This window comes from Macaca mulatta, chromosome 4, assembly GCF_049350105.2.
Source record: "Macaca mulatta isolate MMU2019108-1 chromosome 4, T2T-MMU8v2.0, whole genome shotgun sequence".
NCBI classification, from domain to species: domain Eukaryota; kingdom Metazoa; phylum Chordata; class Mammalia; order Primates; family Cercopithecidae; genus Macaca; species Macaca mulatta.
In genome coordinates this window covers 87,681,411-87,753,499 of record NC_133409.1, presented here as the reverse complement: position 1 = coordinate 87,753,499, position 72,089 = coordinate 87,681,411, and positions in this window count along the sequence as shown.

Here is a 72,089-nt window from a genome sequence, read left to right as displayed (position 1 = left end):
GGAGATAGAGACACAAAAAAGTCTCCAAAAAATCAATGAATCCAGGAGCTGGATTTTTGAAAAGATCAACAAAATTGATAGACCACTAGCAAGACTAATAAAGAAGAAAAGAGAGAAGAATCAAATAGACGCAATAAAAAATGATAAAGGGGATATCACCACCGACCCCACAGAAATACAAACTACCATGAGAGAATACTATAAACACCTCTACGCAAATAAACTAGAAAACCTAGAAGAAATGGATAATTTCCTGGACACTTACATTCTCCCAAGACTAAACCAGGAAGAAGTTGAATCCCTGAATAGACCAATAGCAGGCTCTGAAATTGAGGCAATAATTAATAGCCTACCAACCAAAAAAAGTACAGGACCAGATGGATTCACAGCTGAATTCTACCAGAGGTACAAGGAGGAGCTGGTACCATTCCTTCTGAAACTATTCCAATCGATAGAAAAAGAGGGAATCCTCCCTAACTCATTTTATGAGGCCAACATCATCCTGATACCAAAGCCTGGCAGAGGCACAACAAAAAAAGTGAATTTTAGACCAATGTCCTTGATGAACATCGACGCAAAAATCCTCAATAAAATACTGGCAAACCGAATCCAGCAGCACATCAGAAAGCTTATCCACCATGATCAAGTGGGCTTCATCCCTGGGATGCAAGGCTGGTTCAACATATGCAAATCAATAAACATAATCCAGCATATAAACAGAACCAAAGACAAAAACCACATGATTATCGCAATAGATGCAGAAAAGGCCTTTGACAAAATTCAACAGCCCTTCATGCTAAAAACGCTCAATAAATTAGGTATTGATAGAACGTATCTCAAAATAATAAGAGCTATTTGTGACAAACCCACAGCCAATATCATACTGAATGGGCAAAAACTGGAAGCATTCCCTTTGAAAACTGGCACAAGACAGGGATGCCTTCTCTCACCACTCCTATTCAACATAGTGTTGGAAGTTCTGGCTAGGGCAATCAGGCAAGAGAAAGAAATAAAGGATATTCAGTTAGGAAAAGAAGGCAAATTGTCCCTGTTTGCAGATGACATGTCTGTATATTTAGAAAACCCCATTGTCTCAGCCCAAAATCTCCTTAAACTGATAAGCAACTTCATCAAAGTCTCGGGATACGAAATTAACGTGCAAAAATCACAAGCATTCTTATACACCAGTTAACAGACAAACAGAGAGCCAAATCATGAATGAACTTCCATTCACAATTGCTTCAAAGAGAATAAAATACCTAGGAATCTAACTTACAAAGGATGTAAAGGACCTCTTCAAGGAGAACTACAAACCACTGCTCATTGAAATAAAAGAGGACACAAACAAATGGAAGAACATACCATGCTTATGGATAGGAAGAATCAATATCTTGAAAATGGCCATACTGCCCAAGGTAATTTATGGATTCAATGCCATCCCCATCAAGCTACCAATGAGTTTCTTCACAGAATTGGAAAAAACTGCTTTAAAGTTCATATGGAACCAAAAAAGAGCCCGCGTTGCCAAGACAATCCTAAGTCAAAAGAACAAAGCTGGAGGCATCATGCTACCTTACTTCAAACTGTACTACAAGGCTACAGTAACCAAAACAGCATGGTACTGGCACCAAAACAGAGATATAGACCAATGGAACAGAACAGAGTCCCCAGAAATAATACCACACATCTACAGCCATCTGATCTTTGGCAAACCTGACAAAAACAAGAAATGGGGCTCGTATTCCCTATTTAATAAATGATGCTGGGAAAATTGGCTAGCCATAAGTAGAAAGCTGAAACTGGATCCTTTCCTTACTCCTTATATGAAAATTAATTCAAGATGGATTAGAGACTTAAATGTTAGACCTAAAACCATAAAAACCCTAGAAGAAAACCTAGGCAATAGCATTCAGGACGTAGGCATGGGCAAGGACTTCATGTCTAAAACACCAAAAGCAATGGCAACAAAAGCCAAAATTGACAAATGGGATCTAATTAAACTAAAGAGCTTCTGCACAGCAAAAGAAACTACCATCAGAGTGAACAGGCAACCTACAGAATGGGAGAAAATTTTTGCAATCTACTCATCTGACAAAGGGCTAATATCCAGAACCTATGAAGAACTGAAACAAATTTACAAGAAAAAACAAACAATCCCATCAAAAAGTGGGCAAGGGATATGAACAGACATTTCTCAAAAGAAGACATGCATACAGTCAACAGACACATGAAAAAATGCTCGTCATCACTGGCCATCAGAGAAATGCAAATCAAAACCACAATGAGATACCATCTCACACCAGTTAGAATGGCAATCATTAAAAAGTCAGGAAACAACAGGTGCTGAAGAGGATGTGGAGAAATAAGAACACTTTTACACTATTGGTGGGATTGTAAATTAGTTCAACCATTATGGAAAACAGTATGGCGATTCCTCAAGGATCTAGAACTAGAAGTACCATATGACCCAGCCATCCCATTACTGGGGATATACCCAAGGAATTATAAATCATGCTGCTATAAAGACACATGCACACGTATGTTCATTGCGGCACTATTCACAATAGCAAAGACTTGGAATCAACCCAAATGTCCATCAGTGACAGATCAGATTAAGAAAATGTGGCACAGATACACCATAGAATACTCTGCAGCCATCAAAAAGGATGAGTTTGTGTCCTTTGTAGGGACATGGATGCAGCTGGAAACCATCATTCTCAGCAAACTGTTGCAAGAACAGAAAACCAAACACCACATATTCTCACTCATAGGTGGGAACTGAACAATGAGATCACTTGGACACAGGAAGGGGAACATCACACACCGGGGCCTATTATGGGGAGGGGGGAGGGAGGAAGGATTGCAGTGGGAGTTATACCTGATATAAAGGACGAGTTGATGGGTGGTGATGAGTTGATGGGTGCAGCACAGCAACATGGCACAAGTATACATATGTAACAAACCTGCACGTTATGCACATGTACCCTAGAACCTAAAGTATAATAATAATTAAAAAAAAGAAAAAAAAGTGTGTAAATATTGCAGGTTTTATTCCTGACCACTGGAATGAAGTAAATATTGCAAGAAAGAGACTTACACAATTGTTTTTGGTTTCCCAATGCATATAAAAGTTATGTTTACATTATACTATTGTCTTTTAAGTGAGTAATAATAGCATTATGACTAAAAAAAGTACACACCCTCATTAAAAAAAAACTTTATGGCTAAAAAATGCTAGCGATTATCTGAGCCTTCAGCAAGTTGTAGTCTCATTGCTGGTAGATGGTCTTGCCTTGATAATGATGGCTTCTGACTGATCAGGGTTGCTGAAAGTTGGGTGGAGTATGGCAATTTCTTAAAATAAAGCAAAATTTGCCGTATAAATTGACTCTTCCTTTCACAAAAGATTTCTCTGTAACATGCAATGCTACTTGAGAGCATTTTACCCAAAGCAGAACTTTTAAAACTGGAACTCAAACTCTGCCACTCCTTTATCAAATAAATAGGAGTAATATTCTAGATCCTTTGTTGTCTTGTTAACACTGCTCACAGCATCTTCACCAGGAGCAGATTCCATCTTCAGAAACCATTTTGTTTGCTCATCCATAAGAAGTAGTTTCTCATGAGTTTTATCATGAGATTATAGCAATTCAGCCTTATCTTTGGTCCCACTTCCAATTCTGATTCTCTTGCTCTATCTACCAAATTGACAATTACTTCCTCCACTGAAATCCTGAACCCCTCAAAGTCATTTATGAAGGTTGGAATCAATTTCTTATAAACTCCTGTTAATGTTGATATTTTGACATCCTCCCATAAATCACAAATGTTCTTAATGGTGTCCAGAATGGTCTATTATTTTCAGAAGGTGTCAATTTACTTTTCCCAGGTCTATCAAAAGAACTACTTTCTATGGCAGCTGTAGCCTTACAAAATGTATTTCTTAAATAATAAGTCTTGGAAGTAAAAATTAGTCCTTGATTCATGGACTGCAGAATGGTTGTTATGTTAGCAGCCATGAAAACCAAGTTAATCTCCTTGTACATCTTCATCTGGGCTCTTGGGTGATTAGGTGCATTGTCAATGAACAGTATAGCTTGAATGAAATCTTTGTTTTTTGAGCAGTAGGTCTCAACATTAGTGAGCTTAAAATATTCTGTAAACCTTGCTTTCAACAGATGTACTGTCATCCAGGCTTTGTGGTTTCCATATATAAGGCACAGGCAGAAATTTAGCCTAATTCCTAAGGGCCCTGGGATTTTTGGAATGGTAAATGAGCATTCGCTTCAACTTAAGGTCACCAGCTGCATTAGCCCCTAACAAGAGAGTCAGCCTGCTCTTTGAAGCTTTGAAGGCAGATACTGACTTCTTTCTAGCTATGAAAGAACCAAATGGCATCCTCTTCCAACATGTAAGGCAGTTTCATCTACATTGAAAATCTGCTGTTCAGTGTAGCCACCTTTGTCAATGATTTTAGATACTTCTTCTGGATAACTTGCTGCAGCTTCTATATCAGCACTTGATGCTTCACCTTGCACTTTTAGGTTATGGAGATGCCTTCTTTCCTTAAATCTCATGAACAATCCTCTACTAGGTTCACACTTTTCTTCTGCAGATTCCTCATGTCGATCTGCCTTCACAGAATTGAAAAGAGTTGGGCGCTTGCTCTGGATTAGGCTTTGTCTTAAAGGAATACTGTGGCTGGTTTGGTTTTCTATCAAGACAACCACTCAAACCTTCTCCCTATCAGCAATAAGTCTGTGTTGCTTTCTTCTCATTCTTGTGTTCACTGGAGTAGCACATTTAATTTCTTTCAATAACTTTTACTCTGCATTCACAAGTTGGCTAACTGTTTGATGAAAGCAGCCTAGCTTTGACCCTGCTTCAACTTTTGACATGCCTTCCTCACTACGCTTACGCATTTCTAGCTTTTGATTTAGAGTGACTCTAACTTTCACTTGAACACTTACAGGCCATAAGTGTTGGCCTCATTTCAATATTGTTGCATCTCAGGGAATAAGAAGGCCCCAGATTGGGCTCATTTCGATATTGTTGTGTCTCAGGGAATAGAGAAGCTCGAGAAGTTGGAAAAAGGCATTGAATGGCTGGTCAATGGACCACTCAGAACACACACAGCATTTATGGATTAAGTTTGGCGACGTAAATGGGTGCAGTTTGTGGTGCTCCAAACAATGACAATATTAACATCAGAGATTACCGATCATAGGTTACCATAACAGAAATAAAAATGTTTTAAACATTGCAGGAATTGCCAAAATGTGATACAGAGATGCGAAGTGAGCACATGCTCTTGGAAAAAATGTTACCAATAGACTTGCTCAATGCAGGGTTACCGCAAATCTTCAATTTGTAAAAAATGCAGTATCTACAAAATGCATTAAAGTGAAGTGCAATAAAAGGAGATATGCTTGTGTGTATATATATGTGTATATATGTGTGTATATATATGTGTATATATGTATATATGTGTATATGTGTATATATGTATATATATGTATATATGTGTATATATGTATATATATGTGTGTATATATGTATATATATGTATATATATAAAATCATGCATCACATAGTGACATTTTAGTCAATGATGGACTACATATACGATGGTGGTCCTATGATATTATACTGAAGCTGAAAAAATTATATAGCCTAGTGGTATATCAATGATACTGACCCTATGTAAGTCTGGGCTAATATATATATTTCTATCTATAGGTGAAAGTCTAAATAAATAGCATTACAAATAGGAGTAATTAATCAATAAGTTGAACTGCTATAATACAACATGTACAAAAATGTCAGATGTTTTTGAAAGGATCTGTACAAATACTTTGGAGATTATATTTGCAACCTGGGATCTGTGAGGTGCCTTCTTAACCAACAATAGGAATCCAGTTGCCAGAAAAGAATTGATAGGATTGTTTGATAATATAAAAATGAAAACTTTGTATAGCTAAAGATTAAGTTGACCAAAAACTTCAGGTGTAATATAAGGCAGAAAGGGAGAAATAAGGATCCCTCACATTGTTTCTAATCATTCTCACTAGAATATTATGTGTTACCTTTGGACAAATTATTTAATTATTATAATTAGATAAATGGAGAAATACTTTCAACTGAAATGAAGTCAAAATTCACTTATTTAATTTATTCAACAAATACATTTCGGGCACCTGTTTGTTAGAGACTTGTTTTAGGTCCTGGGGATACAGCTGTAAACAGATCTGAAGAAGAAAAACTTGCCCTCAGGAGCTCACATTCTAAATGAGAAAAATTAATAGGTAGTAAGTAAAATATATCATGGAAAATGTAAATTATACATTAAAGAAAACAATACAATTTGCAATGTGTCAGGGAGTGATAAGTGCAGTGGATAATAACTAGGGTAGTGTTATAGGAAGTGTGTGTGTGTGTGTGTGTGTGTGTGTGTGTGTGTACACAATTTTAGACAGTATACCTGGGAAGAATGCTCTGGGAAAGGAGTGGGTTAGTTAAGACCTGAAGGTAAAGGGAAACAAATCCTATGATTATTAAAGTTGAGGTTATAAGAGGCAGAGGAAAGAACATCAAAAGATGTGAACTGGGAGCATGCCTAGTTTGTTTAAAGGACAACAGAGAGGCCAATATGATTTTAGCGGAATGACCCGGCTTGTGGGAAAGAGAGGAATAGGTGATAAACTCAGAGGTTACAGGTGACCAGATTAGATATAACTTCTTACATTAGGAAGTCTTTGTCATTTACCCTGAGTAGGATGGAGAACTATGAGCATAAAAGTGCATTGATGCACTTTACATTTTTACAGAATTCATCTGACTTTAGCTAGGTATAGGTTGGAGGGGGGCAATGTGAGAGCTGGAGCAGTTGAGAGGCTTTAGTAATAATCTAGGAGGGAGATAATGATAGTTTGATTTAAAGTGGTAGTGGATGTGAAAAGTGTAAAATATTACTTATAGCAGAAATATAATAGATAACAAGACTTGACCATTGGGCTTGGCAAAATAGAGTTCACTGATAACTTAGTTTAGGTGTAGTGGAGAGTGGCAAAACGCCTCTTTGGAGTGGAGTCAAATTAAAATGGCAGGAGAAAGTGAGATTAGGTGTCTTTAAGCGAGTTTTGATATAAAAGGAAGGAGAGAAATTAGGCAGAAATGGGAAGGGAAAATGTAGAGAGAAGAAAATTATGGTGTGCGAGAAAGATTGGCTTGAGTGGTGTACTTGATTAGGCTATACGCGATGTAATCTAGCAGGTGAATGGAGGATTTGGCCTATGTAGGAGGAAGAACAATTCCTCCACAGTAATAGAAAGAAAAAAAAAAAAAAAAAAAGGAAAAATGTAAGGTTACAAAGGCAGGTTTCTAGAAGTGTGAAAAAAAATGGAAAAAACTTGTGGAAATTCTGTTCAATTGATTTCTGTTTTCTCAGTGAAAAATAGAGCAAGGACATGGCTGAGAGTAAACATGAAGGAGAAGATACTAGAGAATTGGAGAGGAGGAAATATGAATCATATGTTATTCTAGATAATTGAGTGAATGGAAGTACAGAACAATCGAGCACTAAAAAAAAAATTGAAGTTTGTGCTCATAAATGTAAAGTGAGTTCAGAACTGTATTTAATCAAGTTTATTGTTTTGTCATCTGGTAGGATGAATTAAAATAGGTACAAGGCTTCTTGGTGTTAACACAGTTAAGTTGAAAACTTTTGTCCACAGAAAAACCTGCAGCTTTATTCATAATTGCCAAAACTTGGAAGCAGCCAAGATACCATTCAGTAGATGAATGGAAAATGAACATCCACACAGAGTGATATGGTTCATTGCTAAAGAGAAATTATCTATCAAGTCATGAAGAGACATGGAGTAAACTTAAATGCATATCACTAAGTGAAAGAAGCCAATCTGAAACAGCTGTATACTGTATGATTCCAACTATGTAACATTCTAGAAAATGAAAAACTATGGAGATAATAAAAGATCACTGATTTCCAGAGGTTGAGAATGGGATTAATAGCCAGAACACAGACGATTTTGTTTTGGGCAGTGAAACTACTCTCTGTATGTTACCATAATGGTGGCTACGTGTCATTAGGCATTTGGTGAAACCCATCAACTATACAACACCAAGAGTGAAACCTAATGTAAATTATGGACTTTTGGTGACAATGCAGAAACGTAGGTTCAGTTGTAATAAATATTCCACTCTGATAGGAGATGTTGATAATTGGGCAGGCCATGCAAGTGTGAGGGTAGTAGATATATGGACCTTTCCCTTAATTTTGCTGTGATAGTAGTAGGTATAGATTGAGATTTACAAAATTGACATAAGGTTATAGAGGAAAACATTTGAAATTTTCAAAGTTTAAAGAGAAGATTAAAAAGTAATTATTTTTGTTGAGATTCATGAAAATTCCAACTCAGTTGTTTGTTTTGAACACAGGTTCCATGACACATTTTGCAAAATATTTAGTTATACTATTAGATATTGAGCTCTTCCAAAAAAAAAAAAAAAATGCTACATGTATTATTAAACTACCATACATTTGTTTTTCATCATTTTTTTTCTAAAGCATTTTGGAACTCATGATGTAATTTCTTCAGAAGGATACATTTCATTGTCTCTGAGTATGGAATCATTTGATATGCCTTGACAGTATCCCTTTCAATATTTAATACCCAATTGTTCTCTCTCTCTCTCTCTCTCTGTCTCTCTCTCTCTCTCCCCCCCATCCCACACACACCCACACACATGCACACACACATGAAAAAAATACACATATAAAACTATGACTGTGTGTATACATGTTAGTGTTTTATGATTGATACACTTTTGTAATATTATTTCAAAACTTCATATTCATATACTGAAACATTTAAAAAATATATGTTCCCATAAAATTACCCTTCTCACCCACTGTCAGCTAACTATGGTGACTCAGTTTCTATTCCATTCACTTTCCACCCTTTACATGTCTTCTGTAAGGTTTCAGTATGAGAACTTCAGCCTAATCTTACGTTTGTTTCTGGCTGTTGAAGCCAACATGAAGGTTCTCTGTTTTTCAGTAATATGGGTATGAGATAACTTTGCTGTTCTATAAATGATCGATTAAAATATATATTTCTGTAAGCATACTTCTATTTATTTTTTATGAAGTATTAACTTGTACCAAACTGCTGTTTACTCTGTGCATGTTACCTTTAAAAAGTCTCTTTAGAATTTTAAAGTTTTAAAGGGAGGAGGAAACTCGAGATCATTTTGTTCAGCATTTTTCATACTGTGCATAAGATGTTAATAAGTGCTCTAGTTGTTTAAATACTCTGTTTCCTTATAAGACAATTATAAAATACACTAACATGTTAAAAGTATATGAGAAGTTCTAAAGAAACCTGATCAAATTCAACAGAGCTTTTCCCAAGTGTTTTTGATATCAAGATTACTATCCATTTTTATTTTTTCTTGAACATCTATAAAAACTTCCATTTGATTGAATGCTTCTCAGAATAGCTAGAGAATTATTTTTCTCTCTATAAATGAGTAAACACAGACATGGTATATTTATAAGGCTTTCTAAAGTTATATGGCTGTTTATTATCAGGAAGAATCAGAGCTAATTTGGATACCCAATTAAGTGCTCCTTTCTTCTTGCAGTTTGTCTCCTGGTACTTTCTTATCCCAGTGCTGTGCTGAGCCATATTGGAGCCTGAGGCAAAAGGGAACATCAGTAACACTAATCCTGTCTTTATTTAAAATTTTGATATTTTGTTCATCATGGATTTATTTGCATAAATTTTAATATCAAAATCTATTGATTAAAATATTATGTATCTTAATTACTGAGTTTTTTGTTACCTCTTCTGTTCTTGAGACAATTACTCATTTATCTGACCCTACTGTCTGCTCTGATTACCCCTTCAAAACTATGTGTATCTCCAGTCTTAGAATATCCAAGCAACTTTATATTCCAAGTTATTTAAAAGCATGATGAATTTAGAAAATATCCACATCACAACTTTGGTGACGTCCATTCCTCACATTTGTAGGTAGAAACATATCTACTATCCTTTGCCTTTGTAATACGGGGAAAAATAAATAATGCCGCTCCAATTTTTGGCATATTAATTTATAAATACCGTCTACTTTATTGCACACCTTCTGAAAGTCTGATCTCAACTTAATTATAATTAACAACCCAAAACTTCTATTAATCAGTTCCTAGGTGTAGGGGAATAAACTTGGGGCAGAGATTGCATCTATTCTAGTTCTGCTTGATAAAAATACGTTTTCACTAACTTATTGAACTCTAATGTGGAATTTCCCAAAGTGTATTTCAACAAGGAGAATGTTCACAGGGTCAGGAAGGAAAATAGTAATAAAATTAGTTGGATAGTAAAGATCTGAAGGAAATTTAAGAGATTCTTTATTTCAGAACTTAGTGCCTCTAATATGCTAATGTTCTTTAGTAATACAGAAAATAACCTTATAAAATGCAGTGTTTTTTAAACAGATCTAACTACAGAAACTTTACATATATATATACATATTTGCATGTATGTGAGATTTTGCAATGAACATCTGTCGTGGCACTACAGTTTCACAGATCATCTTTGGAAAGCATATCTGTAATAAACTAGTCAAGCTTGGATTTTGTTTTGCAGAAAGTGTTTTTTCAGATGATATATAACTCAGCTTTCAATTATAGCAATTTTTTTTCTCCAGTAATGGCTCACTAATCACAAAGCCCAGCTAGGACTTTTCTTTTGCATGGAAGAAGTATTGAAAATGAATCAATTGTTTTACCAAGTGCAATTTATAGGAATAGATTTTATTTTTCTGGTCAACACATTTGCCTTTTCACAGTTGAAATTTTTTTATAACTCTGTTAATCACTTAAAGCTAGAGGTCTCCCTAATCAGTCATATTTGGCACAGCTTATATGCTTATTCCTATTGGCTCTGGTACCTCTGTCCTGTTTACTTCAAAAGAAGTTTTGAAAATAGAAACTTCATTCCTTGTCATACCTCTGTTGTTTTCCACATACAATGCACCCTTCTCATCCGACCATCCCTGAAGCTTGAAAGAACTTGATTTTCCTTCTTTTCTGTACCTTCAGAGATACTGACAAAAATGATTTCTTGCCCCCCATTCCCAATTACTAATTTGGAAAAAAATATTAATCTACTAAAAATTTAACATGGAGTCTAAAACTGATATCCCTGAAAATAAATGTAAAAACGTAGATACATTTTGGTAGAGATATGATAATAGTGCTTTCAACTGCAGATGAAGATTGAATATTGACTAAAATTTAAAAGCATTGCCTTGAACTCCCTCTCCATCTCTTTTGTTTTAGGTGTGGACACTTTGATAACATGTCAAGGTGTGTTATGCTTTACCATCTTTCAATAGTATCACAACAGACACCCACAACACACCTGCACTTGTTTTCATAAGTTAGTTTTCAGATATAAACATCTCAGATATTGTTCATTCTTTGTCCACACAACTTGGTCCGAATTTCGATTAGAAAGGAATTTGTTCATCCTTCATGGCATCTTGAGCAGCATTACTTTAGGAGTCTGAGTTTTGCAAAATGAAACAGGTAATTGTTGTTTATAAAATATTATGATGGCAGAGAGTCTGTGGCAACTAAAAACATTCCGTGTTTGCTGCAAGGCATGAGGAGACAGTGACACAGCTCATTTCCTCAGCTGAGCTCTCTTTGCTGCCTTGTACAACACTTATTTCAAAGCACGCCACAGCTTAGAACTGTCGTGATCCCCATTAATATAAAATCATTGACCCCTGCTCCCGCTGGTGCGACTAAATTACATTCTGCTGCTCAGCGGCAGCCGCACATGGGGCCAGCGCTTTTAGTCATTGCCAGGTGCCTTGATGCCAGCACAGCCCCTCCTACGCCCAGGGTTTGCCTTTAATGAGGATTAGGCACCTTCAAAGATCTAGGAGGACCTACTCCCAGGATGGAAGCCTTTCTAATGGTATCTGGGCTTATCATAGGCAGTAATTTAGTATTTCAGCTGAGACTGGAGATTCATTTCTCCTCTCTAAGAAATTTCAAGAATGTGTAGCTTTAGGATTGTTTTTTTTTTTTTTCCTCCCATTCCACCAGCACAAATTCAAGAGCATTATGCCTAACAATATCATGTTTTTTATGAGATCTAGAAGCTGCATGTGGTAAAGCAATATCACAAATTTTGGTATGGTCCAGGTAGGGAAATTCCTTTTTTGGACTATTTTTATGTTATGTGCTATTAATAGAACTAAATGTACTCACAGTGTCCCACATTTAATTCACCTTTATAGTTAGGGTGATGGAATCTCTTTACAAAAGAATTGATAACTGGGCTGAGAATGTGGTCTATTTTCACATTGTGTGGTCTCTCTTAACATCAGCTCCTGACCCTCTGGGCCTGCCTTTCCATGCAATACCCATGCTCTCTGAGAGTGAGGAGGTCTGTGTTTTGAGCCTCCCTATAGTGAGTATGGAATCTGCAGGAATGTTCTCTGTATGCTATAGCAATCATTCTTGCCTTACTTGTTAAATGATAAAGCTGGAGGGTTAGATAGTAAAACATAGAAAATAGTGAACGTACAAAACATAGGAACTTTAGGTAGGAAAACAGGAAAAATGCCTTCTTTACATAAACTGCATAAACATGAGAAAAAGCAATAAAAGATCATGCATACATATGGTATAAACCAAGTGTGATTATGTGTATGGATATACATATATTCACACAATTATTTGCAGTATGTTTGGATAAGTTCTGTATATAGCAAACTGTTAATAAAAAGCTCAGAAATAATTTATCATCAGGATAAAATATGATGTTTGAAGCATTTTTGTGTAAAAAATCAGATGTTTTTGTCTAATGAGGGGAAGACTTTATGTATCAAAGTAAAACCCATGGTTTTAATCCAGGAAATATGTACTCTTATGAGTCAATTGGTTTCATTTTTTAACAGTTTTCAGTAGTGAACCCGAATCATGATATATTCTCAATATAGTAAATCTCAACACTTTATTTTTAGTTTTAAAATATATTTCAATAAGAAACTGTGCCTTAACTCAGTCCACATGCACGCTGAAACCAGTCAGCAGCATAAAATGGGACAGACTTTAATCAATACTATGCCGGTCACACTGACTGTGTATAGAGACTTTGTCTGAATTTTCTACTCTCTGATTCCTATCAGAAGAAACAAATTAAGTTTTATGGCCGTAGGGAGTATCTACAGAGAGTTCTTACTAAATGGAGAGAGGTTAAATGGTCTACACACTTTAATTACAAACTTTATAAATGCGATTTGTTGATAAAAATCAGTTTTCAATAAGAATTTACAAAAGCCAACAATAATATAGAGAGAATATGAAATTTCTTAGGGCTATATTTTTCTCTGGATGTATAAGTAAATACAGATAGTATAAATAATAATAATATTTTCACTATATTTTTTTAAAAAACATGTTCTTGGTTTCTGGAATTATTTCATCCCTGAGGTTTAATTGTGTTTTATGAAATTCAGTCTTTGGATTATCGACTTGCTTCTGAAAGCTGATACCCAAACAGAGGGCTTTCTTTCCAGAAGGGTGTCCTAACCCCAGTCACACGTCTGCTAATTTGGCCTTTCTCTTAATCTCTGAAGAACTTGCTGAACAGAAGTGAAACTATGCACATGCTAATGGCTTGCGCTCTGCGAACTCCCCTCTCTCCCTGAGAGTGTCTGGTGTGCAAAGCTGAGCTGGAACAAAGATACACTAATTATTCCCCATTAATTTGTCTGCTTGAATGGTCCTAAATACCAGAGTGATTAATTAGCGCAAGGCAGCCGGGGCAGGATGTCACACCCTTCTCTGAGTTTAAGTGTCGGCAAGGTTGTGCTCAAGTGTTGACAACAGCATATCTTTAATTTTCTCCAAGAAGAAAAGTTTAGTCAGTACAATTAATTTGAGCTTGGCTGGCTTGCAGGAATAAATGAAACGTGTGGAATGATATTACTGCTGTATAGGCATTTTTTTTTTCCTCCTTAGGGTACAGTAAAACTTTTTTGGCAACTGAGTTATTGAATAGTGTATTTCTATAATTGTTCCAATTTGCCTTAATTACTTTTGTGCATTTTACAGCAAAAACATGGATCATAAAATAGTTAGAAATTATTATTCATAATAGGCTGGGATGGATGTGGATGAATGCATAGATAAGAATTAAAGGCAGATGAAGAATGACATTACAATTTGACATCCTTTTAAAGAAATGCAACTTGCTCTCACAAATTGAAATGTGTATCAATGTTACAAAAATAATTTGAGACCACTTAACCCCTAAGAGATGTGAATCAACTTACTTAAAAATGTATAACTGAAAAAGTTGCTTATGTGGCTTGATCTTTTTTTTTTTTCTTTTTGAGGTAGGTTTTGATGAGATTTTAAGCCTAATGAATAATATTTGCCTAGATTAATCTTCCAACTAGTAACACATATAAATCAGTGGTAAATACTAAAAATAATGTAATAGGTGATGTTGAACACTTTCATTATATCTTTTTTTGTAATTGTCAAAATACTTTTCTTAAAAAATAATACCAGTTTTAAAGCAATTATAAACTGTTTAGAGAAAGGAATCAAATAAAGTTGCTGCTACTCATACTATTTTCCTCTCGTTTTTAAGATTAGGCTATAAACATGACTCAAGCAGAAACATAATACTATATAATTAGGCAATAGTGTATTTTGTTTGTTACATTATATTCCTTTGCTATTATTGAAAATTTAAATTAATTCATTTTGCTATCGGCATGCAGTTTTGTTTTGTTTTTAAACAGTGCAATGAGAAAAAAAAATTAGAGAGTGCCTTGCAGCCAGCCTATGGATGTTCTCATCATTTCTTTCACAGTCTTCCTCCAGCTCTATACAAACCCAAAAGGCTATTCAGCAGCGGGGGTGTGAGCACTGAGGGAGGGAAGGGGTCTCCTTTCCCATTCCTCCGTGTATCTCATTGTTCATCACTTGTCAATATATTTCCCACACACCATCTCCAGCCACGCTGTGCCTCATCCTGGCCGCCGGTTCCATGACCTCTATGACATTACTCACTCTTTCTCACTCCCCACATCTAGAGTTTTGTTTCGTTTTGTTTTTTAATTTTTCCCAGACAGTGGTTGCCATAAGGCTCGCCATTCTAGTAGTATAGGATTGTAGAAAATGTTTGTTGAAATAACTAGCAGTAAAATGAAAGTTTATCAGCACAATGTTCCCTGTCTCCTACTGTGTCTTCGCCCTACTTTCATGCTCTCACCTCCAAATTCTCCACAAGTTTTCACAGTATTTATTAACTTTTTAAAATAGCATATATAGCAAAAACAGCAAAATCCCTGGACTGACATCTCAGTTGTACTGTTTATTAAGTGTGCAGTTTTAGTGGGGAGGGGGAAAAAACACTTAACCTCTTGAGGCTCATCTGCAAAATAAGAGTACAAGTATTTGCTTCATTGTGATATACATGAAATTAAAAACATGATCTTTCATCGACTTTAACAGCCTGTCACTCTAGGTAAAACAAGGGTTATTATATTTTCTTGATATTTCACAGTTTCTACAATATTTGCCATTTATACAGCAAGGCATACAACTATTGGCAATGTTCAATATTCAGTTTAAATGAGATCATTCCCATTTAAGGGTTTTGCTACTTTTCCTCTGCCTCAAGAAGTAATAAGTAAGGAGTTAAAATGGTATTAGGCCTCTTTACACCACGGAGAGAAGTGCTTTGACTAAAATATTTCACTTTAATTTTGAGACATGCTTATGTCTTTGAAGAAAGAAGAACCACTAAAAAGCTGTGACAGTCAAAGCTAAAAACCATTAATTCCTTCCCTCCATGTATGTCTACACTTCCCACATTAAAAGATGGAGTCTAGTTCCCTTCTTCTTGAATCAGGCCTGGATTTGGTGGCTTACGTTTTCCTATAAAATACAGCAAAGTAATGTTCTGGGATTTCCAAGTCTAGGTCATACTAAGTCTTTCACGTTATCCGGATCTCTTGGTATACTTGTATTTATGATGCTTCCTCGAAGAACTTGTAAGAAGCCTGAGGCCGGGCGCGGTGGCTCAAGCCTGTAATCCCAGCACTTTGGGAGGCCGAGACGGGCGGATCACGAGGTCAGGAGATCGAGACCATCCTGGCTAACACGGTGAAACCCCGTCTCTACTAAAAAGTACAAAAAACTAGCCGGGCGAGGTGGCAGGCGCCTGTAGTCCCAGCTACTCGGGAGGCTGAGCCAGGAGAATGGCGTAAACCCGGGAGGCGGAGCTTGCAGTGAGCACAGATCCGGCCACCGCACTCCAGCCTGGGTGACAGAGCGAGACTCCGTCTCAAAAAAAAAAAAAAAAAAAAAAAAAAAAAAAAAGAAGCCTGAGCCACACAGAGATGTCCCATGTAGGTCTATACCGATAGCTCAACTCTCATGTGACATCCAGAATTAACTGCCTACCATCTTGGATGTCCAGGGCAGTCAAGCCTTTGGATGACATTTGTTTGCAATACTGCAAGAAGCCTTAAGTGAAAACTGTCCAGCTGAGTCCTGTCAATTGACAGAAATGTAAGAGACAATAATAAAGAGTTGTTTGCCACTATGACTAGGGATGATTTGTTGTATACATAGACTAGTGAAACAGCAACAAATAATGTATTAGCATAATGTAAACTTTTTGCATCACAGTGGCAAGACAATATTCACTGTCAAAGTCAGCGAGAACTTGGATAATTGAGGGAGGAATTACATTTGTGTGTATGAGATGTCTTCATTCATTCATCTGTCAGTCACTTGACTACCATGAGCTGGAAGTTTCATTTGTTACAGACACTGAAGACATTTTATAAACAAGAGGCTTTAATTCCTCAATGTATATTGATTTACAAGTGTGCATTACTACCGACTGGGCATGGTGGCTCATGCCTCTAATCCCGGCACTTTAGGAGGCCGAGGCGGGCAAATAACTTGAGGTCAGGAGTTCGAGACCAGCCTGGCTAACATGGTGAAACCCCGTCTCTACTAAAAGTACAAAAATCAGCCGGGCATGGTGGCACATGCTTGTAATCCCAGCTACTTGGGAGGCTGAGGCAGGAGAATTGCTTGTACCTGGGAGGTGGAGGTTGTAGTGAGCAGAGATCATCCCACTGCACTCCATACTGGGAGACAGAGGGAGACCCTGGGGAAAAAAAAAAAAAAAAGGAAGTGTGCATTACCAACATTACCAATATCACTTTAACAAACAAATAAAAGAAGAAAAAAAAACCTTGAGGTTAAGTCTTGATTTTAAATGAATGCTTTATAACTCACTTTAACAACTCAGGTGAGGTGTCAGGTTTCAATCTATGTTGATTTATGCTTGACTCAAAATTACACTGATTCCTAAGCACAGGAATTCTCTAAAGAGAACTTGTAGTTTTGTCAGTGTTGTACATATAGAATGGGAGAATTACAAAGAAAACTCTGACTGCCTGTTAGTACCAATGGCAACAATTCTTTTGTTAAATTATCCTAATAGTTGTGGCATTACTCTTGATTTGTTTTAGAAAGATCAGTGTCAATACCATCTTATGTGCTGCTGTGTGACAACATTGGTCACACAAACCACACCTTTCATGAGAGAGGTGAATGAAAATTATTTATGAACTTTACTTTTTCAGAAAATATACACTTTTCCTTTTGCTTCTTGCATTTGGTCTTCTTTGACAGTTCTGTCTGCTTTTATTTAAAATCACCTTTGTGAGCTTATTTCTTGCTGAAACTTAAGTTGCACAATCCAAAGAGTGAAAAGTTTATCAAAACAGTCTGTGTATCATATAAATGAAAGTAGCATAGGGCAGAATGTAGTATTTGGACACCCAGCAGCTTATAATATTTAAAGCAATGGCATGCCTCTGCTCGATTCTCTTTCCTAAGCACTTGGCTACTTAGGAAAATAAAGAGAGGTACAGGTGTTTTTTGCTTTGTTAAAAAAAAGAAAGAAAGAAAGAAAGAAAAGAAAACTGAGGCGGAGGGGGGGGGAACTCATCCCATGCTGAAAGAAACAATAAACAATATAGCTAATAATTATGCCAAGTATAATTAGCCAGAACTGTTGAGCACTGACATTCAGAAATTCCTTCCTCTTTCTCTTCAAAATGTTCACATCGTTATGATGTAAAGTAGACCATAGCTTGAGAAATGAAAGATTTGCCTTTTTCCAGCAAAGAGTGTTTATGAAAAGCATTTACTTTCATCTCTCTATTGAAAGGCTTTCTGAAATAATGTTTTAATGCTTACCATTATATTGAAACTAATTGTAATCCTAGCACTTTGGGAGGCCAAGGTGGGTGGATCACAAAGTCAAGAGGTTGAGACTATTCTGGACAACATGGTGAAACCTCGTCTCTACTAAAAATACAAAAATTAGCTGGGCGTGGTGTTGCGTGCCTGTAGTCCCAGCTACTCGGGAGGCTGAGGCAGGAGAATCGCTTGAACCTGGGAGGCAGAGGTTGCAGTGAGCCGACATGGTGCCATTGCACTCCAGCCTGGCGACAGAGTCTCACTCAGTCTCAAAAAAAAAAAAAAAAAAAAACCCAGAAAGAAAGAAACTAATGTTCATAAATCTTGAATCACCTATAGTATCTAAATGTAAAGTCTTACCTTTAGTAGCAGTGACTCTCAAATATCAGTTCAAGGTTCAATACCAGATTATTACATTGTAATTACCTGAAGACCCTTAAAAGTAAAGACTTCTAGGCTCCCCCTTTTAAGGATGGGAGTTGAGAGTCTGCTCTTGTTCCCATCTACCGTCAGATGTTGCTATGTCCAAGCTTTGGTCCATGGAACTACAGTCCTTTGAGTTGCTCTGTGAGAGTAGTGTTTTCTCCTAGAGATACACAATGCACGTGACCATATTAAAGCTCTAAAGATGTTTAACTTGGCTTATCTAGTATTTCCAGACTTACTGGACCTTTAAAACATTTTTTTAAATGTAGAGTGGAGCTCACTTCGAAAGACAGGGGTTTAGAGGAATTCTGAGATGTCCCTTCTGTAAAACTTAAGCAAAACAAAATTTTCTTTGCTTTTGGAAAAATGTATATTTTCATATATATTCTTGTAATATCAACAGCAAGCTTGACTTTTCATTTCATTTTACAATTGCTTACTATCTGCTGTTAACTACTGTATGTTTTCTGATAATGTTTGACACTTAGATATTTCCTTAAAATTATGCCTGAAAATGTTCAGCTTTTTCCAAGAAACATTTGTATCATTGATTACTTCAAAGACTTAATTTTAAGAATTTACAAAAGCACAACCAAAATATTCTGCTATAGAGTAAATAGTCACTAGAACAACTGGCCGTATTCTGATTTATATTATAATTAGTGATAGTAATGAATTTTCCTTCCCTGAACACCAAACCACTTCAGGGAAAAGACAATATCTTATTCATCTCGCCACCTCCAAATTCCTTTGTTGAATCACGTTGATTCCTGAAACCATGTTTCTTATGAATCATGCTATCAGTATATAGATGCTGTTTAATGTTCTGAGTCACATGCTTCAGTAGTTTGCTGACTTTCACAGGTGTATTTTTTTATTTTTTATTTTTTTGTAAAGACAACTGACATTTTATCCTCAGTTTGTATATTGGAAATGTTATTAACCAACATTAGCTCATCATCCACTTCAGTGCAGAAACCCAATGTGTCGTGTCCTTGATAAGCTCCTTGAGAACAGGAATTATGTTTTTTAACTTCCTTCTGTCCCTCATAGACCTCTACTGTTGTTTTGCACAAATGCATTCAAAAGGTAATTGTGGTGTGAGTATAAATAACCAGATGGAAAATATGTTGAACAACCTCTGATCATTAAGACTTTCTCAATACTGTTTTCCTAAAAGTCAAAATCCAAGACTTGACATTTATGGCTACATATATGCCAACCTTGGGCTGCTTTATGCACACACCGGATTCTCTCTGTTGGCTTTTTCTGTCTCTTTCTCTTATCCCTGCTTATATCCGAAGCTCTGAATATTCAGTTTCTTCAGTTAAAAGTTAAATTTCAAAGATAATACATTTCAAAGTTGGTGTTTTATTAACTGCAGCAATAAACAAGTGAGAGTTGCATTACACTGTGACAAAAGTTCTTCAGCTTCTATGGGCCCTTGTGTTCCCAGATGAAGAGCCAAGTGGAAATGTTCAATAAAACATGTGTGAGACTGCACAATAGAACAGTCCTTACATTTTACATCAAGCTGCATCAGGGTCACGGGAGGTGTTTTATTAGCACAGTCAACAATAATATCGTGATTTTTATTAGGAGGAAAAGATAGTGAGAGACTACTAATTATTTTTCAGCCTGAGGGGCATTTTTTCTTGAAATGACTGTTAATTTGATCATTGTCGTGCAGTTCACAGATTTACATGAACTTATTTCACTCTGACACATGGTTAAGAACCAGACTAAGATTGTTGCTTTATTAATGGTTTTCAGTAAATGTATTCAAAAGTGCTAACTGTGTGGGTGTATGGATGATATTGATAGCACTAGGAAGGTTGAATCCTTTTGGAAGTAGCTAGCCTGAAGCCCTTTTCACATGATATTTTCTTTGTTCATGCAGTGAGATGTTAAGCCTACAAGAATGAAATGAAATCCCAGTGAAATAAGAATGGTGGTGTCTCAAATATTACCAAAGTGGCTTTTTTAGAAATGTTTCCTTTCTTGTTTTTCCCTTTCCACAGATAGGGCAAGCATCAGGAGCATGAGAAAGCCAGTGATTTTTTAAAACACTTGCTTTGGCATAATTAAGAAAATACTGCACAGTGTCTTCATTGTTAAATGGCATAAAGTAAGCATAGTCTACTAACCCACTTACAATTCTTGCTGGTTATAAAGCTAATTTATTATGATTTTTCTTTTTATCTGCATACATTATGCTTAACTGAAAATGAGAATCTGAAACTCCTAGTGACTAGGCTCATTTTTATTTTATCTATCATTTTGCAAATGACATTAATCTGGTAAAAAGTCTTATACAATCTTCTCTTGCTTTGATATTGCAAGATAATCCACATAAAACATATTCTTAATGGTGGAAGAAATCTTCAAAAAAGGTAAAAGTTTAAAATGTGGAAGGACGGAACTGGTGATTCATCCTGCAGAGTTCTCTATTTAATTTAAAATTATCTTTTTCAAAATAATTTAATACATTTGGAAAAAAATCCAGTATTGGACTTGGAGAAAATTGGCAGTTTTCTTAACATTAGAATCTTATTAAAAATCTGTTTTTAAGATAAAATTTTAAGATGAGGTTACCAATGTAAAATTGATTTGTAAATTATAAAGTGTATCATGATTCTAAGTTATCATTATTAAATGAAATGTTAATCTATATGTTGGGCATAAAGATCATTCAGTATCTTTATACTTTAACATAATCAAACTACAGAAAATGCGGCATGTATCATCCACATAACAGAGTGCACTTAATAATGACTTTAGTGAGTAGATGCCAATAAAGTCTGAATTCCTGTCACATTTATCTCATGGCAAATGTACATAATTCATATTTTTAAGGACATCCTCATTGTTAAAGCTGCTTAATACAGCTGCTTTTTACTCTTACTAGTGGGAGTTGGACTTGACAAGAAATGGATTGAAACTTGAATTTAATCTTACTACACATGAGGGAGAGAATACACCACAGCATCCAAATGTTATTATTGGTCAAAAATAATTAAAATGTGTTATGAGGAAATATTCCTAATTATACTTTACCTTTGCTTAGGGGGGTAAATGATGTTTTTTTCTCAAATGGCAGTTTATATGCTTGGAATGATGTATAAACTTTCTTTTGAATTACTTCAGTTTGTAGAAGTACCTATATGAAAAAGAAAAACTTTTCCTGTGCATATTACCTATAATTAAACCGTCTTCTCTTAAAAGCATGTTAACAATGCCATTTTGCAACATAGAAAATTTCTCATTCTAGGATTTCAAAAACACACATACAATGTGAAATTTTTGTCCTGCAGAGACCTTGAAAATCACTGAATTGATTTGTTGCATTCTCAGGAGGACTTAGGAAATTTTGCTTATGTTTTCACTGTGCTTTTTCACAACTGACTTTCAAAAATGTCATAGGTCTGCATTGTGGCAATAGTCAATGGTCAAGACATCAATGACCTGTTTATCCTTGTAAGCAGTATCAGCTTCCATGAAAGGCAGACTCCCAGTATTCGGAATCTCCCAGAGCTCCTGAACCTGGCACTAGGCCACATCTGGCCAGCAGGGACAGTTCCTGATGTAGTTCACACTGTTATCCTAAAGCAATTTTGATTGGGAACATCTTGAAGTCACTTCAGTTATTTCTCAGAAATCTCAAATTAAATCAAATATAGATGATTAAACTTAAGGGTCATCTGAAGATCTTACTGGAGATATTTTGATAGAAAAAAGTCTGTATTGTGCACACTGATTTGGTGAACAAGTAGCCATAATTGAATAATGCCTCTTGGGTTATATTAGTGAAAAAGAGAACTTATCCCATTGCTGGTGCTAGCACATGCTTTGTTATTCAAGGCCATTTGTCATCATGAGGCATGACTCTTGAAAAAAAGAAATTCTTAGCCAACTCTCTAAATGACACTGTAAATTAAGGCAAAATAAAAACCAGAACTCAAGCCTACACTATAGTAAAAACCATCATATCATACTCTATTTCTTCTGGATTATTTCTTATACTTCTCTAATTTTCATTTAGCTCATACAATTAAGATAATTTAGAAACAATCATGAGTACTTTGGAAACCTTAACTTTTGTTTACAGAGGAGAGAATTAAAGAGTTCATCTTAGGAACTAAAACAGCTAGTAGAACCTAGAGTGTCTATGTAGTTTTGATTTCTACTTCATTATTATAACCATTCATGAGTGAAATCTACGTATATTACAACTACCGTTTTATGCTTTCCTGTTAAAAGAACTTTAATTCCCCTATGAGACTTGCAAAAATTAAAATATGTTTCTTTCCTGGCATCAATTTGCAATGTACTTTTATATTGAATATCTAGAGGAGTAACAAGTAATAACTGATAATAATAAGAGTATAACAATAATTGACAAGGTAAAGCTTTTACTTTGTACTAGGCCCTGTGCTAAGCAGCTTGTAAGCATTGTCACATTGCAAGACACAGACAATAAAATAAAAGACCAGAAAGATGTTTCTTAAAACCCTGAAACTTGACTGTATTCAGTGTGCCAGTGTTCAACATATTGACCAGCATAGTTTTCTTGCAAATACATGCATACTTAGACAACATACACTGAGAAAATTTCTACTAAACAGTCGCTTGGTCATTAATATAATCTTCAGCTTGAAGTATTTCCTGCACATGGATAAGAAGCTATAGAGCAGCCTAGGTTTGCTACTCAAGGAGAGAAGTTCACAGGCAATGAAGGCAAGAAAATGATTCTCAATTCTGCTCTAGAATGGTAGACAAAAAGGAAAGTGCTGAAGGAGCCAAGCAGCAAAATTCCCGTGAAAGAGCCAGAGTCTTTTTGGTGAAAACCCCAGAGCTTCAAGAGCTACAAACTATGGTGTCCTGGGAACATGTTATTTCATTGCTCTGTCTATATTGGAATGTAGATTAAAAAGTATATAGTAACATTTATGTCATTTCACCTCTGCTAAGAGTCAGCCTTTCTTTTTTTTTCTCTCTCTCTTTCTCTGTGTATTACTTTAAGTCACATTCTTGTAAGGCTGCATCAGTGTTTCTCTTTCATATGCTTGCACCTATGTGTGAAAAGCCACAGCTGCCAAAAGCAGACCCACTCAGGTGTGTTTTAGCAGGGATTCAAGTGGGGTTCTTCAATGGTAAACAGCGTTTAATGAGTCTGAAAAAATGAAGTTCATACTTCTATTATTGTATAAAATAGCTCAATTTCTGAAAACTTTCAATTATGTTAAAACTGTAAAAACAATAGTTTGAATTTAATTGTAAAATTAACCTGTGCTCTAGGTGCCATTCACACCCATATAAGTATCTTGATAATATATATCTATTTTTTTAAATTTTCGAGGACTCAGGGATATTCTTTGGAGGCTATCCAGCACTCCTGGCGTCTATCCAATATAAAGCTAAAAGTGCCCCCAATCGTTGTAACAACCAAAAAAATACCTCTATGAGATTCTATTATATTCTTGATCAGACAATAAAAACTTCTGATTCTATGATCGAGCTACTCTTGCCTAATTGAGAAGATTGACCAATGGTTTCTTCATGCAAACAGAAATTTTCCCTTCCATATGCATTAAGGCACAGTTTCCCTTAGTAGTCTTATTTACTTTTCAGCCAAATTTGTTCAAAAAAAGAATTGATAACTTTTATAATTTGAAAGCACAGAAAAGTCGTTTATGATAAATTTCCTAGTTGACATGATATTTGATTTTTAAACAAACTCAATCATCCCAATGCTGTATTCTTGCACACATTCACTTGCTACTCTTTCCTTTTGTCCTGCATAAAGAATGATTTGTTACAAATAAACCAGTGACAAAGCAAGGACGGCAACTTTTGTTATACGCTATTTTATTTGAAACATTCCATGAAAGTTCTATTTTCAAGTGAAATTCAGGGCATCACACAGTTCCACTAGAGCAAAAAAAATGCTTTATCGTGCCTGTGTTCTTCCTTTGTTTGATTTGCTAGATCTTTCTGAAGGCTTGCCATCACAACCTGAATGGAAACTCATAGTACCCGACTAGTCGGGTTCTCTTACTCCAGGAGGTTTTGTCAGTCACTATCTTGAATTGTGAAATCTCTTTATAAAGAGGAATGTCCTTGGCTAAGCATTCATGTTGAATTCTTTGGAATAACCCTATCCTCTAGAAATTTCTACATAAGTATTCTATACAGTTTTGTTCATTCAACAAACATTTGTTGGGCAAATGATATAAGCCTTAAACTAGGGTAGGCACTGAAATCCTTTTCTAGATGGACTCAATAATAAAATATGATTTTCAAGTTCATTATTACAATAGGAATAATAATTTAAAAACTGACATATACATTCATAGCTATTACAATGCTTATTATATTCATTTTATAACACTTCATAGTAGCATAGATAAAATGATCTAGATCTATTTTTCTTGATACTACCAATGATTATAAAACCCCAGTCCTGCCTAACCTATGCTATATTAAAAAAACCCACAGACACTAATTCTAAGAAACAATTTTCATTAAATATCAAAGTTTCTCCAGATCACTAACATCTGTGAGCCATACAAATGTATTTTTTAGTTTTTGCTTTTTTAAAAATTATTATTTTGAGATGGAGTCTCATTCTGTTGCCCAGGCCAGAGTGCAGTGCCATGATCTCAGCTCACTGCAACCTCCACCTCCCTGGTTCAAGCAATTCCCCTGCCTCAGCCTCCTGAGTAGCTGGGATTAGAGGAGCACGCCACCACACCTGGTTAATTTTTTTGTATTTTTAGCAGAGACGGGGTTTCACCATGTTGGTCAGACTGGTTTCGAACTCCTGATCTCAGGCAATCTGCCTGTCTCGACCTCCATAAGTGCTGGGATTATAGGCGTGACCCACTGCACCTGGCCTTTTTTAGTTTTTTGTAGAAGTAAAATAAAATATTTGAGAAACGAATATACTTTTTACAGATTTGCTTCACTCATCTTGTAGGGCAATTGGAAAGAATTTTATTATAAATACAGTGTTATGGGCACTAATTTCTATTTCTTTAATTATAAGGAGAATCACCTTTTATTGCATTTCACATTCCATACACTATGCTGAAAAGCATGCGTGCATTATTTAATTTATTCCCTGTGATGCTATAAGAGAATTTAGTAATACACATTCTGCAGATGAGGAAACCAGGGAACAGATAGGTAATGTCAGAGCCAAAATTTGAAATCATAACTAAAAGAGAATGTCTCAGTCATTAAAGCCCCAATATGTGGGATCAGAATTGCCTCTCTGGGGGTCTAGAGAGCAGCAATAACCAGAAGATGGCCTGGTCCTGGGGCTTGGATTCAAGAGAAGTGTTCCGCCAAAGCAATGACAAGGAAGAGTTAAAAAGTGAATGGGGGTTCAAGTGTTTTGGGAAAAATAAGCATTTTACATTCTATAAATCATGTCTAAATGACAAGTCAAAAGACAAGAACAGACTAAAAATAGGAAAATAAACATGAAGAGAATATGTATTAACTGAATAACTTTTGTGGAGAGGTTACAGTCATAAGTTCTTTATGTAAATTATATGGAATCCTCACAAAAATCCTGTAAATAAGTTTTAAATCATAGTCTCATAAATGAGGAAACAGAGGTTCAGAGAGGTTAACGCACTTGCTCCAGGGAGCAAACCCCTGGCCTGGAGGGCAGATTTGAGATTCCAGAAGCGGGACTGAGAGGTGTTTGGCACTGAGGTGGAGGTGGGGAAGGGGTAGGCAGGGTGGGCACGACGTTTCCAGTAGACTCTTCCAGAAGAGTCCTAAGTGATTGCTAGGGAACAAATCTAAAGCTCCCAGTTTACTCTTTCTTGCACAAAGCAGCATGTCTGAGGCAGGCTGAGTTAAACATTCAGAGTATGGCGAACAGATAGACTTACATGAGGCCTGAAATAAATACATTTTGAATAATTAATTTTCTGGTCATGAAATTCTAGTTAAAAAGCAAAACTGACATCTTACCCTGCCTCCATGATGATTAGGCACATCATACCAGTCAGAAATGAAAACAAAACACACTTACAAACAAAAACCATTTCATTAATGGATGAACTAAAACAAAATGAAAAAGAACCCCCCAGTCCCCAAATCAATGAAGGCTTTAGTGCTTTCCCGAAGTTGCCAACTTCCTAGGAAAAGTGAATCATGACTCTGCAGTACTGATATCTACAGATAGGTGCAGACTCATGCAAATATAATAATCATTAGAGAAAACAACTTTTTGTTTGTTTGTTTTTGCTTCCCCACCCCCCCACCTCCGTTGTTAACAGGTGAAATACAACTTTGGAAACCCTGTATTGTGAATGTTTATTTTCCTTCACATACCTGCTTCAAACTGTGTTCAGAGAGCCAGTTTTTCAAGACTCCCTTATAAATAGTTTGCTTTTGTAAACAAATATGCAACCTTTTTCTTAATGGTTTTATCTATCAATTGTCATTTAACAATGGCCAAGTGACATACATACAAAGAGACAGCATTAACTTATAAACAAAAAAAGAAAATTACACACTTTGTATATGCTTTCTGTAAGTTCTACATTCATCGAGGAGGAATCATTTAAACCTGCTTCCCCAAGTATATTTCAATGTATTGAACTCAGCTGAAATGTGAAATAAAATATTTATTCCTTTCCATATATTTAGGCAGCTGCAGAAAATTATGTCAAATGTAGTAATTTCATCATTTGTTTATTCAATAAACACTCAGTATCTATTATGTGTCAGGCACTATTGTGATCACTGAAATGGAGGAATGAATAAACAGATACAGGCACTGTCCCCATGGGGTTCACATTCTAATAAACTATTAATGTATTATAAATTACATGCAATATTAAGGATAATTGATTTTATATAATGCAAACATAGATAAGCAATTAGGACCTCAGATTTCATTCAGAAATTATTATCCTACTATCTTCACGTATTTTTGGAGATTTAAAAACTAATGTTCAGTATTTAGTGACCATTATCTAAAAGGTTAACTGTGACATAAAGGCTGTATTCCAAAACAAAGAGGAAAAACAAAGTGTTCTCTCTTGAATGTGATGGTTGTTTAAATGGCTTATACCTACTTTAAAATCTTCATATTTTTAAAGAAGATGGAAAATTGGAACGGTCCATCAATATAAGCCATCAGTTAGCTAACAGAATTCCATTAAAAAAGTTTTTGACAATAGAGTATCTCCATTTAAACAAAGCTATGGACATTATGATATTTTTATAAAAAATAATTAATTCTGCTTTTAGAAGTATCTAGAGAACAACTTGTTCACTGAGTGAATTTTGCTCCATATTTTGTGCAAAAATCATTGTAAAACCCATTTCTATTTTTTGGAAATAAAAAAGAAAATTAAAGTGACAATAATTGCTGCTTCCATCATTATGAGATTCCTGAGCTTTATGTCTGATGTGGATACAGTTAGACAGTAGCAACAGCTTTTGGAGAAGCTTTTGTCTCTTGAAAATGTTAAGGTAAGTGATTATTACTGACCTTACTAAATGTTATTAATGCAGAAATAAAACATATTTAATCACTCTTTGCTGTGTTCTCACAAGATCTCCACGGTGCAAACCATAGATATGTTTACATAAAGATGTTCTTTGCTCATTAGCAGACTAGAACTTCCAGCTCAGATCGTTCCTTTGAAGTTAGGGAACTTGGGGTACAATCTGCAGGGTCATTAAAACAGTTGTTCTGTATATAAATTTTCTTAATGGCTTTGGTTGTTTCTGATTCTTCTTATCCGGATACAGAATCTGAGGAGGGTGGCTCTATTATTCTGATGGAATGAATGCTCAGTGAGGTCAGAATCAAGTTGTTGAGGATGCCAGGAGAGTCTGGGGCATTCTCAGGTACCCTGCAGGGTTTGCGGGGAGGGTGCTGGACTTACAGATTGTTGTGGATTTCATCCTGGATGGTTTACTGAGCTCTTTGGGGTGCCTGAGGGGAAAATTACAGCAATTTTAAGAGTCTGACACACTTTCCAGCTGATAGCACTAAAAACATGACTTTAAGCCTCCTTTCTTTTTCTTGTTTGCTTCTCCGAATGAAGATGGCAGAACTAATCTATATGAACTATTATCTGTTATGTGAAGTTTTATGAATTAAACTAATTTATCTTTAAAAATTCATTTTTTTTTCTCTATGAGCAACTTATACAATGGAGTGGACCTACTATATTTGTCAAAGTTATTAGAGCCCTGGGTTTTTAATTACTGGTTTGAACCCCACAGCTCTTCTGGCAAAATGTGGACTGCATACTGAAGGGAAAACAAAATAACAGATTATGCAATATACAAATAGAATTACCAGTGACTTATTCTCCTTTAAGTGAACATTTAATGCAATGGTTTTTGCTCTGGACCTCATATTCATTTTATTTTGCACTTTTTGGGGGGAAAGTGGTTCTGATGTTATCAATCAATAAAATAAATTCTACTTCAGGTGACACTTGTTCTTAAAATTAAAATAATGGAAAATATAAATTTGTGTGCATAAGTAATTCAATATTTTAATATTAAAGCAAAAACTTTATCCAGTGCTAAGGGTTTTAAGTACATTCCCACTTATAATGAAATTATATGCTTACAAAGAGATCCTTCACCTAACCTTACTCTTATTTTTATAACTTGTATTAGTGACAGAATTTACTGAATTTTTCACAATTTACCGTTCATGATTTGAAATTGTTTCAACCTATATAAAATTGTGAATTTACAATTTTAGATATAAGGAATGAATTAATCGTATTTTCCTTAACTGGAATTTTAGAAACTATGAAAAACCTAAACTAAGCATGAAATATTATTATAACATGAATGAAATTTAAGAGTCCATTAAGCTATCTCTATGGATAGTTTTGTGCAATGCTCAAAATTTTAGGCCTCTGGATAGATGCAAATTACGTTTGTAGTTCTAACATCCCAATCTACGTATTAGTTTGAATAGCTCCACAATTCAAGAATGAGGTTTTTCTTTCTCCTTTCTTAAGATTCTTCAACAATGTAATAAGGTAAACAGCAAATATTTTGTGGATGAATCTAAGCATAAGTAGGTAAAGGTCATATGATCTTTAATTTAAAAAATAATATATCATTAGTTATTATTAATACAAGAAACAAGAAAGGTGATTAAATTTAATCCTCCTGTAAAAAAAAATAGCTCTGTTCTAGTTCACATTTCATATTTCTTATATTCATGGATATATAAAATAAGTCTAATTAATAAATATATTTACTTATAATAAATAAGTTTCCTTACTCTTTTGTACTATGATTGTATTTCTTGATCTTTTAACACTAATTCTGCTCTGTACTTTCCCCCAAAATCTGCTGTCCATCAGTTCTTTCTTTTCGTATCTCTTTCCTGTAGCTAATACTATAAAAAATCTTTAGCAGTCCTCAGCAATCACATCATAAAACTTAGAGTGCAATCTGAAACCTAATTATTGCCATATTGTCAAATATGTGACCAGAAAAAAAAACTTTAAAATTATCATTTATGAGTATACATTCAGCTCTTGATACAGTCAAAAACCTTAATTCATAAAATATCAGTACAGAGAACGAAATGCAACTTTGCAATTATTTGCATAGAAGTTACCACTTAAAATGAGCACCAATACCTGTGACATTTGGGCTGTCTAGACAAAGGTTGTTTACCCAAACTAAATCCATTAAAGGTATGTCTCACACTGTTAGCTAAATCCTACTAAAAATATTCTTATTGAGTCCAGCTTGCCCTGGTGCCTAACTCCATGGCATAAATTAAGGTTCAGAGCAAGTCTCTTAACTCTTTCAGATCATTACAGCAGTATTCAAAAAGAGCAATCCAAATGATCATTGGATTAATCCAAACTGCAAGTGTACATGTTAAGTTTTATTTATCATTGCAAGTCTTCATCTACATTTAAAACATAAAATTCAACATTTGAAAATAGAGCTATAAAAATGGATATTTACTAATGCAAAACAGATAATACCTTGTGTGTGTGTGTGTGTGTGTTTGTGAGGGAGAGTGTTTGGGTAGAATAAAGGGTTCCTAAGTTTTGCTTACAAGAGTGGTTTATAAATGAAACAATTATCACAGCAAAATAATAACAAGTCCTATACCTGCAAGAAGTAATAAGTAGGACTTGAGGTGTACTCTAAGAGTTTACTGTATCTCCTAAACTCTTAGGTATACTTCCTTAATGAAATTTAAAAATTAGAATTCAATTTGCAATTTTTCATTTCCTTGTCTTTTCTACTTTTCGTCTTATGTTCCACAGGCCAGTTCCTTGGTTCTTATTTCATACTTATTATACCTTATGTCATAAGTCATTATTCTCTATAGACTAAAACAGATGGGGCCTGAAACTCTTCAACCAAAGTTCAGAAAAGGCTGCTGAATTGTCCATGAATTTAGGACTGGATCCAGAGGCATTATCACTTAAATTCTCTCCACTTGACAAAAATGTGATGAACGTAGAAAAAAAAATTAGGTTTGAGAATCCATATAGTCTAATTGTTCTCTCATCACTTTGATCAAGTCATTGGATGCATTCATATATTTTAAAAAGGCATTTCTTCAGCCACACCCTGAACTTCTGGGGTTGTTTCTTCAAATCAGAACATGAGCCAGTGTACCCTGTTCTTCACCTATCCAGACTAAACCAAAAATAAGAACTTCTTGAAAAATATTTGGGTAGAGAGATTGTAATCATTATTGGTTTGGTTTTTGTTAACCTTTATTTTTTATTTGAGGAAGATTAAGTCAATCCACCTGGAGTTTAATACTGTATGTTACTATAGTAACTTTATAGCCTGTTTGGCTGTGACAAAGGGGCTTCATCTCGTCCATTTCATGCTCCTGTGTCGACCTACTCCCTCCCAGTGTTTTATTATATCTGTCTTTAAGGGTATCTGCGGGAGTCACAGCTGCTGTGCTTTTGTAACAGAAAGCAGCTTTCACTGTGTGAAATGCTAGGCTCTAAGAGGTCTTACAGGCTGATGGCATTATTGAATTTCAAAGCAAAGACAAACAACATTAAATTGTTTAAAGCTAATATTCATGTTTTCCTGCATACCGTATATTTTTCTAGGAATAGCATGTAATTTATTTTTTTCCAGAAAAAGCATATAATTGCCATCTAATAGAATTATGAATGAGAGGAAAGGGAATGACCTTAAGGTAATACAACTTGAAAAAAAAGGAAAATATATCTTTAGGTTAAAAAATAAACCAATTTCATATACAGTCTTTTAAAGAGGAGTTTTAAAAAATCAAGTAACTTGATTGCTTTATCCAGGTTTTATAGATATCTAAATATTGTTCAATGAGTAACTTCTGAATATGCTCTTATAGTCTATATGTAGATGCTGACTAATATTCTTCATTTTAGTAAAACTTTAGCTCTTTAGATTCTATTCTCAAACTAAGTTTTAGTCTTGATCTCTTATGAGAAAATGTGTTAGCCTCAGTTGTTTCCAAAGATAAAACATAATATTTGTAAGGGTAAGATTGAAATAGTTTTAATGTACTCAGAAATGTGTATGAGAATACTGAGAAAATACTTCTGATAATATTTTTACTTTTCAGTTTCTCTCATTTTATTTATTGAGCCATAGCACCTGCCCAGCTTGAAACTTCAAAATTCTCCTCTTCCCGGTATGGTCCAGTATTTATTATTTGCCTCTGTTCCATAAAAGGCAACTTTGGTAAGATTTTTTTCTCTTCAGATAATCAGTGCAGTGATTTTCCAGTTGTGTTAATTGTTGTGTTAGAAAAAGTGGTGAATGCTCAGAGTCTTGTTAACTTGCTAAGCATCTGGTCAGCAGGGTAGTTGAGTTCCAGCAAGGCTCTTGACACCTCTGCCAAGGGTTATTGATACCTCACACACCCCAGCTGAGGCAGATTGTTTTAGTTGGGCTTCATATCCATAGCATAGCCTGTAGTTAAGGGGAAAAAAAAGCAAACATGTGATTGACAGCCCACACCTCCTGGGCCCTTCTTACTACCAGACACAACATCTGCTACGCCCTGTGGAGCAGTGAACCAACACACACCGAGAGAATTGTTTCTAGTATTGTCAGGGTAGATTTTCTTTAACCCTTTGTAGTTACTCTCTGGAGAAAAGTGTGAGATGTCTTTTCTTAAGGGGTGAGGATGGGAATAAATGTAAATTTGGGGGGAGATTAGGATGCTTTGCTTTAAAAGGAGTTTTACTTAATAAAATATTACAGAAAGTGACTGAAGAAGGAATATAGGGTAAGTGCCTAGAAATAACCTCATTGTTGTGCTTTTTATTGTAAAATGAAGATTTGTCATATTCTCTGCCATCATTATATCAGAATCAGAAAAAAAATTTGTACAGTGTAATAAATTAGTTGCAAATGGTTTTGGTTTTTATTCACTCAATACCCACAAACTCATGAGATTTTCATTGTATCTAGGTTTATAAAAATTATTTGTAATAATTCAAAAGGAATGAGGAAGCCAGTATATTTGTTAGGTAGATTTTAGAAGCTACAATGTGCCCCAGCCAAAGCTTTATGAGGCAAAAGTAATGTGCATCTGGTATTCCATAACTTCCAAAGTTATACACTGAAATATGGGAGCCTATAGATCACTTTAGGAAACTTGTTTTTTTGTTACTGCCAACCCAACTACCCTGCTGATAGAATACAAAGTACTGTATTTGATAATAAATATGATTCTTTAAAAATAAATCAAAACACTTTTGTAGACTGCCAGCAATGTATTGGAACATTTAAGGGCTCACAAAAGTAATTACTAAGTTAAATTTTTTGGACATTTTTGAAGGGCTCATTTTTGTATCTAGATATGCTAAAGTATCTTCTGAAACAATTTCCTATGTGGGGCATATTAGTCAAAAAAGTAAAGAATAGAGAATAATGTTCAGGTAAAATCATTTCATTACAAATGTGCTCTCTGCTACAGGCATGATTAAAAATTAGGACACAAAACTTCCATATTGAAGAGATATAGCAGTAGTTCTAAGAGTAATTTAATGTATTCTTTTCACTTGGGCCAGTGTTTGTCAGACTAACTCTTTATCATAATATCATGCATCAACACTAATTCTTAATAGCAATGATATCTCTGTTTACAATGCTTTAAGGACAAGCTTTGCTACAGAAGAGCTAGTAGCATTTTTATTAGGTCTTTATTACAGCAATGTAATTAGCAATATTATTGTTGTTATATATTACTCTAATGTCTTGCCAGCATAGTTACTCCCACATAATTCACCCAGTAGTATAAAGACAGAAAAATTTCACTTGAGTTATATGATATTAACATAATGTTATCACTCATTTTAAATAAATAAATAAATGTGTATATATCTTGAATATAAGATCCATTTGTTTCAACAAATTTGTTCTTAAGCCAAAAGATTTAGTCAGAGAGCAATTAGCTTCTAACAATCAAATTTTTAAAAGTACTAATATACGGATAATTCAAGAAACATTTTTCCTGTTTCTCACTATTTTGAAATTTTATTACTTGCTATATTCTTATATGTGTGTGTGTATTACTACCCAATGTTACATTGATCTATTTATTTATTACTGTTCTAATGCCACATAATTGTTATTATAGCTTTAGTTTATGTCTAGATGAATGGTGGAAAAACACCTTATATTTGTTATTTCATCATTTATTTCTTGGCTATTTGTGTACACCTATTCTTCCACAGAAATACAACAGAAAAAATTCTATGTTCTCACTGATTTGTGGGGTCAAAAAACCAAAACAATTGAACTCATGAACATAGAGAGTAGAAGGATGGTTACCAGAGGCTGGGAAGTGTAATGGCAGAGGGGGGAGTTTGGAGGGAGGTGGGAATGTTTAATGGATACAAAAAATAGTTAGAAAGAATGAATAAGACCTGCTATTTGATACCACAATAGGGTGGCTATAGTTAATAATAAATTAACTGTACATTTTAAAATAACTTAAAGAGTATAATTGGATTGTCTGTAACTCAAAGGATAAATGCTTGAGAGGATGGATACCCCCATTCTCCATGATGTGCTTATTTCACTTTGTATCCCTGTATCAAACATCTCATGTACCTCATAAAAATATACACCTACTATACAAAAATTTTAGAAAAAATTAAAAAAAAGAAATACAAAAGAAAACAAAAATACATTTTAGGTATGATAGTTTGGTTCCTTTATTTGATACAGTCCTATAATCTCAGTCTGAGAAAAGGAGAATCTAGTTCATTCAAAGTCGTTGTGAGCAGCGACTACTGATACCTGTTTTCTCACTTTGTGTTTTTTATTTGCCATTCATTCTCCATGTTTTCTTCTCTTCTTCTGAATTGAGTGAGTTTCATTTCATCCTTATTTTGATAGCTGTAAATTTTATTTGTATTCTTTCCATTGTTATGCTCAGTTTTCAACACATGTATTTAAATATATATTTTATAAAAATATATTCAATAATATATCAGTATCTTTCTTCCCTTTCTTCTTTTCCTTTTTCTCTCTCTAAACCCCTTCACTTTTTAACTCTAATCTGGACTTTTGTTTCTAGATTATTATTTAAAAACATTCTTAACTTCCTTCTTTCTTGCTTGCTTCCACCATCCCCTTCTCTTCCTTCTCTGCATCCTCTTTCCGTTCTCTCTTCTTACAATATACACTTATTAAGATTTAATACTCATTTTACTTATATGTTTGCTCATCATTCCCTTTCCTCTTTGTTCCTTTCTGAAATCATTTATTTTCCTTTTGGAAGAATATTTCCACAAATGTGTGTCTTTTGAAATTTTTTTTTTTTTCTGGAGACAGAATCTCACTGTGTCACCCAGTCTGGAGTGCAGTGGTGTGATCTCGGCACACTGCAACCCCCACCTCCTAGGCTCAAGCAATTCTCCCAACTTAGCCTCCTGAGTAGCCAGGACAATAGGCATGTGTCACCACACTGAGCTAATTTTTGTATTATTTTTAGTAGAGATGGAGTTTTACCATGATGGCCAGGCTAGTCTCAAACTCCTGCCCTCAAGTGACCTGCCCTCTGTGGCCTCCCAAAGTGCTGAGATGACAGGCGTAAGTCACCATGCCTTGCTTTTTGAAATTTTTTTTTAAAAAATCATTATATTTATTGTACTTTTGAAAAAAGATTACATTTAACATTTTCTTTGCTATATTCGATTATATTCTCTTTAGAAACTGTCAATAAATAAAAGTGTTTTCTTCACTCTGTTTAATACTTCCATCTTTTAAATGTATTTTTACTATATTTTGGCATAGTTCTTTGGCTTGATCATTTAACTCACTAATTTGTCTTTTCTAGTGTGCAACTACTATTTGTTTTTTATATGAGAGTATTAGTCTATTCTCATGAGTATGTTCTCATGAGACTGGATAATTTATAAAGGAAAGAGGCTTAATGGACTCACAATTCCACATGGCATGGAGGCCAAGGAGAAGTAAAAGCCATGTCTTACATGGTGGCAGGCAAGAGAACTACCAGGGGAACTACCCTTTATAAAACCATCAGATCTTGTGAAACTTATTCACTGTCACGAGAACAGCATGGGAAAGACCCGCCTCCATGATTCAATTACCTCCCACCAGGTCCCTGTCATAATACATGGGAATTAGAAGAGTTACAATTCAAGATGAGATTTGAGTGGGGATACAGCCAAGCCATATCAATCAGTAATTATACTTTTCATTTGAAAAACTTATAGCATTTATTTTTACTGATATGTTCTTGTCTCATGAATGCTATTTTCTCCATTATCTTTCTACGTATGTAAAATGTACTTATTTTGAAGTCATTTTCTGATTTCTCTAATAACTTTGTTTCTTTGGAAAACATTTCTTTCTGTATTTCTTGTGCATGTGTTTTCTCTTTATGGGTTAATTACCTCTAAGTTTTGTTTATTTTTTGTACCATTTCATCTATAACTGATTTTTTTTCCAGTTAAGTGTTATTTTTTTTCCAGTTAAGTGATATTTTTAATAGCATCTCATCTATAACTGTGATTTTTTTTTCCAGTTAAGTGGTATGGCTGCTGGAAGTGACTACCAAAGTTTAGTGGTTTGAAACAACACAAATATGTTATCTCACCAATTTATAGATTAGAGTCTGAAATGGGTCTCACTGTGGTAAAATCAAGTATTGTCAGGGATGCCTTGTTTTGAAGACTTTAGAAAAGAATTAGTTTTCTTGCACTATCCAGCTTCTAGAGGAAGGTTCTTAGCCCCCTTTCTTTATCTTCAAACAGTATCATCAGACTGAGTCCTCTGGTTGCCATCTTTTCATTTCTCTCTTCTGACTTTCTCTTCCACTTTTAAGGATCTCTGTGATTACAGTGGTCCCATCTAGATAATGCAGGATAATTTTCCCATTTTAAGATCAGCTGTTTGGCTCTCTTAATTCTAATTTTCTTCCCCCTTGCCATATGTATTTGTCCATTTTAGCACTGCTATAAAGACCCTGAGACTGGGTAATTTATAAACAAAAGAAGTTTAATTGACTCACAGTTCCACAAGGCTGGGGAGGCCTCAGGAAACTTGCAATCATAGTGGAAGGCAAAGGGGAAACAAGGCATGTCTTACATGGTGGCAGGGGAGAGAGAGCATGCAGAGAAATTGCCTGGCTTAAAACTATCAGATCTTATGAAAATTCCCTCACCATCATGGAAACAACATGTAGGAAACAACCCCTATTATCCAATCACCTTGAACCGGGTCCCTCCCTCAACATTTGGAAATTACAACTCAAGATGAGATTTGGGTGAGGACAGAGAGCCATATCATATTATTCCAACCCTGGCCCCTCCAAAATATCATGTTCTTTTTACATTTAAAACCAATCATATCTTCCCAACAGTCTCCCAAAGTCTTAATTCATTCCAACAATAACTCAAAAGTCCAAGTCCAAAGTCTCATCTGCGACAAGGCAAGTCCCTTCTACATATGAACCTGTAAAATCAAAATAAAGTTAATTACTTCCCAGATATAGTGGTGATACAGGCATTGGATAAATGTTTCCATTCCAAGTTGAAGAAATTGGTCAAGACAAAGGGGCCACAGGACCCCATGCAAGTCTGAAATCTGGCCAGGCAGTCATTAAATCTTAAAGCTCCAAAATGACCTCCTTTGACTCCATGTCTCACATCCACGGCATGGTGATGCAAAAAGTGGGTTCTCATGGACTTGGGTGGCTCCACCCCTGTGGCTCTGCAGGGTATGACCCTGACCCCAGCCCCTTTGACTGCTTTCACGGGCTAGTGTTGAGTGCCTGTGACTTTTCCAGGCACACATTGCAAGCTACTGGTGGATCTGCCTTTCTGGGGTCTGGAGGACATGGCCCTCTTCTCACAGCTCCACTAGGGAGAGTCCCACTGGGGACTCTGTGTAGGGGCTTCAACCTCACATTTCCATTCTGCACTGCCCTAGCAGAGGTTCTCCATGAGGGCTCCACCACTGCAGCAGACTTCTGCCTGGACACTGAAGTGTTTCCATACATCCTCTAAAATTAGGCAAAGCCTCCCAAAGCTCAACTCTTATCTTCTATGGACTAATAGGCCCAACACCAAGTGGAAGCCACCAAGGCTTGAGGCTTACACCTTTTGAAGCCACAGCCCAAACTGTGCCTTGACCCCTTTAGCCATGGCTGGAGCTATAGCAGCTGGGACACAGGGCACCAAGTCCCAAAACTGTACAGAGCAGCAGGGCTCTGGGCCTGGCCCATGAAGCATTTTTTCCCTTCTAGGCCTACAGCCCTGTGATGGGAGGGCCTGCTGGGAACATCCCTGACATGCCCTGGAGAAATTTTCCCCATTGTCTTGACTTTTAACATTCAGCTCCTTCTTATGCAAATTTCTGTAGCTGTTTTTAATTTCTCCTTAGAAAATGGGGTTTTCTTTTCTACCACATGGTCAGGCTGCAAGTTTTCCAAACTTTTATGTTTTGTTTCCCTTTTAAATATAAATTCAAATTTCAAACCATCTCTTTGTAAATAAATATAACTGAACACTTTCAGAATAATCTAAATTACCTCTTAAATGCTTTGCTGCTTAGAAATTTCTTCTACCAGACACCCTAAATCATCTCTCTCAAGTTCAAAGTTCCACAGATCTCTAGGAAAGGGACAAAATGCCGCCAATCTCTTTGCCATAGCATGGCATGAGTGACCTTTATTCCAGTTCCCAATAAGTTCCCCATCTCCATCTGAAGCCTCCTCAGCCTGGACTTCATTGTCCATATAATTATCAGCATTTGGTCAGAATCACTCGACAAGTCTCTAGGAAGTTCCAAACTTTCCCTCATCTTCCTATCTTCTTCTGAGCCCTCCAAACTGTTGCAACCTCAGCCTTCTACTCAGTTCCAGGGTCACTTCCAAGTTTTCAGGTTATCTTTATAACAGTACTGCTCTCTGCTGGTAGCAATTATTTGTATCAGCCCATTTTCACACTGCTATAAAGATACTACCTGAGACAGGGTAACTCATAAACAAAAGAGGTTTAATTGACGCACAGTTCCCCATGGCTGGAGAGGCCTCAGGAAACTTACAATTGTAAATTATAGTTGAAAGCAAAGGGGAGCAAGGCACATCTTACATGGTGGCAGGAGAGAGAGAGCATACTGGGGAAACAGTGATCCTTAAAACCATCAGATCTCATGTGAATTCCCTCACCATCACGAGTACAGCATGGGGAAAACTGCCCCCATGATCCAATCACCTCCTACAAGGTCCCTCCATTGACACCTGGGGATTACAATTTGAGATAAGATTTGAGTGGAGACACAGAGCCAAACCATGTCAACATGTAATTTAACATATTAACAGGTTTCAGGAATTAGAACATGAGCAATATTGGTGGATCAAGGAAAGTGTTCTTATTCTGACTGTTACAAGTGTACTGTAAAGCATATTCAAGTAGGGGCAGCAGCTTATTAAAATGGCCTTAGCTAATGATATTGACCACATTTAACCTTGTGACTTCTCAGCTGCTTGGGTTTTTGTTGTTGTTGTTGTTTGTTTATTTATTTTTATGAAAAAATTTTCACTAATAGGCCAGTACAAAGTTTCTGTTTTTGTTGTTTGAAAATATAAATCTATACTTATTAATTTAATTTTTTTTCCTGTTCTGGGTTAGAGGTGGAAGTAGCAAATTTAAACTGTGCTTAAATGTAAAAATTAGAAGAATAAAAAGAAGAATTTATACCCGTAAACCATTAGATTAGAAGCAAACAAACACAGTTAATATAGAAAATATTCAAAAAAGGAAACAAGGAAGAATAAAAAGATATGAAAAAGCATGCAGTCTCAAGATCGACTATATCAATTATAGCAATATAAGTCAAGAGTTACACTATTGATACATGAAGATTTTTAAACTGAGTCAAAAAAGAAAAAAAAATTATTTTGATAAGGCAATGAAGGAATCATTTAAAACAATAAAAAATATCTAGGTTGAAATAAAAGAATTTAAAATGTTGCACAAATACAAAAAGAAAAGCAGAAATCACAATATTAATATCAGACAAGGTAAATTAGGAATAAAAATGCAATAAATAAAAATATTTTTTAAAAGGTTTAATTATATGTGTTCTGCTTTGTAGAATTTGAGGTTTTATTTGTAGCGTAAACAGAGTTGTTAATTTTCCACTTCTTGTTTAAGAATATATATTAAGTCTGTTCAGATTAAAATTATCTTGTATTACATATTATATTAAACTGTAAAGCTGTATGTACTTCAGAGATCAAGTAAAAGAAAAAGAAAGATTTTAAAAGATTTGAATGTTATAAAGGTTGATGCTAATGTAATACAAGGTGATTTTAATCCACAAAAAATAATATATATCTCACACAATGAAATTCAAACAAAAGCCATATGTAGAACCTCAAATTCTGCAAAGTAGAATACAGATCACATTCTCTGACTGAAAGCACATATATAATACTAATGAAACCACTTATATATATATATATATATATATATTTTAAAAGTACCCATTGTAAAATTCTGAAAGAAGAAAATCAATAAATGGAATTTGAGTTTTTCAAAAGGAACAGAAATAGAAATACTATTCATCAAAATGTATAAAATATTGCCAAAGTTTTCTCAAAAGAAAATTCATAACTGAATATTTTAACAAATAAAATATGGAAAGAAATTTAAACCTTGAGCACTAGAAAACAAGTGAAAAATAAACATAAATTTAAAATGTAACAGATTAAAAGATACCAAGTTAGAAAATCCCAAAAGTGTAAAGTGGGGAAATTGAAAAACATTTTTTTCTTGTAGGGGTATGAAATCAGAAAGCTTTTAGAAGGACCAAATTCAAAATTTGCTCTAAGAAAGTAAAATTAAAAATATGAGATTAAAAATTATAGGCCTATGTATGTATATGTTTTTCAATCAATTTAAAACTTGTTGTAATAGATGATTTGTTTAAAATGTTAACGATCATATGAGTTAAAAAAAAAAACAACAAAAATCTCTGAAGAGAACTGAAAAGTTTTCAAATAATTACCTCTAAAACAGTATACAAGCTCTTTTAATGCCTTTTTTAGAAGTGGATTCTTGCTATGTTATCCATGCTAAACTTGAACTCCTGGGCTCAAGCAATTCTCCCACTTCAGTCTCCCAAGTAGCTAGGTCTACAGGGACACAACATTATGCCCAGCTTCAATTTCTGAAATATATGAATCACCACATTTTATTGTTAATACTGTAGTGAAGCATGGAAGGAAGTTGTCATATTGACAAGAAAAATTTATGAAAGTTACATGAAAATAGATCTATATATTTTATAGAAATAATTTAAAATCATAAATCAAATATGAGCCAATAACCACAAACCCATATATTAAAACATAAGGCATCACTTCCAATTAGGTTCCTTTCCAAAATATATTTCTCAAATTAATAAAATGTGATAATCTTGGTATATGTTGAAAGCTTTTAGACATAATTTAATATCCATTTAAAATTAATTTCTGACTAAAATAAAAAAATACAGTAAACAAGAAATAAAAGGATACACATAATAATGGAAAATAAGGATATACATTTTATTATATCTTTGTATCTGCTTTAAGCTACATGCCTACGTTATTCTTAATAAAGAATTATTAAAATTATTTCAGAGAGAAGAGGACCCTTCTATACTGTTGTTAGGAATGTAGATTGGTGCAGACATTAAGAATAACATAGAGGTTTCCAAAGAAATTAAAAATAGGACGATCAGATGACCTAACAATCCTGTGTCTGGGCACATACCCAAGGAAATGAAATCACTATCTCATAAAGATACATGCACTCCCATGTTCATTTAGACATTATTTACAATAGCCAAGATATCAAAACAAACTAAGTGTCTATTGACAGATGAATGGACAATGAAACTGTGATGTGAAATAATATCATAGTGGAATAATATTTAACCTTTAAAATGAAAGAAATTGTGCCATTTGCCATAACATAGATGAAGCTGGAGGCCATGAAACTAGGTAAAATAAGCCAGACATAGAAAAAAATTGCATAATCTCACTTATATATCAAGTGTATTAAAAACGTTAGATATACAGAGATAGACAATAAAATAGTGGTTACCAGGGGTTGGGGAAAAGAGGAGGAAATGGGAAGATGTGGGTCAGAGGATACAAAATAGAGTAGCAGCCATGTAGGATGAAGAAATCTAGAGATCTGTTATACAATATGAGAACTACAGGTCATAAAATTCTTCTGTATTTGGGATTCCTGCTAAATGAGTAGATTTTAACTGCTCTTAAAGAAAGATCCATATATATCAACTTGCTTCACTATAGTAACCATTTCATTATCTGTATGTATCCCATAACATCATGTACTTTTTTTAAAAATTACTATACTTTAACTTCTGGGGTACATGTGCAGAATGTGCAGGTTTGTTACATAGGTAAACATGTGCCATGTTGGTTTGCTGCACCCATCAACTCGTCATCTACATGAGGTATTTCTCCCAGTGCTATCCATCCCACTGCCCACCAACCCCCCGACAGGCCCCAGTGTGTGATATTCCCCTCCCTGTGTCCATGTGTTCTCATTGTTCAACTCCTACTTATGAATGAGAACATGAAGTGTTTGGTTTTCTGTTCCTGTGTTAGTTTGCTCAGAATGATAGTTTCCAGCTTCATCCATGTCCCTGCAAAGGACATGAACTCGTCATTTCTTATGGCTGCATAGTATTCCATGGGGTGTTTATGTGCCACGTTTTCTTTATCCAGTCTATCATTGATGGGCATTTGAGTTGGTTCCAAGTCTTTGCTATTGTGATAAGTGCTGCAATAAACATACATGTGCATGTGTCTTTATAGTAGAATGATTTATATTCCTTTGGGTATATACCCAGTAATGGGATTACTGAGTCAAATGGTATTTCTACTTCTAGAACCTTGAGGAATCACCACACCGTCTTCCACAGTGGTTGAACTAATTTGTACTTCCACCAACAGTGTAAAAGTGTTCCTGTTTCTCCACATCCTATCCAGCATCTGTTGTTTCCAGACTTTTTAATGATCGCCATTCTAACTGGCGAGAGATAGTATCTCATTGTGGTTTTGATTTGCATTTCTCTAATGACCAGTGCTGATGAGCATTTTTTCATATGTTTGTTGGCTGCATAAATGTCTTCGTTTGAGAAATGTCTGTTCATATTATCCACCCACTTTTTGATGGGGTTGTTTGTTTTTTCTTGTAAATTTGTTTAAGTTCTTTGTAGATTCTGGATATTAGCCCTTTGTCATATAGATAGATTGCAAAAATTTTAACAAGTCCTTTCAATTAAGAAAAGATAGGGATTCCAAAAGTCAACACTAGGGATTCCAAAAGTCAACACTATTTCTTTGACATTGTACTCCAAATTAGTTTATATAATAAAACAAGAAAATAGATGAACAACAACTAGCTCATAAAACAGAAAGAGAGAGAATGAAAAGAAAGGAAAATAAAGTGTTGTTTCTATTTCTATGATTTTGCAAAGCCAAAAACATTAACTAATAAATGTATTAGAAATGTTAAATTGAAATGGTCACCTAATACATTTTCTGCATCCAAATTGAAAATTAAATAGGGAGCAAAGTATCATATTTTAAACAGCAGCCAAAACTATACCTGGAAATAAACTTAAATGGAAATGTGTGTCAAAGAGGAAATCAAAAAATCTTACCAATAGATATATAAATACTTACAAAAATGGACATACTTTCTATATTCTCATAGTGGAAGACTGAATAAAGATGTAAATTTTTCTCAAATTAGTTTATGCATAATGCAAATCCAATTATTATCCAAAGAGATTTTCAGAACTTTATTGTGATTCTAAAAATCGAATAGAAGAGAAAAAGAACGGTTTTATCAAAAAACGTTCAAAATATGGCAAAATTATAAAGGATTTGTATGACTAGATATCAAATATAAAACACACACCTATAATAATTTGAAAAAGAGATCAATTATGTGAATAGATGATTCATGGAAGAGTAAATTCGACATGATCCTAAAAGTCATCTTCCAATGAGGGTTATTTTAACCATGCTATTTAATGTTGTGACTCATCTACGTCTTCTTTTTCATCACTTAATAAATTATTTGAATTCCTTGTTTATGGTCTGTTTCCATCTATTACCATGTAATGATCTACAAAATAGGGTTTTTGGTGTTTGTTCACTAATATACTTGAACAATACTTTGAGCATAACAAGTACTTAACAAAGATGTATTAAATTAATTATTACTTCAAACTTAGGGAAAAGGAGTAATTCATAAATAGGGCTGGCACATTTGACTGGCATTTGATGAAACATTGAGATATGCCAAAAAATCTAAAATATAAGTACAACCAGTTCACACTATACATAACACTATTAATGTACTAAATAATAGAATGGTTCAAATTAAGTATAAAAATATACTAAAAGAAAATTATTTTTAAAATTTCCACAAAAGATTGAATTCCTATTAAGTTTAAAAGTGCTCATTTAGAGAGCCCAGGTTAGAAACACAGTAATGCATGCCACCATTAGTAAAATTTCCAAGTTGTTGCAGAACTGTGACTCTGGTACTAACATATTTTCCTTCTATTTATGCTTTTTATTTAATATTTTTGCATTTTTATTATTAAACCTTGATGTTTTACAAAAACATATTAATTACTAGGCAAAAATATATTTGATTAGAGGGAGTAATACATGGCTTTCCATTACTGGCCATAACAGAGTAACTAGTACTGAAATTAGCCCTATGCTTTTAATAAAAGTAAAACTAACTAAATATATAATAACACAATTTTCAGACACTGGATAGCATACAGTATAGGGCTGCGATCCCTGCAAATGGGAACTGCAAGTGATGAGATTCACAATTGGTCTAGCTTTGTGCCTGAGCACATTGTAGGCACTATCTGGGCATATGTGTGGAAAGATAGAGTCAAAACTAAACTCAGAAGCATAGAGCTTTCACTGAACTTTGGAGGCAAACACTGGAGTTTGGTGATACTTGGACTGCTGACATTTGTTGGGTAGGCTATTACAGAAAAGTGAGCTGTGCAGGAATACACTTCCCCAATTCTGTGTTAAGTACTCCATCAAATATCTGCCTGAATACAATGCAGAACATGACTAGAGTGAGATTTTACAAGGCCTGGAACAGAACACCTGCTGGAAGCCTGTGATTTGAATGGAGCCTGGGGATTTCATAGTGACAGAAGGCACACCTTTCTATAAAATAAGTGAATGCCAAAAACAAAACAAAACAAAACAATACAAAATACAGACCTTCGGCTATGTAGAATCCACAATGCCCAGCAAACAATAAAATATTGCTAGTGCATTTAAAAAAAAAAAAAAAAGAAAGAAAGAAAAAGTTTCCTCCGACCAAGAAAAAGGCACTCAATAGAAAGGACTTTGACAAGCCCAGACATTGAAATTAGCAAACACAGGCAAACAACAAGAAGAACAAAAATATGTTAAAGTAACTGTTATAAAGTCATAGCAAAGCCTTAAGTCACATCTTTAAAAGAAAATGTAGTCATAATGAATAAATGGATAGGAAATTTTGACAGAGAAGTGGAAGCTATTAAAAAAACTAAATTGAAGTTTTTGACATGAAAGGAGTTTACTGAAAGGACTTAACAGTAATTTTAGGGTAGCAGAAAAAAGAGTTGGTAAATTTAAAAGAGGACAATACAAATTATGCAATCTGAGGAACAGTTGGGGTAAATAAAAATAGAAAGAAAAAAAAAACCCAAAGTCTTATTGACCTGGGACAATAACAAATAATCTAACACATGGACAATTAGAGTCCTAGAAAAAGACAGAAAAATGTTTGAAGAAATAATGGTGCCAAATTTTCCAATTTGGCAAACAACAGCTTGGAGATCCAAAAGCTCCATCAACTTTAAACAGAATAATAAATAAGTAACATTAAAACTGATTAGAATGAAAGGTAATTGAAGATCTTGGAAATATTCAGAGAAAATAACACATGACAAAAATGAAATAGCTACGCAAAAGGTATGAGGCTTCTCATCAAAGAAAATTAAAGGGAGAAAGACGAAGGAACATTGTTCAACACATAACTGTCAACCCCAAATTCTATATGCAGTGAAAATGTTCAAAAGCAAAGGCAAAATAAATACATTTTTAGATAAACGAAACCTAAGTAAAACCATTGTCAACAGACCTCTTTTTAAAATAAGAAATGCTAAAGAAAGATTCCTCAAGCTGAAGCAAATTGACGAAAGATGGAAACTCTAAAGAGTTGGTAAATCCCAAAAAAGTACACGAAACACAATATCAAAAATTATATATTCCCTTTTAAATTGTAAAAGTAAAATTTTGTTTTAAAAGCAAAATTATTATTATTTTTAAATTTTGCTTTAAGTTCCAGGAAACATGTGCAGAATGTGCAGGCATGTTACATATTCATGTGCCATGGTGGTTTGCTGCACCTATCAGCCTGTCATCTAGGTTTTAAGCCCTGCATGCATTAGCTATTTGTCTTAATTCTCTCCCTCCCCCTGCCTCCCACCCCACCCCACCCCGTGACAGGCCCTCCCTGCTTTGTGTTGTTTCCCTCCTCGTGTCCATGTGTTCTCATTGTTCAACTCCCACTTAAGAGTGAGAATATATGGTGTTTGGTTTTCTGTTCCTGTGTTAGTTTGCTGAGGATAATGGCTTCCAGTTTCATCCATGTCCTACGAAGGATATGATCTCATTCCTTTTTATGGCTGCATAGTATTCCATGATATATATGTGTCACATTTTGTTTATTCAGTCTATCATTGTTTGGCATTTGGGTTGGTTCCATGTCTTTGCTATTGTAAATAGTGCTGCAATAAATATACATATGCATGTGTCTTTATAGTAGAATGATTTACATTCCTTTGGGTATATACCCAGTAATGGGATTCCTGGGTCAAATGATATTTCTGGTTCTAGATCCTTGAGGAATCGCCACAGTGTCTTCCACAATGGTTGAAATAATTTACATTCCCAGCAACAGTATACAAGTGTTCCTATTGCTCCACAACCTCACCAGCATCTATTGTTTTTTTGACTTCTTAATAATCTCCATTCTGACTGGCATGAGATGGTATCTCATTGTGGTTTTGATTTGCATTTCTTTAGTGATCACTGGTGTTGAGCTTCTTTTCATATGTTTGTTGTCTGCATAAATGTCTTCTTTTGAGAAGTATCTGCTCATATACTTTGCCTACTTTTTGATGGGGTTGTTTGGCTTCTCATGTAAATTTGTTTAAGTTCCTTGTAGATCCTGGACATAAGACCTTTGTCAGATGGGTAGATTGCAAAAATTTTCTCCTATTCTGTAGTTTGCCTGTTGACTCTGATGATAGTTTCTTTTGCTGAGCAGAAGCTCTTTAGTTCAGCTAGATCACATGTGTCAATTTTGGCTTTTGTTGCCATTACTTTTAGCATTTTAGTCATGAAATCTTTGCCCATACCTATACCCTAAATGGCATTACCTAGGATTTCTGCTAGGGTTTTTATGGTTTTGGGTTTTATATTTAAGTCTGTAATCCATCTTGAGATAATTTTTGTATAAAGTGTAAGAAAGGGGTCCAGTTTCAGTTTTATGCATGTGGCTAACCAGTTTTCCCAGCACCATTTATTAAATAGAAAATCCTTTCCCCATTGCTTGTATTTTTCAGGTTTTTTGAAGATCAGATGGGTCTAGATGTGTGATGTTATTTCTGAGGTCTCTGTTCTTTTCCATTGGTCTATATGTCTGCTTTGGTACCAGTACCATGCTGATTCTGTTATTATAGCTTTGTAGTATAGTTTGAAGTTGAGTTGAGTGATGCCTCTAGCTTTGTTCTTTTTGCTTAGGATTGTCTTGGCTGTACAGGCTCTTTTTTGGTTACATTTAAAATTTAAAATAGTTTTTTTGTTTCTAATTCTGTAAAGAATTTCAATGGTAGTTTGATGGGAAGAGCATAGGATCTATGAATTACTTTGGGCAGTGTGGCAATTTTCACGATATTGATTCTTTCTGTTCATGAGGATGCAGTGTTTTTTCCATTGATTTGTGTCCTTTCTTATTTCCTTGAGCAGTGGTTTGTAGTTTTCCTTGAAGAGGTCCTTCATATCCCTTGTTGGGTGTATTCCTAGGTATTTTTTTCTTTTTGTAGAAGTTGTGAATGGGAGTTCATGATTTGGCTCTCTGCTTGTCTATTGTTGGTATATAGGAGTGCTTGTGATTTTTCGCACATTGATTTTGTATCCTGAGATTTTGCTGAAGTTGCTTATCAGATTAAGGAGTTTTTGAGCTGAGATGATGGGGTTTTCTAAATATACAATCATGCCATCTGCAAAGAGAGCCAATTTGACTTCCTGTCTTCCTATTTGAATATGCTTTATTTCTTTCTCTTGCCTGGATTGTCCTGGCCAAAACTTCCAATATTATGTTGAATAGGAGTGGTGAGAGAGGGCATTCTTGTCTTGTGCCAGTTTTCAAAGGAAATGTTTCCAGCTTTTGCCCATTCACTATGATATTGGCTGTGGGTTTATCATAAATAGCTCTTATTATTTTGAGATATGTTCTATCAGCACTTACTTCATTGAAAGCTTTTAACATAAAGCGATGTTTAATTTTATTGAAGGCCTTTTCCGCATCTATTGAGATAATCATTTGGTTTTTGTCATTGGTTCGGTTTATGGATTGATTACTTTTATTGATTTGCCTATGTTGAAGCAGCCTTGCATTTTACAGATGGATCCAACTTGATTGTGGTAAATAAGCTTTTTGATGTGCTGCTGGTTTCAGTTTGCCAGTATTTTATTGAGGATTTTTTCATCAATGTTCATCGGGGATATTGGCCTGAAGTTTTCTTTTTTTGTTCTGTCTCTGCCAGGTTTTGGTATCAGGATGATTCTGGCCTTATGAAATCAGGAGGGAGGGAATAGTCCCTCCTTTCAAATTTTTGGAATAGTTTCATAAGGAATGGTACCAGCTCCTCTTTGTACCTCTGGTAGAATTCAACTGTGAATCTTTCTGGTCCTGGGCTTTATTTGGTTGGTAGGTTAATTACTGCTTCAATATCAGAACTTGTTATTGGTCTATTCAGGGATTTGATTTCATTCTGCTTTAGTCTTCAGAGGCTGTATGTGTCCAGAAATTTATCCATTTCCTCTAGATTTTCTAGATTATTTGTGTAGAATTGTTTACAGTATTGGCTGATGGTAGTTTGTATTTCTGTAGGGTCAATGGTGATATCCCTCTTATCATTTTTTATTGTGTCTATTTGATTCTTCTCTCTTTTCTTCTTTATTACTCTAGCTAGTGACCTATTTTGTTAGCTTTTCATAAAACCAGCTCTTGTATTAATTGACTTTTTGGAGAGTTTTTCATATCTCTATCTCCCTCAGTTCTACTCTGATCTTAGCTATTTCTTGTCTTCTGCTAGCTTTTGGGTTTGTTTGCTCTTGCATCTCTAATTCTTTTAATTGTGATATTAAGGTGTCAATTTGAGATCTGTCTAGCTTTTTTGTGAGTATTTAGTGCTGTAAGTGTCCCTCTTAACACTGCTTTAGCTGCGTCCCAGAGATTCTGGTGTGTTGTCCTTTGTTCTTATTGGTTTCAAAGAACTTCTTGATTTCTGCCTTAATTTCATTATTTATCTAAGAATCATTCAGGGGTAGGTTGTTCAATTGCCATGTAGTTGTGTGGTTTTTACTGAGTTTCTTAATCCTGAGTTCTAATTTGATTGCACTGTGGTCTAAGTGACTGTTATGATTTCTGTTCGTTTGCATTTGCTGAGGAGTGTTTTACTTCCAATTATGTGGTCAATTTTAGAATAAGTGCCATGTGGCACTGAGAAGAATGTATATTCTACTGATTTGGGGGTGGAGAGTTCTGTAGATGTCTATTAGGTCCACTTGATCCAGAGCTGAGTTCAAGTCTTGAATATCTTTGTTAATTTTCTGTCTTGTTGATCTGTCTAATATTGACAGTGGGGTGTTGTGTGGGACTCTGCCTCTCTTTGTAGGTCTCTAAGAACTTGTTTTATGAATCCTGGTGCTCCTATATTGGGTGCATATATATTTAGAATAGTTAGCTCTTCTTGTTGCATTGATCCCTTTATCATTATGTAATGCCTTTCTTTGTCTTTTTTATCTTTGATGATTTAAAGTTTGTTTTGTCAGAGACTAGGATTGCAACTCCTGCTTTTGTCTGCTTTCCATTTGCTTGGTAAATTTTCCTCCATCCCTTTATTTTAATCCCATGTGTTTCTTTGCATGTGAGATGGTTCTCCTGAATACAGCACACCAATGGTTCTTGACTCTTTATCTAATTTGCCAGTTTGTGTCTTTTAATTGGGGCATTTTGCCTGTTTACATTTAAGGTTAATATTGTTATGTGTGAATTTGATCATGTCATCATGATGCTAGCTGGTTATTTTGCACAATAGTTGATGCAATTTCTTCATAGTGTCATTGGTCTTTATATTTTGGTGTATTTTTGCAGTGGCTGGTAGCAGTTTTTCCTTTCCATATTTGCTGCTTCCTTCAGGAGCTCTTGCAAGGCAGGCCTGATGGTGATGAAATCCCTCAGCATTTGTCTGGAAAAAGATTTTATTTCTCCTTCACTTATCCAGCTTAGTTTGGCTGGATATGAAATTCTGGGTTGAAAATTCTTTTCTTTAACAATGTTGAACATTGGCCCCCACTCTTCTGGCTTGTAGGGTTTCTGCTGAGAGATCTGCTGTTAGTCTGATGGGCTTCTCTTTGTAGATGACCTGGCCTTTCTCTCTGGCTGCCGTTAACATTTTTTCCTTCATTTCGACCTTGAGGAACTGGATGATTATATGCCTTGGGGTTGATTTTCTCATGGAGTATCTTAGTGGTGTTCTCCGTACTTCCTGAATTTGAATGTTGGTCTGTCTTGCTAGGTTGGTGAAGTTCTCCTGGATAACATCCTGAAGTGTGTTTTCCAATTTGGTTCCATTTTCCCCATCTCTTTCAGGTATTCCAATCAATCGTAGGTTCAGTCTTTTTACATAGTCCCATGTTTCTCAGAGGTTTTGTTTGTTCCTCTTCATTCTGTTTTCTCTAATCTTGTCTGCATGCCTTATTTCAGCAAGACGGTCTTCAATCTGTGATATACTTTTTTCTGCTTGATCGATTTGCCTATCAATACTTGTATATGCTTCACAAAGTTCTCGTGCTGTGTTTTTCAGCTCCACCAGATCATTTAGGTTCCTCTCTAAACTGGTTATTCTAGTTAGCAGCTTTGGTTACCTTTTTTCAAAGTTCTTAGCTTATTTGCATTGGGTTAGAACATGCTCTTTTAGCTCGGAGGAGATTGTTATTACTCACCTCCTGAAGCCTACTTCTGTCAATTTGTCCATCTCAAATGGACAAATCCTCGGTTCAGTTCTGTGCCCTTGCTGGAGAGGTGTTGCAATTATTTAAAGGAGAAGAGGCATTTTGGGTTTGGATTTTTCAGTGTATTTGCGTTGGTTTTTCCCCATCTTCTTGGACTTACCTACTTTTGGTCTTTGAGGCTGATGAACTTTGGATGGGGTTTTTGTCGGTGGAGTCTTTTTTTGTTCATGTTGTTTTTGTTGTTGCTTTCTGTTTGTTAGTTTTTCTTCCAACACTCAGGCCCCCCTTCTGCAGGTCTGCTGCAATTTGCTGGGGGTCCACTCCAGACTCCGTTCTCCTGGATATCACCAGTGGAGGATGCAGAACAGCAAAGATTGCTGTCTGCTCCTTCCTCTGGAAGCTTTGTCCCAGAGGGGCACCGTCATGATGCCAGCCAGATCTTTCCTGTATGAGGTGTCAGTCGACCCCTGTTGGGAGGTCTCTCCCAGTCAGGAGGCATGGGGTCAGGGACCTTCTTGAGGAAGCAATCTGTCCCTTAGCAGAGCTGGTGTGCTGTGCTGGGAGAATCCCCCTTGTCAGGATGAGCCACTCTCTTCAGAGCCGGCAGGCAGGCAGGAAAGATTAAGTCCACTGAACCTGAGACCACAGCTGCCCCTCCCCACAGGTGTTCTGTCCCAGGGAGATGAGACTTCTGTCTGTAAGCCCCTGACTGGAGTTACTGCCCTTTCTGGAGAGTAGGGATCTAGAGAACCACTTTGGCCACAACCGTTTTGCTGCACTGTGGTGAATTATGCCTAGTCCAAACCTTCCAGTCTTATTAGCACTGTCATAGGAAAACCGCCTACTAAAGCCACAGTAATGGTGTTCGTGCCTCCCTCCCCTATCCCAACGTCAGTCATCCCAGGCAGACTCCAGACTGCTGTGCTAGCAGTGGAAATTTCAAGCTGGTGGTTCTTGGCTTGCTGGGCTCTGTGAGAATGGAACCCACTGAGCGAGATTGCTTGACTCCCTGGCTTCAGCCCCATTTTCAGGGGAGAGGACAGTTCTCCTGTCTCACTGGAGTTCCAGGCGCTGCTGAAGTATGAAAAAACTCCTGCAGCTCAGTGTCTGCCCAAACAGTCGCCCAGTTTTGTGCTTGAAACCTGTGACCCTGGTGGTGTAGGCTCACTAGGGAATCTCCTGAGCCACAGATTGCAAAAATCCCTAGGAAAAGTGTAGTATTCCTGCTGGGTAGCACAGTCCCTCACCACTTTCCTGGGCTGTGGGAGAAAGGTGTCCTGCTCCATCTACTTCCCACATGAAGCGATACCCCACCCTGCTTCTGCTCACTCTCTGTGGGTTGCGCCCACCGCCTGCCCAGTCCCAGTGAGATGAACTGGGTACCTCAGTTGGAACTGCAGAAATCACCCACCTTCTCTGTTAGTCTCGCTGGGAGCTATAGACCAGAGCTGTTTCTATTCGGCCATCTTGGCCCCTCCACAAAACTATTTAAAATGAAGTGGAATATTTTATTGTTAACTCAATAATGCATGTAGAGATATATAAGAAAAAAATACAAAGAAAACAAGAATAAGGTATAAACCCATTGTTCAAAGGCTCATATATTTTGTATAAAGTAGTTCAATATTAACCCTAAATATATTTTGACTTATGCATATTATAATCCCTATAGTAATAACTTAAAAAAATAGTGCTAAGTGTTATAGCTACAAAATCAATAGAGGAAATATAATACTAAGTATTTAAAACAAGAAGCAAAACAAAGAAGGAAAAGGATAAAGAATTAAAAATATATAATTGGGAAACTGAAAAATGCATAACAAAATGATAGGTATAAGTTAAATAATGTTAAATTAAAAGGCAGAAATTATAAGACTATGAAAAAGCATGACTCAACTCTATATTATTGGTTAAAGAAGTGAATTTAAAATATAAGGCACAGATAGGCTGAAAGTAAAAGAACAACAATACAATAGGTGTATCAAACAATACAACAGGTGTATCACATGTAAACATAAGGAAGTTGAAACATGAAATACTAATATCAGAGAAAATATACTTGTTTTAAACAAGGCTTACTACAGAGATACAGAGGTTAGATTAAAAGAGTCAATTCATCAAGAACATAGCAATAATAAGTGATGTGCTTAAGAACAGAGCTGCAAAGTATGTAAAAGAAAATCTGACAGAACTAAAGGAAGAAAGGCAAATCAAAAGACACATTTGAAAATTTTAACACCCCTCTCTCAGTAATCGAAAAACAACAACAAAAAACTCGCCAAAAATGTCATAGAGAAAATCTGAAAAGTACTATCTACCTTCATGACCTAATTGGTTTTACAAAATACTCACACAACAGCTACAGAATATACATAGTTTTAAGTGCTTATGAACAATTTACCTAGTTAGACTCTATGCTGGTACAAAGTATACTACCTGGCCATAACAAATGTAAATACAAAAATCAATAACAAGAAATACCTAGAAATCAACTGTCAAGTTGATGTATTGTATAAAATATGATATATTAACTGTTGGGGAAGTACCTAAAGCAATGCTTAAAAATAAAGTGGATGGCTTTTATGTGAAGAGATTAAGTGTTTAAAATAAATGACCTAAGTTTTCATTGTCATTTTAAAGAAAGATGAACAAATTAGATCCAAAATATATAGAATGAAGAAAATAATAACAAGCAGAAATAAACAAAATTACCAAAACCAAAACTGATTCTTTAAAAAGATATAAAACTGATGAAATATTGATAAAAGACCGATCAAAAAATTATAGAAAAACCCAAATTACTAATGTGATGTAAAAAACAGGATTTTACTACAGATTTTACAGACAGTAAAAGAATAATATGGGAATATTATTAATGGCTTTATTGAATATACTTGACACCTGTAATGAAATGCATGAGTTCCTGAGAAAACACAATTTCCAAAAACTAACAAGATGAAATAGAAAATCTCAATAGCCCACTTACTCAGCAAAAAGTAGAATATATTATTTTAAAAATATATAAAATAAAACGTTTTCATAAAACAACTCAAGGCCTGGACGTTTCTACTGCTTAATTTAAATTCTGCTAAGAAATTTAGAAATACAAAGCTTACATGATTTTTTAAAAATAGTTATAGAACACCTCCAAACTTATTTTATGAGGCCAGAATTACCCAAAACATGACCAAAAACTTACAAAAAAGAAAAGACTAATATTCGTCACAAATAAAGATGTAAAAATTCCTAACAAACTGTTAGCAAAATGAAGCCAGTAACATATCAAAAGGATCCTACTGAGCAAATGGGGTTTCTTAAAGCCATAAAAAGATATTTTAACATTTGAAAATCAATTATTTTAATTTACTATATAAACAGACTGAAACAGAAATAACTTGGAATCCTCTGAATAGATAAAGAGAATGTATTTTCTCAATATTATAAAAGGCATACTTAAAACCTAATATCATGCATAATATGATATTGAGTGATTTTCTATAAAAATTAGTAATAAGGTAAAGATGTCTGCTTTTACCACTACTATTTCACATCGTGCCAAAAAGGCAAGAAAAAAAATACACATAAAGTTTGGAAAGAAAAAATTAAATCTGTCTCTACTTGCAGATAACATAATTGTTTACATAGAAAATCACAAGGAATTTTTAAAACAACTGCTAGAACCAGTAGGTGAATTTAGCAGAATTTCAGAGTACAGGATTAATATATTAACTGCATACAACTAGAAAATGAATTTAAAAATCAATCCTGTATAAAATAATGTTTTAAAACATGAAACCTCTAGTAAAAAATTTAACAAAAGACTGTAAAGCCTCGACACTGAAAACTACAAAATATTGTTCAGAGAAATTAACAAAAATTTTAATCAATGGAGAGATACAACATGTTTGTAGATTAGAGGTTTCAAAATTAAGTGTTTATTCTGCACTCTTCTTCAATTGATATATAGATTGATCACCATCTCAATGCAAGTAACAACAGGTTTTCCTTGTAGAAATATAAAAGCTGATTCAAAATGTATTTGGAAATGCAAAATACCTAGCATAGCCAAAAATTCTTGGGAAAAGAAAGGTGGAGGACTTACACACAATCCAATTTCAAAATATGCTATAAATCTACCGTAATTAAGACAGCTTGACTTTTCCTTAATGGTAGATAATTGCATCAATAGAATAAACTAGAGACTTCCAAAATAGACCCACACTTATATAGCACAATTGAATTTCCACAAAGGCATCAAAGCAAATCATTGGAGAAAGTTTTTTTTTTTTTCCAACAAATGAATCTAGATCAACTGAATATCCATATGGAAAAACATGAAGCTCAAACTTTACCCAACACCAAACGTAAAAATTAATTTGAGAGATATCATAATCTAAATTCTAAAGTTAAAGTCATAATGATTCTTAAGGCAAACAAGAGATTATCTTGGCAACGTGTGGAAGAGAAAACATTCCTAGGGCACAGTAAACAATTACTATACAAAAATAAAATGTATAAAAATGACTAATACTTTGGGGAAATACAAATTACAGCCATTATGAAATGCTACATACAGCCACTCAAATTACTGAAATTTTAAAAATGAAAATACCAAATGTCACTGAGTATTTGAAGCAAATGGAATACTCACACATTGCTGCTAAAAGCACAAATGGTACAGCCAGTTAGGGGAAAATTGTAGCAGTTTCTTACAAAGTTAAACTTACACCTACCATATGACCCAGTAACTCCACTCTTAGGTATTTTCCAAGAGAAGTTGAAACATATGTCTACAAAAGACTTTTAAAAGAATGATTTTGGCATTTTTATTCATAAAAGCCAAATGCTGTAAACAACCCAAATGTCCATTAAAAGGAGAATGAATTAATGAGTTGTACTTACACAAAAGAATACTGATCAGCAATAAAATGGAACAAACTCCTAATACATCAGACTTTCTGGACAAATTTTAGCAACATTATACAGAGTAAAAGAAGTCAAACACCAAAGAATATATACTGTATTACTTCTCTATTCTCTATGACATATTCTAAATTTTGATAAGAATATGAGTTCTATGAGTACATGTACTTTTGAAATTCATAGAATTGTACACTTATGATTGTCAATTTTAATTTATACAATTTTTCCGATGAATTAAAATAAACATTAAACCTTGTGAATGGTAAACTTGCTTTTTACAGTGGTATGGATTAGCAATTCTGAAGGATCCTTCTATGTGTTCTAAGTATTAGTAAATAAGTAAATACATTCAGCATAATGGAAGGCAGGCTTTTCTGTTGAGGAACCAAGTTTCAAATAGAGAAAGAAGGAAGACTAGAATGTACCCTGTAGCATTATATTATAATTGAAAGTATTAATATAAACTAATTTCATATATATTTAAAATAGATGATACACATATTCATATATATACACATTATATATTTTATATTATATATAGATATCTATATATGTGGCATAAACATATTCACCCTTACATGAATTTCCTAGCTCTGTCAATGCATAGATTTTGTTTTCTAAATACTGTTTTCCAGTGAAATAAACCAGGATACTTGGAAAAATGTTTGACTCTTAATGCTTTGGTGGAAAAAATACAAGATGAGTACACAACATCTTGCAACACCACTTAATTAACTGCTAAAAGAACATTGGGGACTGATAGTAAATAAATAGTGATACTAATATATTATGAATTTTGATTGAACAAAATAAGGATACATAAGTCCATATAATACATAAATAAATAAGTAAATAAATAGATAAGTAAGAGAAGTTATTCCTTACAGTGGAACCCCAACTAACGATTGGAGAGACATGGTGGAGTTGGAAATCATCAACTTGCGCTAGAATCAATGAGTAAAAATTTGAGGAACAGAATGTAGGCATAGTGTATCTCACTACAAATTATACTCATATTATGTCCACATAAATTACGTAGTTATTTCAATTAAGAAAACAGTAACTTCATAGTGGACAAAAGTGGATTCAGCATATACTAAATGGTCAAAGTTAGCATTAATAATGTTGGATCTTGTGCCTCTTATGATTTTCTGTATGTCTGAAGCAATATTAAAAACTCTAAAGTAATACACAGTCCTTCATTTAAAAATTCACAAATACTTTTAATATCTTGTTAAAATATAACCTTGCCTTTTGCAAACACTATTCAGAAAGGGATCTCAGTGACTACCCACAAGTGAACTGATAATTGTATGTAATTTCAAAATGGACATTTTTTAACGTTGCAGAATATATGCACATAATTTTCTAAATTACATTTTTATTTTATTCAAAAAGTTGTATTTAAAAGGAAATTCTTCTATAACTTGGATCTTGTTTCCCCTGTATTTTGCCTGTAATAAAATGTCTCATGGATACTGTTTCAATATTATATTGAAAATTTAAAAACTGCCATTTAACACCTGTTAGATTTCCTATATTTATATGATTTCCAAATTCAAATTATTCTATTCTACTACTTTTAACTTATCCCTTTACTTTATTAATTTGTAACTTTGCTATTCAATTGCTTTTATCCAAATACAATATGCTAATTAGTAATAAAATGTGTTGTGCTTCAACGATGCTTCAAAAATCATGAGGTCAGAGTAGAACATATGGGTTGAACAACTTTAGACTCAAGAGAATATTAAAATGAACTATTCTTATTATTTCATAATTCTTATTCCTAGACCATAACTTCTGTCACTCAATTGATTCAAACTAAATAATGTATTTTTATTAAGTATAATCATTCATGAAATAAACACAATGTTGTGCTTATTCCATTGAAGTTTACTATGACATATTATATGAGTCAGGAGAAACTATTCATGAAGAATATTAGTAATGGCTTCCAAAATAGAAGTTAGTAGGTTTAAACACATTTATATCTTTTAAAGGAAAACCTAGATCATTACTCTGTTAAGTGAATTAGTGACATTCTAAAACAATAATTTGTTATTCCATTATCTTATTTTTCTATAGTATCCATAACTGGTCATTATATACAGGAAACTATTCCTTTTATTTGAGACAAGTTTTCACTCTGTTGCCCAGTCTGGAGTGCAGTGGCTTGACCACACTCACCGCAGCCTCAACCTCCTGGGCTCAAGTGATCCTCCCATCTCAGCCTCCCAGAGTAGCTGGGAGTACAGGCACATGCCACCTTTGTGTGTGTGTGTGTGTGTGTGTGTGTGTGATGGAGTTTCACTCTTGTTGCCCAGGCTGGAGTGCAATGGTGCAATCTTGGCTCACTGCAGCCTCTGCAACCTGGGTTCAAATGATTCTCCTGCCTCTGCCCCCTGAGGAGCTAGGATTACATGTGCCTGCTACTACGCCCAGCTAATTCTTTGCATTTTTAGTAGAGATGGGATTTTGCCATGTTGGCCCTGCTGGTCTCGAATTCTTGACCTCAGGTGATCCGCTTGCTTTGGCCTCTGAAAGTACTGGAATTACAGGTGTGAGCCACTGTGCCCATCCAGAAGTTATTCCTGAATATTGTAAAATTAAAATGATCTGTGTCATAGGCACTACTCACAAATAGCTATCAAGGGTAGTATACAAAATGTATGATACAGATATATAGATAATTAGCTCTGCTTCCTATCATACCTGAATGTGAAAAGTCATAAAAATAGATTAAGTATTCTTCTTGATTGTATGTGTTATCAGGATATATATTTGCACTCTGATTTCTATACCTAACTCAGTTAAAAGCTAATGGTATGCTCTTGATAGGGTTTCCTTTTTAGATTCCAATTTTCTACTGTTTCTGTAAGAAAGTAATGATACTTAAATCCTCATCTCTCACAAATAATGTTCCTGATGATCAGGTTGACCTTCTTAGCTTAATTAATTCAAGAACTAAGCTGCCCACATTTTTAAGCTATCCTCAATTGTACAGGATATAACTACTGTGTTGGGTTTTGTTTTACTTTTTATTTAAATTATATTTTATTTGAAAGGAAAAATGTTGAGTATTTTCAACAGGAAATAGATACTAGATATTAGCAATTTATGTCCATGTTTCTAAGATGTATTAATGATATACCTGTAAATATAATTTATATTATGAATATATTACTTATTTCATATTTTCATATTTGTGCTAACTTCATTATTTTACCTGTGTATGGTGAAACTTAAGAATTAGGCTCTTTTTAAGACAGGAACAACATTTTCCCCATCTTTTCCCCATTACTTATAGTTGCTAGTTCACTGCACTATCCACCAACTCATTTCTTGTCAGTAGGAAATTACTGCTTTATCCAGTCTATTTGGTAGAGAGTTAGGATGTGAAAGTATATCACTATTAATGCTCAGAAGAGGATAAGTTTTGAAAACAATGTATAAGAATTAATCAAAATGATTTAGTGAAAAATGTGTATTTGGAATGCGTCCTCATTTAGTTAAAGAGCCTTATTTCCACCGTCTTTCATCCAATCAAATATGTAGTGCTTGGGAGCAAACAATGGATGTACATATTTGTTGGAAAACAGATGCTGTGTTTCCATTTGGTAATATGTCTATGGCAGAGCTTTTCATGTCATTGTACAGAACCTCTTGTTGGTTGTCCTAAAGTAATAGTAGTGAAGAAGAGAATAACGACTATTAATTGAGCACTTTTGCTCCAGTACACATGTGCTATGTACTTGCCAAGTACCATAAAGCATATATTAGGAATATAGTGTTTGATTTATATGCTCAAATTTGAAGAAGGATTGCTTTTCAAGCCAACTTTTGTGTAATGATGGCCAACATTTGTAACTTACTAAATAAAAAGTAGATACTATTAGTAGCTTCATTTTGCAAATGAAAAAACTAAATCACAGAGTACTTATGGGTAAAAAGTGGAGGCAGAAACCTGTCTCCAGAATTCATGCACTTAACTTCTACATGCTATTATTCTATAAAACTAGATGGGAGAATGGATGAATGGAAATATAATCATGCTTATGAAATGAGAGGCATACCTGAGCTCTTTGGGCCATCTCATACACGTCAATTAAGTTCAGTAAGCATTTACTTACTATGTATCAAGGAACGTCACAAAAGATAACAACAGGAGAATTCCTTTGAAGGCCACCAAACATACTTAAATTTAAGTCAATAAATATCTATTAAAGGCTTACTAAAAACCAAAGGATATCTTCATCCCAGTTGATAAAAAGATCTTTGCCTAGTAGACGATCTTACAACATAGTTGGAGATTAACAAATAAATATCATGTAGGTTGAGTAGAACACCAAAGAAGATATGTGTAATCAGGGCAACCTACTATTAGGCAATAAAACTAATGCTGAATCTTGAAGAATAGATTGAAATTTTGAACTGGACATAGTGGTGAGGGAACACCAGATATCAGAAACAGCGCACAAAAAGTCAGAGAAGTATCACTTAACATAGTATATTCAAAGCATACAGACAATATATTATGGGCAGAGTATCAGGTCTTGGATGTGTTGCAGTGAATGACTAATCTCAAATGAATTTTGAGACCAGGGTGGAAGCCAGAAATAACTGTTACAAATGAGCCATGCTATCATTGGTTAGCTTTGCTTAAAAACAGTATTATGAGTTAGGGAGGATTCCCTCTTTTTCCGTTGATTGGAATAGTTTCAGAAGGAATGGTACCAGCTCCTCCTTGTACCTCTGGTAGAATTCGGCTGTGAATCCGTCTGGTCTTGGACTTTTTTTGGTTGGTAGGCTATTAATTATTGCCTCAATTTCAGAGCCTGCTATTGGTCTATTCACGGATTCAACTTCTTCCTGGTTTAGTCTTGGGAGAGTGTAAGTGTCCAGGATATTATCCATTTCTTCTAGTTTTTCTACTTTATTTATGTAGAGGTGTTTATGGTATTCTCTGATGGTAGTTTGTATTTCTGTGGAGTCGGTGGTGATATCCCCCTTATCATTTTTTATTGCGTCTATTTGATTCTTCTCTCTTTTCTTCTTTATTAGTCTTGCTAGTGGTTTATCAATTTTGTTGATCTTTTCAAAAAACCAGCTCCTGGATTCATTGATTTTTTGGAGACTTTTTTGTGTCTCTATCTCCTTCAGTTCTGCTCTGATCTTAGTTATTTCTTGCCTTCTGATAGCTTTTGAATGTGTTTTCTCTTGCTTCTCTAGTTTTTTTAATTGTGATGTTAGGGTGTATATTTTAGATCTTTTCTGCTTTCTCTTGTGGGCATTTAGTGCTATAAATTCCCCCCTGCACACTGCTTTAAATGTGTCCCAGATATTCTGGTATGTTGTATCTTTGTTCTCATTGGTTTCAAAGAACGTCTTTATTTCTGCCTTCATTTCGTTATGTACCCAGTAGTCATTCAGGAGCAGGTTGCTCAGTTTCCATATAGTTGAGTGGTTTTGATTGAGTTTCTTAGTCCTGAGTTCTAGTTTGATTGCACTGTGGTCTGAGAGACAGTTTGTTATAATTTCTGTTCTTGTACGTTTGCTGAGGAGTGATTTACTTCCAACTATGTGGTCAATTTTCGAATAAGTGCGATGTGGTGCTGAGAAGAATGTGTATTCTGTTGATTTGGTTCTGTAGATGTCTATTAGGTCCCCTTGGTGCAGATTTGAGTTTAATTCCTGGATATCCTTGTTAACTTCCAGTCTCGTTGATCTGTCTAATGTTGACAGTGGAGTGTTGAAGTCTCCCATTATTATTGTATGGTAGTCTAAGTCTCTTTGTAAGTCTCTAAGGACTTGCTTTACGAATCTGAGGCCAACATCATCCTGATACCAAAGCCTGGCAGAGACACAGCAAAAAAAGATAAATATAGACCAATATCCCTGATGAACATCGATGCAAAAATCCTCAATAAAATACTGGCAAACCGAATCCAGCAGCACATCAGAAAGCTTATCCACCATGATCAAGTGGGCTTCATCTCTGGGATGCAAGGCTGGTTCAACATACGCAAATCAATAAACGTAATCCAGCATATAAACAGAACCAAAGACAAAAACCACATGATTATCTCAATAGATGCAGAAGTGGCCTTTGACAAAATTCAACAGCCCTTCATGCTAAAAACTCTCAATAAATTCGGTATTGATGGAACGTATCTCAAAATAATAAGAGCTATTTGTGACAAACCCACAGCCAATATCATACTGAATGGGCAAAAACTGGAAGCATTCCCTTTGAAAACTGGCACAAGACAGGGATGCTGTCTCACCACTCCTATTCAACATAGTGTTGGAAGTTCTGGCTAGGGCAATCAGGCAAGAGAAAGAAATCAAGGGTATTCAGTTAGGAAAAGAAGAAGTCAAATTGTCCCTGTTTGCAGATGACATGATTGTATATTTAGGAAACCCCATCATCTCACCCCAAAATCTCCTTAAGCTGATAAGCAACTTCAGCAAAATCTCAGGATACAAAATCAATGTGCAAAAATCACAAGCATTCTTATACACCAGTAACAGACAAACAGAGAGCCAAATCATGAATGAACTTCCATTCACAATTGCTTCAAAGAGAATAAAATACCTAGGAATCCTACTTACAAGTGATGTAAAGGACCTCTTCAAGGAGAACTACAAACCACTGCTCAGTGAAATAAAAGAGGACACAAACAAATGGAAGAACATTCCATGCTCATGGATAGGAAGAATCAATATTGTGAAAATGGCCATATTGCCCAAGGTAATTTACAGATTCAATGCCATCCCCATCAAGCTACCAATGACTTCCTTCACAGAATTGGAAAAAACTGCTTTAAAGTTCATATGGAACCAAAAAAGACCCCGCATTGCCAAGAAAATTCTAAGTCAAAAGAACAAAGCTGGAGGCATCACGCTACCTGACTTCAAACTGTACTACAAGGCTACAGTAACCAAAACAGCATGGTACTGGTACCAAAACAGAGATATAGACCAATGGAACAGAACAGAGCCCTCAGAAATAATACCACACATCTACAGCCATCTGCTCTTTGACAAACCTGACAAAAACAAGAAATGGGGAAAGGATTCCCTATTTAATAAATGGTGCTGGGAAAATTGGCTAGCTGTAAGTAGAAAGCTGAAACTGGATCCTTTCCTTACTCCTTATACAAAAATTAATTCAAGATGGATTAGAGACTTAAATGTTAGACCTAAAACCATAAAAACCCTAGAAGAAAACCAAGATAATACCATTCAGGACATAGGCATGGGCAAGGACTTCATGTCTAAAACACCAAAAGCAATGGCAAGAAAAGCCATAATTGACAAATGGGATCTAATTAAACTAAAGAGCTTCTGCACAGCAAAAGAAACTACCATCAGAGTGAACAGGCAACCTACAGAATGGGAGAAAATTTTTGCAATCTTCTCATCTGACAAAGGGCTAATATCCAGAACCTACAAAGAACTCAAACAAATTTACGAGAAAAAAACAACCCCATCAAAAAGCGGGCAAAGAACATGAATAGACATTTCTCAAAAGAAGACATGCATACAGCCAACAGACACATGAAAAAATGCTCGTCATCACTGGCCATCAGAGAAATGCAAATCAAAACCACAATGAGATACCATCTCACACCAGTTAGAATGGCAATCATTAAAAAGTCAGGAAACAACAGGTGCTGGAGACGATGTGGAGAAATAGGAACACTTTTACACTGTTGGTGGGATTGTAAACTGGTTCATCCATTGTGGAAAAGAGTATGGCGATTCTTCAAGGATCTAGAACTAGAAATCCCATATGACCCAGCCATCCCATTACTGGGTATATACCCAAAGGATTATAAATCATGCTGCTATAAAGACACATGCACACGTATGTTTATTGCGGCACTATTCACAATAGCAAAGTCTTGGAATCAACCCAAATGTCCATCAGTGACAGACTGGATTAAGAAAATGTGATACATATACACCATGGAATACTATGCAGCCATAAAAAAGGATGAGTTTGTGTCCTTTGTAGGGACATGGATGCAGCTGGAAACCATCATTCTTAGCAAACTATTGCAAGAACAGAAAACCAAACACCGCATGTTCTCACTCATAGGTGGGAACTGAACAATGAGATCACTTGGACTCGGGAAGGGGAACATCACACACCTATTATGGGGTCTATTATGGGGGGAGGGGTAGAGATGGCATTGGGTGTTATCCCTGATGCAAATGACGAGTTGATGGGTGCTGATGAGTTGATGGGTGCAGCACACCAACATGTCACAAGTCTACATATGTAACAAACCTGCACGTTGTGCACATGTACCCTAGAACTTAAAGTATAATAAAAAACAAAACAAAACAAAACAAACCAATATTATGTTCTAAAAGCATTAGCTGACAACTATATGATCAGCAGATCAGCAGAGATAATAAGAATTAACCAGCTGGACATATCCATCTAAATATTAAATATTCAATTCAATGTGCATGCCCTGCTCACTGACTTTGGAAACATCAAACAACTCTTAACAAACTGGGAGGAAGGTTCACAATCACGTCCCATCTGGTAATGAGCACCAATGCCTCTATTCTTCCAGTTGTCATCCAATAGGACATCCAATTGTCCAACCTAAGGCACTAACAGCAACTTACTTTATCTAACTCCAGTCATGTGTCTACATGAACCCATAGTTTCAAGATAGTATTTCCTTTGGGTTTAGTTTTGTTGTCATTGTTTGTTTGTTTTTTGATCTCGCTATTGGTATTCCTTTTGGGACTGGCAGACGTGACCCTGTGATGGTTAATACTGAGTGTCAACTTGATTGAATTGAAGGATATGAAGTATTGATCCTGGGTGTGTCTGTGTGGGTGTTGCCAAAGGAGATTAACGTTTGAGTCAGAGGGCTGAGAAAGGCAGACCCACCCTTAATCTGGGTGGGCACCATCTAATCAGCTGCCAGTGTGGCTAGAATATAAAGCAGGTAAAATAACGTGAAAAGACAAGACTGGCCTCACCTCCCAGCCTACACCTTTCTCCTGTGCTGGATGCTTCCTGCCCTTGAATATTAGACTCCAAGTTCTTCAATTTTGGGACTCAGGCTGGTTTTCCTTGCTCCTCAGGTTGCAGATGGCCTATTGTGGGGCCTTGTGATCCTGTGAGTTAATACTTAATAAACTCCCATATATAAGTATTATGTCCCTATTAATTCTGTCCCTCTAGAGAATCCTGACTAATACAGATTTTGGTACCAGGAGTGGTTTTAGAAGAACAGAATAGTAAAAATGGGGTTCCTTCTTTGGTTTTGGGGTTTCTGGAGTTGACTTCTTAACATGATTAGACCCCAAAATGCTAAGGACTCTACTTCTCATTGTATGGAGAACACTGATAGTCCTTGGCATGAACTGTTTAGAGAGTTATGCAATATAAATGCATTTGACACTCCTGATTCACCACTCATAAGAGGCAAGGAGTTTAGTGACTCTATACATAATGCCTTTGACCATATATGGAGAACCAAGGAGCATAATAAAGCTGGTTGGTTGTTTCTAAGTTAAGTGAACAAAGTGATGAAAGAAAATGATGAACTCAGGGATTCTAACTCCTGGCTTCAGAAGCAGATACTGAGCCTCATATCTGCTCAAATTGCCCTGAGTGAATCTTATATCCTGTAGAGAAAGAGCTGAAATTGTGAAAAAACAGACACAAGCTCTTATCATGTGAGTGGCTGACCTGCAATGCAAGGTACATGCACAGCCTTGGCAGGTGTCTACTGTTAGAGTGAGGGCATTGATTGGAAAAAAATGGGACCCTGCAACTTGGAATGGGGATGTGCGGGGAACCCTGCTGAAGCATGCGACAGAGTTTGTAAACTCCGATGAACCTTTTTTGCCAAAAGAAACAGCTTCCCCATCCCGAGTAGTGGCAACATCCCCTCCCTGAACTATGCTGCTATCAGCCTTTCAACTTTTGTTTGAGGAGATAAACCATGTACTGCCTGAGGCAACAGTGATGGCCTCCCCTGAGGCAGTTGCCAGGCAAGATAATGTTGACTGTCCTCAGGACCCACCCCCAACACCCTATTTGTTTCTAGACCTATAACTAGACTAAAGTCCTGGTGGGTCCCTAGAGATGAGGTTGAGAGTGTGACCCATGAAAAGGTGCCATACACTCAAAAATAGCTGCTTAAGTTTTCTAATTTATATAAACAGAAATCTGGAGGACAGGCATGGAAATAGATATTAAGGGTGTGGAAGGAACATAAAGTTGGTTGAGGCTGAATTTATTGATTTGGGCCCAATAAGTGGGGACTCTGTATTTAATGTTGCAGCTCAGGGAGTTAAAAAAAAGTTCTAATAGTTTATTTGCTTGGTTAGCAGAAATGTGAATTAAGAGATGGCCTGCTGTGAGTGAGGTGGAAATGACTGATCTCCCTTGGTTTAATATAGAGGAAGGGATCTAAAGACTTAGGGAGAATGGGATGGTGGAGTGAATTAGTCACTTTGGACCTACTCATCCTAGCTGGGAGGGTCCAAAAGATATACCCTTGACCAATGCCTTGTGAAATAGATTTGTGAGAGTGAAACAGATGTAGCACCTGCATCTTTGAATAGCTCTGTAGTTTCTTTTCTCTGTATGCCAGGTATAACAGTGGGAACCACAGTCACTCAACTACAACATTTAAATACAATGGGAATAATTGGATTCTGAGGTGGCAAGGGCCAAGTGGTGGCAATCAACCATCAAAGGCAAGGTGGGCATAGTTACCATAATGGACAACAGAGGCAAAGGGGCAATCAGAATAGTCTGACTCATGTAGAGCTCTGACATTGGCTAATGAATCACAGTGGTCCTAGAAATAAAATTGATAGGAAGCCTACTGCATTCCTACTTAATTTATATAAGCTGAAAACTTCTAGGTCAAATGGACAAAAGACTAATTTGAATTATCAAAACAAAGAATCATGGCCTTGTAATCAATTTCCAGACTTGAGCCAGTTTATAGACCCAGAACCCCTTTAATGAAGGGAAGGCTGGGTCCCCTTGAGGAAAGACCCCATTACACTACCAACAATTTATGCAGTAAATCTTTCTCTCATCCTTTCCAAGGAGACCTGTGGCCTTTTACCAGAGTAACTGTATTGGGTAAAGAGAAATGATCAGATGTTTTGGGGACTACTGGACACTGACTCTGTCCTGACATTGATTCCAGGGGACCCAAAATGTCATTGTGGTCCTTCAGTTAAAGTAGGGACTTATGGAGGTTAGGCAGTTAATGGAGTTGTAGCTCAGGTCCAGCTTTCAGTGGGTCCACTGAGTGCCAGACTCATCCTGTGGTCATTTCCCCAGTGCCAGAATGCGTAACTGACATAGACATACTTAGCAGCTGGAGAACCCCATATTGGCTCCTTGACTGGTAGAGTGAGGGCTACTATGGTGATAAAGGCCAAATGGAAGCCATTAGAGCTGCCTCTATCTAGAAAAGTAGAAAACCAAAAACAATATTGCATCCCTGGAGGGACTCCATAGATTAGTGCCATGATTGAAAGATGCAGGGGTAGTGATTCCCACCACATCCTCATTCAACTTTCCCATTTGGCCTGTGCAGAAGACAGATGGATCTTGGGGAATGACAGTGGATTATTGTAAGCTTAACCAAGTGGTGACTCCAATTGCAACTGTTGTACCAGATGTGTTTTCATTGCTTGAGCAAATTAACACATCTCCTGGTACCTGGTAAGCAGCCATTGACTTGGCAAATGGCTTTTTCTCCATTCTTGTCCATAAGGCCTACCAGAAGCAATTTGTCTTCAACTGACAAGGCCAGCAATATACCTTTACTGTCCTATCTTGGGGTATATCAACTCTGTGGCTTTGTGTCATGATCTCGTTCAGAAAGAACTTGATTGTTTTTCACTTCTGCAAGATATCACACTAGTCCATTACATTGATGACATTATGCTTATTGGATCCAGTGAGCAAAAAGTAGCAAACACACTGGACTTATTGGGGAAACATTTGCATGCCAGAGGATGGGAAATAAATCCTACTAAAATTTAGGGACCTTCTACCTCAGTAAAATGTCTAGGGGTCCAATGGTGCGGGGCCTATTAAGATATTCCTTCTAAGGTGAAGGATAATTTGCTGTATTTTCCCCCTCCTACAACCAAGAAAGGGGCACAATGCCTAGTGGAACTATTTCAATTTTGGAGGCAACACATTCCTCACTTGAGTGTGTTACTCCTGCCCGTTTATTGAGTGACCCCAAATGCTGCCAGTTTTGAGTGGGGTCCAGAATAGGAGAAGGCTCTGCAACAGGTCCAGGCTGCTGTGCAACTGTTCTGCCACTTGGGCCATATGACTCAGCAAATCCAATGGTGCTTCAGGTGTCAATGACTAATAGGGATGCTGTTTGGAGCCTCTGGCAGGCCCCCGTAGGTGAATCACAGTGGAGGCCCCTAGGATTTTGGAGCAAAGCCCTGCCATCTTCTGCAGATAACTACTCCCTTTTGAGAGACAGTTCTTGGTCTGTTTCTGGGCTTTGGTGGAAACTGAACATTTGACTATGGGTGATTAAGTCACCATGAGATCTGAACTGCCTGTCATGAACTGGGTGCTTTCTGACCCATCAAGCCATAAAGTGGATTGTGCACGGCATCATTCCATCATCAAATGGAAGTGGTACATATGTGATTGGGCTCAAGCAGGTCCTGAAAGCAGAAGTAAGTTACATGAGGAAGTGGCTCAAATGCCCACAATCTCCACTTCTGCCACCCTGCCTTCTCTTCCCCAGCCTGCACCGATGGCCTCATGGGGAGTTCCCTATGATCAGTTGACAGAGGAAGAAAAAACTAAGGTCTCGTTCACAGATGATTCTGCATGATATGCAGGCACCACCCAAAAGTGGACAGCTGCAGCACTACAGCTGCTTTCTAGGACATACCTGAAGGACAGTGATGAAGGGAAATCTTCCCAGTGGGCAGAACTCTAAACAGGACACCTGGCTGTGTACTTTGCATGGAAGGAGAAATGGCCAGATGTGCAATTATATACTGATTCATGTTCTGTAGCCAATGGTTTGGCTGATGGTCAGGGACTTGGAAGAAGCATGGTTGGAAAATTAGTGACAAATAAATCTGGGGAAGAGGTATGTGGATGGACCTCTCTGAGTGTTCAAAAACTGTGAAGATATTTTTATCCCATGTGAGTACTTACCACGCATGACCTCAGCAGAGGAGGATTTTAATGATCAAGTGGATAGGATGACCCTTTCTGTGGACACCACTGAGCTACCCCTCTCATCGCCCAGTTGGCTAATGAGCAAAGTGGCCATGGTGGCAGGGATGGAGGTTAAGCATGGGCTCAGAAACATGGACTTCCACTCACTAAGGCTCACCTGGCTAAGGCCACTACTGAGTGCCCAATTTGCCAGAAGCAGAGACCAACACTGAGCCTTCGATATGACACCATTCCTCAGGGTGATCAGCCAGCTACCTTGTGGTAAGTTGATTATATTGGACTTCTTCCTTCATGAAAAGGGCAAAAGTTTGCCCTCACTGCAATACAGACTTACTCCAGATATGGGTTTGCCTGTCCTGCACGCAATGCTTCTGCCAACCCTACCATGCAGGGACTCACAGAATACCTTATCCACCATCATAGTATTCCACACAGCATTGCCTCTGAACAAGGCACTCACTTTATGGCTAAAGAAGTGTGACAGTAGACTCATACTCATAGAATTCACTGGTTTTACCATGTTCCCCATCCAGAAGCAGCTGGATTAATAGAGCGGTAGAATGGCCTTTTAAAGTCACAATTACAATGCCAACCAGCTAACAATACTTTGAAGGGCTGGGGCAAAGTTTCCAGAATGCTGTGTATGCTCTGAGTCAGTGTCCAATATATGATACTGTTTCTTCGATAGGCATGATTCAGGGGTCCAGGAATCAAGGGGTGAAAGTGGCAGTGGCACCACTCACCATCACCCCTAGTGATCCACTAGCAAAATTTTTGCTTCCTGTTCTCATGACTACGTTCTTCTGGCTTAGAGGTCTTAGTTCCAGAGGGAGGAATGCTGCCACCAGGAGACACAACAATTATTCCATTAAACTAGAAGTTAAGATTGCCACCTGGACACTTTGGGATCCTTCTAACTTTATTTGTTTATTGTTGTTGTTTTGTTTGTTTTTTTTTGATTTTTGTGTTTTTTGTTTTGTTTTGTTTTGTTTTGAGACGGGGTCTCACTCTGTTGCCCAGGCTAGAGTGCAGTGGCGCTATCTCCGCTACTGCAAGCTCCGCCTCCTGAGTTCATGTCATTCTCCTGCCTCAGCCTCCCAAGTAGCTGGAACTACAGGTGCCCGCCACCATGCCTGGCTAAATTTTTGTATTTTTAGTAGAGATGGCGTTTCACTGTGTTAGCCAGGATGGTCTTGATCTCCTGACCTCGTGATCTGCCTACCTTTAAGTCAACAGGCTAAGAAGGGAGTTACAGTGTTGGCTGGGGTGGTTGACCCAGACTATCAAGATGAAATCAGTCTTCTACCCCAAAACAGAGGCAAGGAAGAGTGTGCATGAAATATAGGCGATCCATTAGGGTGTCTCTTAGTATTACCATGCCCTGTAATTAAGGTCGATGAGAAACTACCATAGCCCAATCCAAGCAAGACTACAAATGGCCCAGACCTTTCAGGAATGAAGGTTTATGTCACTCCACCAGGAATAACTACGACCTGCGGAGGTGCTTCCTGAAAGCAAAGGGAATACAGAATGGGTAATAGAAGAAGGCAGTCATCAATACCAGCTGTGACCATGTGACCAGTTGAAGACACGAGGACCGTAATTGCCATATTTCCTCCTTCTTTTGTTAAAAATGTGTTTGTGCGTGTGTACACTTGTACTAAGAAAATATCTTCATTCTATTTTATTTTTCCTTTATCATGTAACATAAATTTGTTGGCTTCATGTCAGCATTTAAGTGTTGTTAACTTTATATAATAGTATTTGGGTTGGGGACTGGTGCATTTCCAGTTGTATGAAGGATAACTGTATTATATTAGGCATAATTATGACCTTATTATTGTCTTTATTTGAATATTATGTACGATCTCAGGAGACGTATATGGGTTCAAGTTGACAAGGGGTGGACTTGTGGTGGTTAATACTGAGTGTTAATTTGATTGGATTGAAGGATGCAAAGTATTGATCCTGGGTGTGTCTGTGAGGGTGTTGCCAAAGGAGATTAACATTTGAGTCAGTGGGCTGGGAAAGGCAGACCCACCCTTAATCTGGGTGGGCACCATCTAATTAGCTGCCAGCATGGCTAGAATATAAAGCAGGCAGAAAAATGTGAAACGACTAGACTGGTCTAGCCTCCCAGTCTACATCTTGCTCCTGTGCTGGATGCTTCCTGCACTCGAACATTAGATACCAAGTTCTTCAGTTTTGGGACTCAGACTGGCTTTCCTTGCTCCTCAGGTTGCAGACAGCCTATTGTTGGA